The sequence below is a fragment of the Amphiura filiformis genome, chromosome 18 (genome assembly GCF_039555335.1).
Source record: "Amphiura filiformis chromosome 18, Afil_fr2py, whole genome shotgun sequence".
Classification (NCBI taxonomy): domain Eukaryota; kingdom Metazoa; phylum Echinodermata; class Ophiuroidea; order Amphilepidida; family Amphiuridae; genus Amphiura; species Amphiura filiformis.
In genome coordinates, this window is record NC_092645.1 from 41,711,913 (window position 1) to 41,784,001 (window position 72,089).

Consider the following 72,089-nt stretch of genomic DNA (forward strand, 5'->3'; position numbering starts at 1 on the left):
TTCTTCTTTCTGATTAAGGTGGGTGGGGTGTGTGTGTGTGTGTGGGTGGGGGTGGGGGGGGTTCAGTTGATATTCTTCTTCCTGATTAAATTGGCTTATTTTTAATTCCAAGATTTCTTGAGGGATTAGATACAGATTAATTGCGTAATCTCTGTTCAAATTAAAATTGCCAATTTATTTTAAGGCAATGTTAGGGGCTGTGCAATAAGTCCTTATCCAAATGGTGTGCCAAAACATGCTTGGCCCCTCTTGGCCTGCCAAAAAGTGTGTGCCCCGCCCCTCCACTTTGCACATGCCAAATTTTTGGGATCCCAATTTGCAAACCTTACGGTATATTGCGAACGCAGTGAGCAAGAAAGTTTGCATATTTAATTAGCCCCTCCGTACTGTTTTCCGAAGCTTTCGTAAAGCATTTGATTTAAAACATTCCCCATGAATGTCTGCCAAAAATTCCTTGCCCCCTCCTCTTAGCTTGCCAAACATTGCTTGCCCCTCCGCCCTTTGGCTGGCCAAAAAGTTCTTGCCCCCAATTGTACCCTCCCCCAGGGCTCATAATTATTGCACAGCTCCTTTAGACATTTTCCCGGGTCAAAATGTTGAACTAAATCAGTTGAGCAAATGTGGATCAAAAGAAGGGAACCAATTAATGTTATGTTACAGGACCCTTTTCAACAGTTGTTCAAGTATAATGAGAGCCTTCCCTTAAATTTTGTTTTCATATTTCAATTTGGCTTAAGGGGGTACTACACCCCTGTCCAATTTTGTGGCTATTTTTGCATTTTTCTCAATAATTATTGCACATTGGTGACAAGTAAGATATGTATATATGGTCATTTTCACGGTAAAGGGTGTAACTTTGGATTTTTAACATTTTGATCCGTTGTGTTCTAATAAAGCCACAGAATTCCATGATTTTTGGCCACATAGGTCATCTAGTTAGCAGCTACCTTGGGTAGCATAATCATCTTCAGGAGTTACTGCGTTCAGTTTTAGCAGGCTTAAATGTACCTAATATTGCCATTTTGAAAAACTATAAAAAACAGTAACATTTTTGTAAAACCCTGTGTTTTCTTCAGTCAGTTCATGGATAATTTTTCTTATCCTGAAAGTACGGTCATATGTTCAGTAAACACTGCCACATTAGATTTAATTGTGAACAGCCCTGTATTTTTGAGAACCGGACTTGAGATTTGTCGTTTCGAGGCTTCATTTTCCGTTAACAATTGTTAACAAACTTTGTGGGTATAGCTTTGGTTCATAATTCTTGGTTATTTCTTCACTTCTTCTTGATTCATAACAGTTGATATCTTAACTTGAAATGGGTAACAAAAATGAGTCGATTTGCAAGCTTTTAAAATTTTTATAAAATCTTGACTTCAAAGAGCCGATTTTCCGTTAACTTTTTTGAAGCCTCCGAAACAAACTGTTCAGCAAGCTTGGGCAAATATAAATAAAAGAGCTCATCCAATCTATTTATCAAAATGTAGCAAAGTAGATCCTCAAGTCACTTGTTTCTAAATTGTGGAGATATATATCACCGTTTGAAAATGGGACCCAATACAAACTTTCCGTTAACAATTGAAGCCTCCGAAACAAATGAAGCCTCCGAAACAACAATAAGGTTAATTATCATCTATGCATATCTAAATTGGTGTGTTCCATATTGATATCTGCATTGTAATTGTTACATGAATGTGCAGAATGTCATAAATTTAAAAAACAAATTGATATTATGGTTAATGTTTGAAAAATATACGTACTGATACCCAAGAAAGCCCGTTTCGGAGGCTTCACATGCAAATAACACCATACTTAACAAATGGGTAAAAAAATTACCATGTTATAAATCTACAATATCTGCCGCATAGAATCATTGATTCAATACACACAAGAAAATAACAGCTTAGATGATCCCAACAGTGTTGTTTTCAAAAAACTACTTCTGCAATGTTTAACCATTGTTAACATGAAGCCTCGAAACAAAAAAAATGACTTGCTGTGATAATTTAATTTTTGTCACAACTGAAATTCAATACTTAGAAGCAAAGCATGAAAATTGGTAATTGTGATATTTTTACCTATTTTTTCATGTCAACTTGTAGTAGTTAGCAGTGTTCGAAATAAGCACTTATCCTCTTGTCCTCTTGTCCAAAAATCACTGGGGACAACCATATTGAGATATGTACTTATCCTCTGGACAACCACAATATTTTACCTCTTAAATTTGACACATTTTGGGGACAACCCCCGGGACAACCAAAATGTTTTGAGGACAAGCAGAATTTATGCTCTGGTTGTCCTTGGGACAACCTCTATATTTTCCTTATTTCAGACACTGGTAGTTAGCCAAATATTTTACTTTTAATTTATGATCACCTGTGTTATTAACTGAAGCCTCCGAAACACAAATCGCTTGAATTGCCAATTCTAAAAAATAACTCCAATTTCTGTGAAACTTGGCTGGGAGGTTCCTTTCAACAAGTAGTATTTGAACATGAAGTTAGACATTCAATTATTTTAGGAACCCAATTAAAACTTAAAAAATATGTTTAAGGTTGGGAAATTTCCATTGCAAATGACCCTTGATGTTAAAAATTTTCAAAATTGCAATTACAAACATAGCAAAACATGGTATAAAATTTAACTTATATCTGTTGACTTACTTTGGAATGGGATTTCACATGTATTCCAGCTTTCATGTCATAATTTTCTGAGCTTATGTAACATACATTTTTTCTTAGATTTTAACCAAAATGTTATGGAAATGTCAAATTTTTTATCAGAAATCAAAAGGTTTAAGCCTTAAAACATTATTTTACTGGAATTTAAGTTGCTTCTAATAGCATGATTACAGTACACAGAAACATATTTAAGTGGTTGGAAATTTTGACCCTAAAAATCAAAAGTTACACCCTTTACTGTGAAAATGACCATATATTATAGGGGCAAGGACTACAACTACTGTACTGAAAATTCAGCAACTCAAAGCAAGTAGTTATTGATTTATTGATCAAATATTCATTTTCCCTCATTTTTGACTGTAACTGCACAACTGTTGTCTGTGCTGAAATAAAATTTCCAGTGCAGTAGTTGTAGTCCTTGCCCCTATAATATACATATCTTACTTGTTCCCAATGCGCTATAATTTTTGAGAAAAATGCAAAAATAGGCACAAAATTGGGCAGGGGTGTAGTACCCCCTAAAATGTTTTGCCAGTTTGTAATTCGTAACATGTAATTCGTACCACATAACTCTTGATTAACAAGCCTGACAAACCTTATTGTTCTGTGTATGCTCTCAGTCATCTGGGAAATTACCGGCAATGTCAGTGATAACATTAACCAAAAAGTGAGTTTTTCTGGTTGACATGATTTAATTTATCAAAACTTATTGTTTACCAATCATGTGTTATATCAACCTTTATTCAGGAATGCAAAATACAAAATATAAGCAATGCAAGAATACAAGGAGGAACAAAACCCAGGACAAAATCTGGACAAGATGCCCAAATTAATGCAGGGTGACATATTATACATTAGCAAAAATACACAAGAATATACAAACAAGCAGAACACGCCAGGAATACCAAGCAGGACTAGAAGAACCCAACAAAATGGCAGGGCGGCGGGTGCGATCACAAACTGATGTGGGGCTGACAGGAGGGCCATTTTGCTGAGTTCTTTCATGAATTTCTTAGTCCTGTTGAACAAGAGGTTTTATGTACTCACGCCAGAAGTTGGGACGATTATCAGTGACCAGCTTTTTGACAGTTTGTTTGATGGAAGTCCATTTATCTGGAGATGGAGCCTGCTTTGTCGCTAGCTCGTAATTTTCGTTCCAACGGACCGAGCCAAACTTATTTTTCTTACGTTTCCACTTAGACTCTCTGTTCAGCTTGGATTTGAGGGCATGCACAACACGGTCATCGGCTTTCACCATACAACGTGCATATGCAAGAGTATGGGATTCAGATAGAGCTCAGAAATACGAGGAAATCCTAAGCCATCTGGGCTATGGATAAAAGCAGGAGTAGGGCCCGTGGTGGTAGACCCAAGAAAGCTTTAACGGTGTTGGTGTGCATGTGGTCAAGTTTATCAAGCTGGGTGTCAGTAATTTCATGAACCGTTAACATATACCTGATCGAAGGGATGGCATATTGGGTGTAGACCCGCAATTTAAATTCATCCCTGACCATGCATGATGAGATGTTAGTGATCATGCTATCTAACTTTGATCTTATTATTTCATTAATAATGTCCTTAGACTTGCCAGAAAAAGTAATGTTGCACCCAAGGAATTTCTCTGGGGCATCTTTCAGGGATTTGAGCACATCATCTCCGATGGAAAATGTGCAAACATCTGGTTTACCAGAACGTATGGAGATCGATTTGCATTTCACTGGCTTCAGGGTCAGATTCATGGATCTGGTGAAATCATAGATTTCATTCATGATTTTTGGTGGTGACGCTTGTTAGATGTGATAAGACAAAAATCATCAGCAAATGGCAAAGTGATATAACGACAACCATCTAAGTTGTAGCCATAGCTGTCTTCCAGAGATTTTAAATGTTGCACAATTGGATTAAACACAGCCAGAAAGATGATCGGAGACAATGGATCACCCTGAAAGACCCCCTTTTGAAGTCAAAAGGTGATTTACATCCAACAGGGCCTTTAATTTGCCCTTGTAATCTTGAGTATAGATTTTCAACATAATCACAGATTGGATTTGGTATACCATTTCTCTTGAGGGTATGATTAATCAAATTGTGTTCAACTGAACCAAAAGCATCTGCAAGGTCAAAAAACGTAACATGAATGGTGTTTTTCTTATTTCTAGCATATGACAACATTTCATTCATAACGAAAGTATGTTCTGTGCAACCGTTTATGCCTTTAAGAAAGGCTTTTTGCGTATTAGAGTCTAACAGTTTATTATTGAGCATATAACACGAAATTCTGTCGGACAGTATTTGATGAAATACCTTTCCAACACAAGATGTTAATGATGTCATATTTTGTGGTAAACTTGCAGTTTTTTAATATTTCATGTGGCAAAATATTACAAAAAAAACCACTTAACAATGCAAACAAAAGTAAAGCGACCGACCAAACTGATCCTGATTTTGGAGCTTGAAGGGCAATTCTAACATTAGCCTTTAGTTCAACAAAGGTGCCTAATTGGGCTACTAAATTGCTTGTGTGGCAACCCTGGAATTGGATAGGAATGTACTTTCTTTCAATGTTGCTGAATGAAAATGACAATAAGATTACATGGTTGATCTAGTTTCATGGTTGAACCTACCCAAATGATTCCATGAGATCAATCTATGGACTTCCAGTAAAATCTCATACAATGCATGACAGGTGAATTGGCTCTATGCAGTTGATATCAATCTTATTAATTCCCTGTTAATATGAATTGAAACTTTTATTTTTTGCAAAAATATTCTTTGTTCCTGAAATATGTACCATGAAAGGCAGGAGTAGTACTGTAATAGAAATCTGTTCATAAAATTTAAGAAAACAAAATGCTTGCCAAATTCCATTCCATGAGACCATTTCTTTTTCATTTGGGAATAATTTAAGAACTAATATGTTGGATGAAACATTCCACACAATGTAATTAGGTGTATAGGTCATTCCATGACAACTCAGCAAGGGGTGTGCACCATACTTCATTGCTTTTTATTTTCTCAGTTTGGGTATGGATAGATATCAACAAGAAATGAAAAACTTGAAAATTTGAGCCTCTAACTCGTGTTTCAAGAAAATTTTGCAGAAATTGTGATTTTTTTACTCCTTTTGTGTTCCCACAGACTCATTCAAATGGACAACTCGGATGTATACCCACTTGGTACATGGGACTACATTGTATTCTCAGTATTCTTGGCAGTTAGTGCAGGAACTGGACTCTACCATGGGTTTGCTAAAGGGGGACAACAAACAACACAGAGGTAAGAAGTATCCATGTGTTTCCTGGGGGATAAGGTTAAATACCACTAAATAGGCCTGGGCGATATATTTAAATACTGACGAGGAACTATTTGTTTTCATGGTATTCAAAAGACTGCATTAAAATCGCTGAAATTGATCAAGTTATATAGCCAAAAAGTACTTTTTAGAGTTTGATGCTTCAAAATGGTACATTTTCTCTCATTATATGACATTTTTGATGTAATAGTACCAAAATTCATACGCACGGCTTCGGTTTTTAGTAAATAGTCGCCTTATCATATTGTAACTTTCAGCTTCGAGGGCGCACTGTCATTTTAAGGTGTTTACGGTTCAGTGCGTTAAAACAAGAAAAAGTCCCAGGTCAACCTATGTTGAATTTTTGATCATTTGGCATCTAAATCATATAGTTTCACCTGATATTGGTGGCATTGAACTGTGAGAGTTCTGAATATGAGAAAATTTCACCCGAAATTAGGCATTTTCCCATTGAAACACGTGTAATACATAATTAGTAGTATTTAACCATAAGGGGTAGAGGAGTAGGGAAGATGGGGGTTCTTTGCAGTTACTTTAGGAACTGGACTCTACCATGGGCCAACAACAAACAACACAAGAGGGGTGGAAGAGATGGGGATAAGTTGTTGAGGGGGGTTCTTGGCTGTATATTTGCATGGGTGGTTAAATAATATCACATTATGCTTGTTGTAAAGTCACTGGGTGGGTGCTTGTAGGGACGTGGGTTGGAATCACTGACCTCTGTACATGGATAGTGGACTCGCACGTAATAGGATAGTCGCCGATTGAAACCACTGATTAAGGATTTTCGCCCTCACCAATATGGTAGAAGGTCAGTGAGTACAATACCAATCACCTGTTTGTCGTATTGATTCTTTTGTACTCCATGCATTTGTATGTCTTCTGGAGGACGATTTGAACTAATTTTTTTTTACGCCACCTTCGGAAGCAAATTTTTTTTTTCAATTTTAATTTTAATTTTAATGTATACCTTTATACAGAGTTGGGTGAGGGATTTTTTTTACTCATCAGTGAGGTGAAATTTTTTTTTGCCCTCATTAATATGGCGGCCAATTGGTTTCACTTTATCGGTCGCCACCCGCTATCCATGTATAGAGGTCAATGGTTGGAATAATGGAACAAATTTGCTACTTCTTTAGTCCACTAGTGCATGTAATAATGACCTTTTCCAATTTTCATTGGGCTGTTTAAGTTGAAATCCATAAATGCCTTAAGGGATCTAAATTGAGCGTTTATTATGCGTTTCGACAGTATTTTTTGTGGGACATGAGAGCACATCAGACATATCGAATTGCATTCTGAATACTGAAGCATGTCTTTCTGATATCAAATAATTTTCATTTTTTGAAAATCACAATATAATACAAATTTTATGACAAATTATAAAAATTTGATATTTTTCAAATTTTTGATATATGGTCATGTTTTTTGAGGTGGGCACCCAAAAAAGGTGGAGCTGTCACATTTTCCAAATTTTTTTCTCTTCTTATTTCTATATTTTTGCTAAAATCCATCATGAAGAGATGGTTTTGGTCTTATTTTGAAGATAAATTATTAATTTAATGAAAAAATAACAAATACAGTTGAACAAATATATTAATTAATTACAACTGCTTAATTAAGTTAATTAGTCAGGGGTGGAGCCGGTAGAGGAAGTTGGTGTTCATTAATAAAATTTGTTCACTTTGTTGCCTAGTAGAAGTAAAACTGCATTTGCATAATGTTAATCTGACTTTTTAACTTTCTATAATTATAATTGCCTAGGTAATCTTAATAAATTTAATAATTAAGGATTTAATGAGCTAAAGTTCAATTAATGCAGTGGAATGTGTGTCATGCAATACAATGGGCTTTAAATTTTGCATTCATGAAAAGGAATGAAAAGAAATTTCATCTGTACGCCTTATATAGATCTTTTGGTTTTAAATTGTTTTAAATCTTCTCAAAGGAGATTATTACAGTCAAAGAATTTAATCTGATGACATATTGATCTCTAGTTATTGTTAGTTTATTGATGTAGGTTTATTGTGCATATATATGCCTACATTGTACATGTAGGCCTACATGTACCATTGTGACAAATTATTCACTGTATATTGATTTTTGGAACACCCTAGTATGGGAATTAGATATTATAGCAATTCTTTTAAACTATTTTGAATACATTTTCCAAATTTAAAGTGTATTTGCTTTCAATTAATGGCACTTAGGGCAATTTTACATTATATTAAGCAAATTAAAATACAACTTTTTTCACACCCTGTATAACACAATGGGCTTAACAAATATAGTGCAAACTATATATTTTATGAAAGGACTAATTGTGTACATTCCAAATATCAAGTTCATTTTCCAATTTAATATACTATGTAGAAATATTGGAGTGGTAAAGAAATGTAATTTTTTAGGTATTTTTCAGTGGAATCACCTTGTATATTTTTCGGCACACCCTGTATATCCACTCAAACTTTACAGATTTGCATTCCTGACAATATATGCTTTATAAAAATGTATACTTTTACATAGTTTGGGTGAAAAATTTTAGAAATATAATTAGAAATACAAAAAAGGAGTTGATTTTTGACAAATTGCAAGATGGCAACGCAATTGGGTCCCACCTCACAAAACATGACCATATAACAGTCCTTGAAGTAAAATATATTAATCTAACGACATATTCTTAAAGTGTATGTAGCAGGGAGGAAAAGCCGACGGTCAATTGAAAATTTTGACCTTTCATATTGAAGATATGGATTTTTTCCCAAAAGACCTAATTTTTTTTGGTGTTTTGGGAAAAAAATCCATATCTTCAATACGAAAGGTCAAAATTTTCAATTGATCGTCGGCTTTTCATCCCACCTACATACAAAAGTATATATCATCAGATTTATAAAGTTTACTTCAAGTACTGTTAAATATCAAAAATATCAGACTCAGTACACCGGTCGATCTTACCGTTTCCGATGTTGATTAAGATACTTCTTGCATCGATCCCGAGATGCGGAAAAACCAATAGTCATTTTGTCCCACATAAATGAATAAATAACAAAACCCCCGATCCCCGGTGGACTCACCCAAAGGTGACGTCACACCATATGATCGTCCCTTATCCTCCTTGGTCTCCGACTGACACAGACGCGTGCCTATCGATTGTTCATAGCACTGTGTATCAATTTCTCGACCAAAGGCGAGATATACGGTTGTAGTTTCACACCTTAGGTAACACCAAGCCGGTATTGTTCGGCTGAGGATAGTTTTGACGGCATTTTCTGGCGAAAAAGAGACAAAAAACGATCCAAAACTTAGCTACATATCGTGCCTCCGTTTGTATACGGGACACACGAGCAATTCAAAATGGCCGCTGTTGACGCCCATTCATTTTGTTTCCCACGTAAAAACAACCATTGCAGCCTGTAAGTTACAATAGATGTTTGTACATACACATTGTATTTCATGTACGGTAGGTTATTGTTGCTATGTTAGGGTGATTACTCTATCGTTATGTCTTCATTACCGTCCAATAAAGACGAGTTAATCAGATATTCATACGGTGGGGATTGGTAGGGACCCGTCTGACATTTTAGTAATAAAGTTAGCCAGTCCTTACTTTACCACTAACGTTAGCGACCAGCCTCCGTGCTCAGGTTTGCTTCCTGGGCTTGAGTCGCGTGTTGGGGGGTAGTGCCCCCTCCCTTTCTCCTCGCCGCCTCGGCCCTGTCGGGCTTGCCCTTCCCTGGTGACGGAGCGGGACCCACACCGCTCTGTTTCACCCACAGGAGTGCTCACGATCTTCTAGATGTCTTTCTTTTGCTTAGGACTCTCCGAGTTCCAGCTTGACGATTGGGATAGGCTCCGTCATCGCCATAAGACGAAGAAGAAATCTACCAAGGGCACTGGTAAGGTCGATCGGTGGATTCTGCTGTGACAGCCCCTATGGGTCATGGCAGGTCTGCTTAAGGGGCTCGGTCCCCGTACAAGCAGGCGGTTCCTTCGGGACTGCTAAGCGCGTCCAAAGGCTCAGCAGCCAGCGAAAGCACTGACTATACGTCCGGAGCAAAGTAGCAGGCAGCAGAGCGGTAACCACCAGCGAAAACCCTAGCGGGTTTTGCAGCAGGAGGATACCAGTCGACACGGTAGATTCTGCTGTGACAGCCCCTATGGGTCATGGCGGGTCTGGTTGAGGGGGCTCCGGTCCCCGGACAAGCAGGCGGGTGCTTCGGGGACTGCTAGCGCGTACAAAGGCTCAGCAGCCAGCGAAAGCACTGACTATACGTCGGAGCAAAGTAGCAGGCAGCAGAGCGGTAACCACCAGCGAAAACCCTAGCGGGTTTTGTAGCAGGAGGATACCAGTCCTCTAGCGAAAATCCTCACGGGTTTTTAGCAGGAGGACACCCGATTGTTGCAGGCATATCTACGGGCTCAAACAGCCACAGTAGTAGCCAGCGACGGGCAGCATGCAAGGGTACCCGGGCTTGCCTGGGTTGAACCCTAGCATGCATGGGTTCAGCAGAGACGATGCCGCGGCTAACGCTGTGGGTGTAGTCTTAGCAGAACCAACTGGGGTTGTCACACGGCAGCGCCCATGGCGGGACCGCCGAGTGATACCCTGGGCCCTAGAATAGCTGCTGGCTGTCCACAGGGACTGGCTGGCGATTATTCAGGGGTTGGGCTCGCAGTCTCTCACGGGACAGCGACCCAGGTGCATTCGGTGGCAGCTACAAAGCAGAGCTGCGGCTTGCCTTCAGTGGTAGCCGCTATGCACCCGCCCATAGCTGCCGTGAGTGGTCCGCCACACACAGCGACCTTAAGGCGAAGCTCTAGAGGGTACAGTAAGTAGCTTGAACAGCCTAGCTGATCAACAACCCACTTATGTCCTCGAGAGCCAGCGGAGCGTGGGTGATCCATTACCGTCAATGGGTCAATTACCCTCTCTTGATCGATCACTGTCAAATCAACAGGGCATAGCTCCATTGATTGGCGCTGCCTATTCAGGTGGCGAGGTGATTGATCGGGGTATGCACGCTCAGCTACCCGTGGTACTAGGCAAGCTCCCTCTAGCCAAGGGACAGCCGGTATAAGCGGGGTACCCATACACACGGCTTGATCCCTTGCGGGGAACGCAGTGAGGCATGGGTACAGTGGTACACAGCCGGAGCCCTCACGGGCACCTCACGCTGGAACCACGCATACAGCGGTACACAACCGGGAACCCTCACGGGTACCCATGCTAGTACCGCGCGGTACCACGCCAGCACACAGCTTGATCCCCAAACAGGGAACGCGGTGTGGCGAGGGTACAGCGGTCCACAGTTGGGAACCCTCACGGGTACCCACGCTGATACCGTACCAGCACCGCCTCCTCCCGCCTTAGTCGCCACAGTCTCTGTGGCAACAAGGGGGGCGGTGCTGGTACTGCAGTACCATGGGGTTACCCTGGTGGCGGATCCTTTCAGGGTCAGCTGCCGGCTGGGTATGCCCCGTGGTACCCGCCGCAGGGTGTTTCTTCCACGGCCTAGCACCGTGGCAAGTGTCGCCTAGCGATGGCCACACAGTACCAACATCAGCTGTTGACCAGGCCAGCCGGCATGGGGCTAACCCAGATCTTGATCAGGGTAGGCCCCGTGCTGCTAGCGCTAGGGCGACGGCTGCGAGCATGCGGACCCAGTGGTGCCATGGCGGATACCTCAGGGTCTTGCGGGAGTACTCCCTCTTCTGCTGGCAGGTAGTCGGCGAGCCACACAGTGGTTATGCCTTCTTACCCGCTTTCAGATGCCCGTCCTCAGTTACCGTCATCATCGGAGCATGATACGGATACTGTGGGCGAGGAAAGGAGTCGGAAGCTGAGTCCGGTAGTGACATCACTCCAATCTCCTACCCCCGCTGCCCCGCGAGGGGAGCAACAGCACTGATCTTCCTCCGGACGCCCCCTAAGGGGGAGTCCATGGAGGAGGACCAGGGATCCTTTCAGTAGGATGCTCAGCTGCTGCTTCCTCACAGGGGACGCCTGCACTCTCATTCCCGGCAAACCTCACGGGTAGATATCGTAGGGCTGTCGAGCTCAGTAGAGCTATGACGCCGCGTGCTTGCACGCTTCCTCTGCGATGTACGCGGGAGGACCACGGGACCTACCTGAGGGGATCCGAGGGGGACCCAGATGTCGTCAAGGGTATCACGCGAAGACAACATCTGAGCTCCTCCGCGAGGTGAGCCTATTAGCGGTGCTAACAGCTAGCCTCAACGAGAGCTCCATGGGCCTAGCCCATAGGGTGTCCACTCAGCGGCGGGGAGGGGCCTGCCACTCCAATCGCTCAACGCGATGGAAAGGCAGGGTCCTTTTTCTCTTTGGATGCTTCTGCGCTACGGTGGAGGACCGTGCAAAGAAGCTACCAACGGGAGCACTCTGAAGAGGTCGGAAACTGCCCTTACCATGGGTAGGAGCTCTGACTTCAGCAGGCCGTGCACCACCAACAGTACCCGAGCCCACTACCTCTGCAGCACCCATTTCTGGGAGGCGCAAGGGTAGCACAGGAACAGCTGGCAAGCCCCGAAGAAGAGCAAGCGCTCTTCCAAGGGAAGCTAGGCAGAGCATTCCTGGGGGCTCAGCGGTTTTTCCACAGGGGATCTCCCAGTGGGCGACCGCTTATGGCTTTCACCCAGAGGTGGGAAACCATCTCTTTGAGCGCCTGGGTATGGTCAGTGGTGAGTGGGGTTACAGACTGGCAACCCAGTCTCCCCACATTCGTCTGCACATTTCAGAGGTCCACAGTAGTGCCGTCAGACGGCCCCCAGCGTCGGGCACTACTGACAGGGATCACACAGCTTCTCACGAAGCGGGCGATTGTCCCGGTCTGCCCCCCGCTCTACGGGTGATCTTGGAGCCATTGGCTCCAAGGAAGACCGGCGACGGGAGCCCCATCCGGAACCGCAGGCTGTTGAACACGTTCTTCAGGCCCAAGAGGTTCAGAATGGGGACTCTCGCCTCGGTGCTAGCCTGCCCCATCAGGGGCATGGGAACAGCATCGCTAGATCTCTCGGGGCGCCTATCTGCATATGCCAATCGCCTCTCAAGATCGGAGGCATCTGCGCTTCTAGGTACAGGATCAAAATTACCAGTTTTGATACCGGCCATCCGCCTGTCCATCTCTCCCAGGGTGTTTAACACTCTTGGTCAGAGCGGTGGCAGCGTACCTGAAGCACAGGGGTGTCAACATCAGTTGCTACCTGGACGTTTGGCTCATATACGGACGCACTCCACTGAAGACTACGGGTCTCATGGGGTTGATAGTCCGTGGGTGCGGATCCTGGATTTTTTGATCAGCTCAAAAAAGTCCAGCGTGGTCCCGACGCAGACACCACTATTTGTAGGGGCCCAGATCACCCTCACGGAGGGGTTCGCGGTGCTCTCACCCGGCGGGTGATTTAACATGGTGCGGTGTGCCTGACTCTTGGCGAGTCTCGGGCAAAACCCGCTGTGGCATGGATGAAGGTGGTAGGCCTAATGGCCAGTATGGTAGACCTCGTACTGTACTGCCGTTTCTACGTTAGGCTTACCCAACTACACCTTCTAGCCTGCTTGCAGGCCCAGTCGTCACCCGATATCCCTCGCGGTTCCGTTGTCGGAGATCGCGCGAGAGGAACTCTGGTGGTGGACCCATCAGCCCAATTTGACCCAGGGTGTCAGGTTTCCTGCACCCCGGTATGTCACGTGTAGTGACGACCATAGCGCCAAAACGGGGCTGGGGGTCCACATCCACGGAGACTCCATCTCGGGCCTATGGGGGCCATAGAGACAGAGTTTCACATCAACCTCCCTCGCTTACGAGGAGGTGATCGTGGAATCACATACCGTTGTCCTGACGGATAACACAACCGTGGTAGCCTACCCCAACAGACAAGGGGACTCCGGGCCACCACGATTGAGCCTGCATGCACGACACCTGATAGGGTGGTGCAAGTTCAGGCAGATTACGATGAGAGCGATACACATCGCGGGCGTCACCAGCATCCTCGCGCACAATCTGTCACGAGGAAGGGTGTCGGGACCAGCAGAATGGTCCCTTGCTCCGCAGGTCGCTCAGACGATCTTCAAGGGGATGTACCACCCCTCGAAAGATCTGTTCGCATCTCATCGCAAACATCCACTGCCGGTGTACTGCTCAAGGGTCGCGGACCCCAAGCATTCACCGTGGACGCTCTGTCCATAGACTGGGGAGGGATGACAGCTTATGCAGTCCTCCGATCTCACTACTCATGAGGGTGGTGGCCAAGATCGGGTGGGAAGACTGCATTGTCATTCTGCTAGCGGCAAGGCGCTGGCACTCCCAGTACCAGATCTACTCCGGATGCCCGGAGCGGAGGTACCCAGTCTATCACTAGAGCACCTGCAGTTAGCTGCATGGCCCTTACCAGGAACACGCAGCGGAGGGATACTTTTCATCAGAAGCTGTTTTTCTCATCGCCGGGCTGACGGAAGTCTACCCTCCGTGCGTATAGCCAGAGTCTGGCTCCATACTACGCTTGGTGCAATGAGACAAATAGCTCTCCCGCTAGAGCCTCCGTGCTGCTAGATTCGGAGTTTCTGACAGAAAAGTTCCAAGCAAGACTTCAGCGGGCCACTGGGGCCAGCTATAAGTCAGCTGTCCTCTCCATTCACCGAGGTGTCGAGACGGGTCGACTATCATAGCCGATGGTTACCTTATTAGTCTACGCCTAGACGGTATGTTCAACGAGTGAATAACAAAAAGGAAAGTGATCCTCCTAAGGGATCCCAACACAGTCTTAGATTACTTTAAGGGTCACCCTTTTGACCTTCCGTCAAAAGCGGCGCTTAAATACGTAACTCTCAAGATGGCTTTCCGGTTTGGCGTTGGCTTCGGGACGGCGGTGCTGAGTTGCACACGGTCTCGAGGTTAGCTTCCGTGTTCACAAACACTGGAGCGACACTGTTTCGGCGCTCTGTTCTCGTGCCTACGCACGGGCGCGGTGCATACCGACATTCGTCCCTCTCCAATCCCCAGGGTTGGGCAAGGTTCGGCTGAAGCCAAAGATAGGCTGAGGTGTCCGATAAGGCGCTGCAGCACTATTTCTTCCGAACACAAGCCTTGCGAGGGACTCACGACCGCATTCATCACCCTTACAGAGCCTTTCGGTCCAGCCGCTGTCGCAATGGCTGGTCCAGGTGTTGGTGGGGTCCGGGGATCGCGAAGGTTTCGCGTCCCACGACCCACTCGACACGAGCTATCTCATCATCTTGGGTATACCGTTCGGTTGTCCCTTGAGGAGATCTAGCAGGCGGTGTCCCGGAAGCCACCTTCGCCCTTCTCTCTACGATACTTCCGTTTACGTTAGTAATCAGAGACGGGCGGGAGGTTTACCGGGACATTGTTCGGCGATCATAATACGGTGGTGTACGGGTACCAGGTTTTCAGACTATACAGAATACTCAGCATGGTAAGAACCAGTGTCGCTATTCTTAACCACCAAACTTATTAAGTAAGGAGGTTTATGTCTGTGATCGCGTGGTCTTTTTGTTTCCCGACCGTTGGGGAAAATATTTTCTGACCTCGCGAAAACCATCGTTACCGCTCCCGATCCCTGATCAGATGCTGACCAATCTTGTACCTCCATCCGTCGGTTACTTGCTAGATCGATCTTTCAGATGTTGATGCAAGAAGTATCTTAATCAACATCGGAAGCGGTAAGATCGACCGGTGTACTGAGTCTAGTCCCAAACAGAAATGTTTGGTAGACTCATAACCGGTGCGATCTTACCTTTCCGATGTTGATTATCCCGACCCCGCCACCCCCTACAAGTTTGGTCCGAGTAGGGGATCCCAAGTCGGATAAGGGATTTATCATATGGTGTGACGTCACCTTTTGGGTGAGTCCACCGGGGATCGGGGTTTTTGTTATTTATTCATTTATGTGGGACAAAATGACTATTGGTTTTTCCGCATCTCGGATCGATGCAAGAAGTATCTTAATCAACATCGGAAAGGTAAGATCGCACGGTTATGAGTCTACCAAACATTTCTGTTTGGGACTAATTTCTAATGATTTGCCATAAAATGTGTATTAAATTGCGAATTTCAAAAAATCTAAATTATTTGATATCAGAATGACATTCTTCGTATTCAGAATGCAATTTGATATGTCTGATGTGCTCTATAATGTCCCAAAATAAATACTGTCCAAACGTTCATACCCCAGCCCTTAAGCATCCACACAGGGAATGTGAATTTCAAATGGTGTTACCTGAATAGGTGACTTTTTAAAATCTACACCTCCTGTGTGGGAGATTAAGGTCATGTCTTCCATGGGGTGTATGGATTTCAATTGGAATAGCCCATCTTGTCATTTACTTGCTCGATCCTACCAGCAGAGATTTGTACTAGTCGTTAATATTTTTCACTTCCAATTTTTTTTACCATTCAGCTTCCTCCTAGCAGACAGAAGTGTATTCAGTCTTCCGGTGGCAATGACGCTCCTCGCATCCTTCATCTCGCCCATCACCTTGCTTGGTATCCCAGCCGAGATCTACACATATGGTGGCCTGTACTTGGACTTCTTATTCAGCCAGTGTTTACTCTACCCATCTATTGTATTCATATTCATTCCTGTATTCTATGGGTTGAAGATCACAAGTGCATATGAGGTGAGGCATAAAAAAGCAATATATTTGGCTGTTCGATTTAAAATTCACACTACCCCTAGTAGAAGATTTTGGAAATATCTTCTGTATGAATTTCAATTGGAATTAGCACATTAACCAAAATCAGCCATCAAATATGTACTTTGTTAATAAATCATAGACAGTAACACCATGGCTGTCGAAAGAAAAACTTATTTGAAACTCACCCTCCCTTTGTGGAAGATTCAGGTTGCATCTTTCTCAGAGGGTGTATGCAATTCAAATGGAGGTGATTAGGCATGTTCATAAAATTTTGAAATTTAATGATTGTTTTCATTGAAAAGAGAACCATTTAACTGAAAAAATGAGGGGGGTGGGATATCAAAAAAGGTATATGGGGATGTGCTGCTCCAATGGGTTGCTCTCTTGCAAAAAGATTCTTAGACATGGGTCCATATTTGTTGCTGGAAAATCCTTAGACATTTTTGAGCTTGATGAGTAAATCTTGATCTTGAAAATGGGTCTATATTTCAAAATAAAATCCTGGGAGAAAATCCTTAGAAATGGGTACCTTTCCACGGTAAAATGGCCATTGGAAATGGGTAAGGGTTTCAAGTCTGGAGCCTCACACCCCCATCCAAACAATATCAAAGTAACACCCCCACCCTCACCACCCCAGGGGGTCAATCATGTCTGTAGGCCAACAATTGCCAATGATATGAGCAAAATGTTGTGTCCCAGCATTATCAATGCTTCCTATGTATTCACATGTGTGTATGTATTTTATGGCTAAATTTTAAGGGGGGGGGTGTGAATGAGCTCATCACCAAACATAAGGCTTTATTTGTACCATAAAATAATTTTTGTGTACATATCTTTTCTTTTCAGTATTTGGACCAAAGGTTTGATGTTGTGATCCGTATAATTGGAGCCATCATCTTCATATTTCAGACATCATTCTACATTGCTATTGTGGCCTACTCACCGGCACTTGCAATTGAAGCAGGTAAATATGACCCATTCCCACAAAACCCGGAACAAGCCACCAGACATGTTTGTGAGTTACACATAGGCTTCTAGAGGTGACATTCCCATAAAAAATTCAAATTTTGAAATTCTTAATTTTATCTTAATGGTATTTGACTGTGGAATTAGTTGGACTTCCAAATCCTTGAAAGTACTGATTAAAAAAGAGGATTATTTTCAATAATTAATGGTTGAATTAGAATAATCCCTATTCAATCTTGTGTAAAAAGCAGAAACTAATCGGCCCTTATCAGAATAGCATATAATCAAGGTATCATTTATAAAATTATAGATATCTTGAAAAGTATTACTGCTGTTTGTATAATTTTGGTATCATGTGAAAGCTTTTAAAAAATTATGAAATCTCAAAAAAGACTTGCTTGTTCCTGGTTTTGTCAGAGTGGGTCACAAATAAGTTTGCCTTTTTGTTATGATTTTCATGTTGATGTTGTCATTTTCTGACATTTCATATTGTTGTCTGCATCACATACTGTCATATCTCAAAAGGCTGCCTTGATTTAAAAAAAAATTATCACCAAATTGGGATGCGATACACTGTAAAATTAACTGAATTCATTTTGAGGTATTATCACAACATTACAATCTCATGTCCATTCATAAAAAATGGAAGCATGCTGAAATATAAAATAACAATATGAAATACAACAATAACAAAACAATTTAAATCACACACAGTAGCCTTTTGAGCTGCAACAGTATGTGACGCAGACAACAATTATCCTGGTAATGCGGTCTATACACAATCAATATCATAGACCCTAGATATCTGCCATTGTGCACTGTACACAGGCACATTAATAGTGATTTTCATTTTATTGTTCAGCCACCAAGAAAATCAAACTAGATTAGATCTCTTCAATAGTATTGAAGAGAAATATTATTTTGTATTCAATCCTGCATCTAGGGACCCCAATGTTGATCAATCAAATTGTTCGTGTATGGGCTGCACAACACAAAAGCATGAAAGTGCGTGCCAGAATTTACTTATTGTGATTTTGATATATATCTGTAAATTACACACATATACCATGTATACATACTTACCTGTGGTTCATTAGATATGATGCAAAAAATAGTTTTTCTCAGAAACAAGGATGCATTGCTATGTGAAATGAAAATACTGCATAGGCTAATGTACCTTCTTTTCTGTTCCCCTTCTTCCCCCTTGAAGGAGCTCCGGTGCTCCCCCCTTGATGAGAGCACTTGATGGTGCTCTGACAACTTCAAATCAGGGAAACCAGCAAAACTTGTGTACCATTTTCATGTTACTGAGAGTTTTTTGTATTTTTGTAGACTCGTTTTGTTTTTTATATGTTGCTTTTTCCCTGATAATGTGAATGTGAAGGTCTAGAGGAACTGGTCACTTCATTAACCCTAACCGCCTAAGGGCTTTTTGGCGACGGGAAGGGAAAGAAGGAAGGAATAAATAGAGAAAAGAAGGAAAGAAGTTGTTTGCTCTGGGTGGGATTAGAACCCGAGACCCCTCGCATGCCAGGCACTGGGTCGGCGACACTTCGCCACGGGTCTTGGGCTTCGCAGGCCAGCGAAACCGTGCCTATATCACTTAGGGCGATTGCGTCATCACACCACGTGGGATGCATGCACGAACAGCGCATATATCAAGTAGTACCGTCCTGTTAGGGTTAAGGAAGCCTATACTGAGTTTCGATAGTGGTAACCTAACCCTAACCGCCTAAGGGCTTTTAGGCGACGGGAAGGGAAAGAAGGAAGGAATAAAGAGAGAAAAAGGAAAGAAGTTGTTTAAATTTGCTCTGGGTGGGATTCGAACACGAGACCCCTCGCATGCTAGGCACTGGGTCGGCGACACTTAGCCCGCATCGGTCTTGGGCTTCGCTGGCCAGCTTAAACCGTGCCTATATATCACTTAGGGCGATTACCTCATCACACCACGTGGGATGCATGCACGAGCAGCGCATATATCAAGTAGTATTTTGTAGTATACCGTCCTGTTAGGGTTAATGTACTCAAAATGATGTTCTGCGAGATTCAAGCATAAGGATGGTTCGTACGGTAATTGCCTGTGTGCTCTTGATGTTGCCTTCATTCTGCAAGGCAGATGCACATCCAAAATCCATCCATCAATTTTGCCAGGCAAATGTACATATATATGCAAAATCCATACAAAATGGCCTAAAACTCAATGATTTGAGATGACTGCCAAGCACACAGAAGAGCATCGCTGATTTGATTCCTGTGTCCATGCATTCTCTGACTTTTGCACAGGCAACTGTTAATTTTAGTTGTCTTAAGTTGTATTTAATTGTAACACATTGGGTCTGTTAACCCCATGAGAACTACCTACCAATTGGCCAAAATGAATATTGTGTCCAATTTTGAACCAATCAAGGAGGGTATTAATAATATTCACCGTAACTTTGGAAGGAAAAGGGGGAATTCGATCAGGTTTTCGATAGTAAATCAACTTGAACTCGGAAACACAATGACGCAATCGAAGATCATGTGACCGATGCAAAAGGGCACTAATACCATCCATTTCGATGCGGGTCACCTAGGGGGTTCGGTTTAAATTACATTTTAAAATAGATGATCGATATTGTCGCGTAACGATCATAAACATCAAAGGCCGTGTTTGAGGGACTGCACTGATTAAATCCATTCAAGTGATTACTCGCGTTGAATAGCGTAATCGGCTTAACCCTATTGAGAGGATTAGGATTTTTCTGTGGAATCTCCTTCCATTAGTAGCTCGATGGTTAAACTATCCATTTCTCTTAATTGTTTTGTTTACATTCAGTTTCCACAGTGTTTGTGTTTGTTCTGGTTCACGATGCATAATTTCCTGTTTACAAGTTTATTAAATTATTCTTTGTCCTCTTTTCTGCAGTGACTAATTTTGACTTGTGGAAAACTATTTTAATCACTGGCTTGGTATGCACACTCTATACTACATTGGTAAGTCAACACAGAGATCTTCTATAATTGGACTGTTGCACAGTAGGTCAGCAATAGGGCAAACAATACCATGGAATTTCCATGACTATACTGACATTTGCTGAAGTCAGTCAAGTGTGCTGAATGACAAATTTAAAGAAAACAACACACATGAGCAAGCACAGTTTTCTGTATAGTTTTCAATGTACAGTCATGCTTTAGGCCTACAACTACATGAAAACTTTTCTTTGAAAGTACAATTTCACCATTACAATTGTGAGTTTTTGCTGAAAAAATAAAGAAACAATTATGTTTGGATAATTCCTCTGGTGAAAATATTAATTGGATATAATTGAATATTTTCAGGGCCAGAATGTTATGAACCTGAGTTTCCCCTATTGCTCATTTTAATGCACAGTGCATTTGTGGTCCTCCAGCAAAATCACATATACATCGGAACAATATTTTGACCTTGCAGGCTGTGCAAGCACTCTATAAACAAGAATTTGAAATTCAGTATTTCCACAGATTTCTGCATTTTTTTTAAAATTTCCTCTGTGGATTTCTGCATTTTTCAATCTTCGATCCACATCTTTATCAAGAATTTTAGAACCAAACATGCTAGACCTTTGGTGTTTTCAGTATATGATAGCCTTTACTACAAGATAGTAATTATAGTAACTCAATTTTCAAAAATGTCTCCTTTGGCCCCCGTGGAGCAGATCGTGTCACATACGAGGGGATATCCAAAAGTTTTTGACATCACCCAGAAGTGAAAGAGCTATACCGATGAAATTTTGTCAGTGTAATCACTGGTCCTTATGTACATTATGGTCCAAAAATGGTCTCATAAGTATGTTTACTTTCTTCACAGGAGGCGCTAGATGGGAAGTAGGCGCATAACCTTTTCATGATAAGATCCTCCACTTTCTTGAGTTTTTTCACTGTGGCTGCATTATCCGTTAAGTGATGGACGTCCACTTCTTGGCTCATCTGTGAGGGACATGTGGCCAGTTTGGAAATTCCTTTTTCAAAAAGCAATAGTGCCATATGATGGGCAATCATCACTGTAGATTACTTTCATTTTATCATAGATTTTCTGAGCATTGTAGGCCTAACCCTTCAAATGCAGGAACTTAATCATGCTGCGTGCCTCAATTTTCACCATCTTGCAGGTTATGCGCCTACTGCCCATCTAGTGCCACCTGTAAAGAAAGTAAACATACTTATGAGACCATTTTTGGACCATAATGTACATAAGGACCAGTGATTACACTGACGAAATTTCATCGGTATAGCTCTTTCACTTCTGGTTGATGTCAAAAACTTTTGGATACCCCCTCGTATATGGTACTTACATGTATATACTGCATCTCTGAATGATGATGATTTTTTTCTTCTTTGATACAGGGTGGCATGAAAGCAGTAATCTGGACAGACGTCATCATGTTCTGTGTCATGTTTGCTACCACTCTGATGGTTATCATAATGGGAACAATAAAAGCAGGAGGTTTTGCCTATGTCTGGGAATTCAACCATGACGAAGATAGGCTGGATATTTTCTAGTAGGTCATTGGTTCTGTCTATCTACAATACTATAATTTGGTTCACCTCAAGTTTGGTAGTGACGTATGTGCATATTTTGCTCGCTGAAGTATTGAATCATGCACGTAAAGTTAAACGCTCTTGGGTGTACATGCACACGTACAGAGGCTTCTTGTTGGCACGCTTACAGCGCAACCGCAAAAAAGAATTGATATCAGTACCAAACTTGAGGTGAACCAAATTATACAGCTGAATTATAGTTGATTGCTTTTGCAGAAAAGCGATTCTCTCATGCATGCTCAATTTACTTCCGTTTCCAGAGTTTCGAGCCAATCATTTTCTACCAACTAGATTTATTATTTTGCAAATTAATTTATCTTTCTTGATCGTTAACTTTTGGAGATGAATTAATTCAAAGCTATAAATTATTGACAGCACTGGATGTTCTAAAAATGTATTTTGTGGCATTTTGAATATTTTAATTGTCATCTGCAATCACGATCGCGGTGATTAGGGTATTCAAGCGAGCAATGCATCACAATTTGGCGATTGCCCATCACTTTTCAAAAGTGGTGTATTTACAATGGCTCAGTGATCAAGTATAAATTCAGCTTACCAAACTCTGGTGAAACAAAGTGTAGCATTTTGACCCATCAAAAGGTTACTCATGATTACTGTAAATTTTGGTACGAGGTTTGTTTTCTTTAGATACAACAAAAATGATGTAGAAAATTATTATTATCCTCCGTGGTGGTATACCACCCATATACACCCAAGAAATACCTCTGAAAACATTGGATCACCCACCTGCGAAGAAGGGACAAGAAGTCATTAGGCAAAAATAAATTTAAGGTTTGTCTCAGGAACCGTGCTTTTTTGTCCTATATTCCAAGATAAGCGAAAAAATCTGAAAAAAAGTAGGCCAAAATTGCAAAAAAAGAAAAAAGAATTTACTCCCATGGTATATAGAGCGAATCCAACGAGCCAAGTCATGGTCAGGATTTGGTCGGACATCTTTGGGTAGCCGCTAGCACCAACCTGGTGTTTTGAGCGTCAATTGTGCAAATAAAAGCCGCCTAACACCTAGAGAAGATGCAAGGACGAGTAGGGTTAATAGAATAATATATATAATAGAGACAACTCCGCAGGTAATCCCATCGCATATATTCATACATACTGAGTCCTTTTGTTCGCAAGTACATCAATGCATAGATACCGTGTGTAGCTAATCCGATTATTATGTATTAAGGTGTAAAACGGGTGATGGAATGCAGTTTAAAATTGCCGCCAAGGCCGAATCATTTCACATTTTGAGTGCATTGTAGCCAACGGCTACCCAACTAAAGGCTGCTAGTCAGGTGTAGGAATGCGTGAATTTAGATTCGTCTATAGCCTCATTTTCGTTCAGTAAATGTGCAACCTGGTTGAACTGGTCCATAGAGCATGCACAGTAATGATGTGTGCATTATGACACTACAAGATTCCTATTGGGGACGCCTGCACAGGTACGTCACCGTTGACAAAGTACCCGACTGGTCCACACAAAGTACCTACATAGTACAAATGCTGCTACTACACATTACCCACCAGCAGTTGGACTACATTGGTACTCCCTGGTACTACACAGTACCGGCTAAGTACGTACTGCACTGGTGTACCTGTGCAGACAGCCCCAAAGGAATCTTGTAGTGTAGTTTGGTTTTATTTGCGCAGCAGCCTTGTTAAGTAGAGAGATAAACTGGGGATATACCACTTGTACTTGTTGTCTTAGATATCCTACTAGTCACCTGCAAATGAATAAAATAATCTTTTTACTGATTTCTTGTTGCAGTTTTCCAAAAGACCTAACTGCTCGTATGTCCTTCCCATCATTGGTCATTGGAGGTTGGCTGAACTCGCTGCCTCTATGGGCAGTTGGTCAAACTGCCGTCCAAAGGATCCTATCAGCTCGCAGTATGACAGACGCTAAAGTGTAAGTACAATGTACCTGTTATTGAGACTATGTAATGTACAAGTAGGCGCACCCAACACGCACCCTAAGTGTTTCAATCAGGGACATGTGATGTGCATGTGTTTTTAAGCGTTCAGGCAGGGACAAAATGACCATCCCACAAAAATGTACGCAAACTGAGAAACAAACATTATCGGGGATGTAAATCTTCTGGAATTTTTTTTCACATTTCTGGAATTGGATGATGATATTGCTAAAGAATTTTTTTTAGGAGTTTTAGGAGGGGTGATACCCTGCATCCTATTCCCTGGACAACCCCCCCAAATGTTCAATACGGCACACAAGCCCAGGTGGATTTTCAGGAAACGAATATGTTGCCCATTTAGATCCCTGCATTATCAACCTAATGAGGTTGCTGTGTGTGACCCCTCTTGGGTCAATGGTTAAAACTTTGCATATTTAGGGTATTTAGGCATTAATATGCATGTACAGGTGCATGTCCTTGGGCATGTCCTTGGTTATATTGGTTGATAAAAACTAACAATAGTCCCTGGAAGTGAGATGATCATGAGCACATGCATGCTACTATGTTTTCAGTTCAAATTGCAGAGATTGTGTTTGTAGCTAATTGATATCCTGTAGGCCTTTTCTGCCATTTTTGTGTATACATATAATCTTTGAAATATGATATGATACAAAAACTGTTTAACTGGTTTTAAAATTAAAAGTCAATTTTTCAATTCTTTCATGGTCTGTGCTGTACTGTGCATCAAGCTTACATGAGCAAAAACGCAAGTGATAAACAACCATGCTGATTGGCTAATCATCGGTCATGACAACAAGATGGTTGACCCATCGGCCTCTACAGAAGTATTAAAAAATTTGCTTTTGATGTGTTTTTCAATTTGCAGATCCATATGGCTGAATCTGCCGTTCTCAGTACTCATCACATTTTTAGCTGCCTTTGAAGGATTAGTTATTTATGCTTTCTATTACGGTAAGTTAATAATAATTAATATGTAGGGTCACATTATGATTGGCAACAAATAAACGGGAAGCACAGTGGCCTAATGGTTAGGCGCGAGCTTCATGATCGAAAGGTTGCGGGTTCGAGCCCCACCACAGCCAGTGTGTTGCATCATTGGGCAAGACGGCTTGATTCCCAATTGCTTCACTCCACCCAGGTGTAAAATGGGGAGCTGCTGGGGGTAATCATAATCTAAGTCGGCTGAGAGTACCTCCGCAACAGTTGCGGACTTGTTGAAGCGAAAATAATTCTGATATATCCTAATGGCAGCGGAAGAATTGTTGAAGTGTGCTGGTACTTAGGTGTAGCGCATGTTAAATCACCGACATTTATTTATTTAAATGAGACAAATGATTGGCACCAAATGGGACAAACAAAAGTAGGCCTGGTTTTTGTTCAATTGTGTGTATAAGGTTGATTTTAGATATAGCGTCATTTTGGATCATGGGTCTTGCTAAGATGTGACGTTAACATGATGAGGCAACTGTTTCGTCTGTGTTCTGATGTCACTGCCACATCAGGGTGGGAATTGGTTTGGGGGTGTTTTAAGCTTCTCTGTCTAGAAAAAGAATCTTTGGATGCACTAATATGTACATCAAAACAAAATGACAAGTGCAGCATTTCTTGTGACAGTTTTGGTAATTTATTGCATTTTACATGTCATCCCAATTTATTTTAAGATTTTTGTATAGGGATCTGCAGTCCCATGATCCTGTCCTTTTTTATGCCCTGATCATGCTTATCATAACCATAACAATTCTCTCTATTCATTGCAGGAGGCCCCATACCAAGTGTGCCTATAGATAATTCAACAGTGGAACCTGGTAAGAACTATATTGGGCTATATTCCAGTTGAAATCCATACGCCCCCTATGAAAGACAGGACCTTAATCTTCCACACAGGGAGTGTGAATTTCAAATGGGGTTACTTATTCCGGTAGTCCCGGAAATTAAGAAAACTGAACTCATCATATTATTAGCTCTCATCTTACCAAGCTTTTTTGTGACATGGTTTATCAAAGGGGAGGGATAGGGGGTTGGTGGCTACCACCCCTTCTTAATTTTACAAAATAAATTTATATAAATTTATATTAATTTATATTATTATTATTTTTCCTGCTCCTTTTTAGTTGAGCACTTTATCTGTAGTGATGGTTTCATCTAAGTTTATTCTTGTTATATTAATTTATATATATTTCTCTTTCCATTCCTACAAAAATTACTACCACTGTGCCTACAATCGGGTTCAAAACTGCTGTGATACTTGCACAGTTCAACAATCTTTTCTGCTCCCGTCCTCTTTAGTATTTGTTGTATATAAAATGCCACACTTTTGAAATGTGCTACATGTTTGCTTACAGTTTCTGTCAAAGAAGAATGTCACTTGTTTACATTTTGAAAGCGTGCACAGTGTAAACACGGAAGTGGGGTTCTGAGTGTGTCCAAAATTCAAATATCCAACAAACAATATTTTGGTGACACACTGAATCGGACTATTGGCTGATTCAATTGTCTGACAATCATAACAACAGACACGGTAATCTCATTGGCCGATTATGCGTCAAAACGTTGGTCAGCGCAAATCTGAGCAAGGAACTGTTCTTCTTCTCTGAAACCCAAGTGTAAGCATGTCACTAATGTTGTTCAAATTTCCTTGCAGTAACCTCATTCATTCTTGAAGAAGGCAGATCACCACCAAATCTAACATCTTCTGATCAGGTGAGCATCAGATTTGCTCTTGTAATGTTATGTTACTAAATATGGGAACACCTGGTAATGTTCATGAGTACTATCCATAGAGACTGCAATAACTTGCAGATTTGGTAGTGCTCCAATTAACTCAATCAATTCAATTTCAATTCAAAGTAGTTTATTTAGTCAGTAAGGTGCTTTATTGCATGACTGTAGAGTTCAAGACAAACAGTGTCAATTGCTGTTCTTGTGGACAAATTCTACTAATGTTACTTCTCAAGAATACTAAAAAGTTTTACTGTTTAATTGTTCACTAAAACTTAGGAATATTTGGAACTGTTTGCTATCAGTTCGGAGCAACCATATCTTATCATTGCATATAGATACCGTATTTGCTTTATTAATAGCCCTGGGGGAGGGGTAGCGGTATTTAATAGTAAAATTGTTACATAAGCTTAACTGATGGGCCAAAATATCACTTCCATGTTTCAAATGGCGACCAATGTAGATAGTGTTCATTCCCTGTGATGTATTGGTGGTACGGAACATTATCACTACAAAATAATGTTTGTTAACTAGTTCAGTGCTTTTTCAAAAATGGTTCTTTAAATGAAAATTTGACTATAATTTGGTATTATAGACTAATTAGTGGAAGTTGAGGTTACTATTCCTAATGCTGTGAATAAACGTGATGCGTGTAATCCAATCATATTTTATAACAGAGTCATTCCATGTCAAATCAACCAATTTGCTGAATTGCTAACCGTACACGGTGAAATATGACAAAACGAAAAGGGGTTTTGGGAGACCCATAACTTTTAAAGTGGAAGCACTACATTGTTTTTAAGGCCAGATTCTGCTTATTTGGGTGAAAGTCACTCTAGGTAGCAATTTTCAGCTTGATATCTTTTTCCTAAAGTCAAAATATGAGTGTTCCAAAATGCGACAAATTCAATGACGCGACTCGCAAGAGCAAAAAGGGGGGCTCTGGGTGAAATTTTGACAAGCCGTATCTCCAAAACCGCTTTGAAGTTGAGCGCTAATTTTTTCCATGTGTTCATTATTGCCATAGAGGTATGCTAGAAATGATTTTTAGCAAAATCTGAGGGGGTGACCTGCCAACCCATTGGTTGATTTGACATGGAATGACTAAACAACTGATATGCGGTTATTAACTTCTTATTAATAAGATTTGTCTTATTAATAAGAAGTGCTTATTAGATGGGGCATTTAATGGAGCATATACGGTACATAATCATAGCCAATTGGAAAATAAAATGAAGAGATAGTAATAATTTAATGTTTGCTTATTTTCCCTCTGTGATTTATATTTCAGATCCTGATATATTTTATAAGCCAACAATTTGGTAATATACCTGGTTACCAGGGACTATTTATAGCATGTATATTTGCAGGGACACTAAGGTACGTTGTAGTAATGTTAGGGATCACAGCAGCTGAAGGGAGTATCCCATCATGCATTGCAGTATATCTGCTTGCTCCATAGCAAATGTATGCAAAAAATAAGCGAGAACCGTTCAGGGCCATGTGTGATTTGCTCCACAGCAACACCCTCAATATTTTTTGAGTTTCTACTTTTTGCACCATTGTAATGGCCATTGGTGTACATAAATGCCCCGCACAGTGTCATCGCCCCGATATCTCCATGGTAGAAATCGCCATGGTAGGTTGAATCCACAGCCACGAAAGGTCATTTTATTCCGACCTTATGAGACGCATGTAATTAGCCAAGTGACCTGACTAAGGCTACTGACAATAGCCGGGGTAATTGATTTCTCGCTGTGTGAGTAAGCTTGTATACGACATTGCGGTCAATGGTCATACTGCCTACACTGGAGTAATAGCCTGCGCGCTGTAGTCCATACGGACCAACGCAATATAAAATTAGCGATTTTGGTCAGATTTTGAGTTCAAGACTCACGGCCGTTTCTCAAAGCGCAAACTAACGACTATCATATCTGTTCAACACATATTTTCAAGTGTATGAGACCAGATCTGGTTTCTTGAGACGAAATCATTTACGGGAGATATTCATCATTTTCTAACCCGGTATCCGAATATTTTTCGTCTGATATCAAAATCGTGCATAGCAATTCACATGTATCGATCCCGTGTATTCATTTTAGTGTCTCTGCTGCACCAAATAATTATTAGCCAGGCGATGTCGGTGTGCCCTGTGAAAGACCAAGTCTGAAGTGCTTTAGAAGTGTGTGTGTACAATGAATCATTCAGTGATGTACCGTATACGGTGTATGCATATCGCTATTCGTCTTATGTCTTGTTCATACATCACATCAGCTGCGTGTAGCTCTGCCAATAATCATGATAATACGATTGGCGAGATTATATAAGCGCTGTCCGTCTTGACATATTATCTGTGTGCATATTGAAATTTGTTTTACGTCTTGTTTGTTCATCCTAGCTGTGTAAAACTGTGAATTTTCATGACAATAATACGTTCAGCGAGCTGATACATGCATGTAGGCGCTGGAATGAAATAGCAATTTTCTTCGTTTTACCTCATTTGTTTGGCTCGAAATTAAACGGGACAATGTGATCAGTAGCTATCAGTGAAAACTAACATTTAAATAGGAATCTATTCTTTATACAAATCGCACATCCGTACATTATTGCTTATTGCTAGCTGTGGATAGATTCTCAATACTTTTAGGGTGATATTTTTTTCAAACAAAAGTCTTAAGTACCCCCGCTGTAAGCAAGTAATTGAAAGTTGAAATCAGGCATTTTGTGTATATTTTCTGTGGCAAGTGCATTATGGTACCACAAAGCATATCAATGGGATATACCATTCAGCTGCTGTGGTTAGAGATGGAATGGGCTCTTCCATTTGAAAAACACACCTTCTTGAGGACAATTTTGGAATTACAGATCCCAACAATTTTCATCCAAAAGCAGTGGAAATGGTGAAAAATCCAAAGTACGTAGCGGTCAAAAATGTGTAAATCAAACAAAATGGTGACGTATAGTAACAGTTGCTTTTGATGCATTAAGTTTTATCATTATTTCAGGGGTAGACATAAGGAGCAATAACCAGCTAGCCTTCGGACCAGCTGGGAGGGTTTCCAGCTGGACCAAGGGCAAATCCACTGGCTTAGATTCTACTTCATTGTGTTTCTAATATTGTAACATCATAAATTCATAATTATGTCAAAATCCCAACTGGCCCACTGGGCAATCCAGACGGAAAATCTCCTGGCCCAACGAGAAAAACTACTGGTCGGGGCTAGCGGGCCAGTGGCTAAATTGACCCCTGTATTTAATTTTGATCATAAGGTGGATTCTTGAACATCGACTTTCTCAATTTATTTTATCACACAGTACTGTATCATCTGGTATCAATGCTTTATCAGCTGTGATGCTAGTTGACATCATCAAACCATTCAGGCAATGGAGGCAACAAAAATCTACACATAACAACACATCAACAAGCAACGAGTCTAAAGACACAATGTTAACCAAGTGTTTATGTAAGTATTCATTGGATTCAATTGGGTCGGTCGATATGACGTCAGTTGCGATAAATCGCTTCATCCTATTGGGTAATTTTGCTGGGATTTGGCTGTCCCATTTGGAGCCCTCTCTAACATGATCAAAGGAGAAGCTTACTGGTGCACTCAATGGGGGAAATCACAAAACATTCCATAAAAAATACCTCTTGGTGAAACAACTCCCAAAAGTTAAAATTTTTATCAGGGAAATCAACTTCCAATGATTACAAAAGAGAAAGCAAATTGGTAATTTCTATGCTGAGAAAATTAACTGGAATTGAAAGGCCATGTACAAACCAGTAGGGATTTTGTGAGGGTGTCCTCTTTGACAGCCATGAGAAATGGGTAAGATGAAACAACCCCAACCAAGAGAATCTACCAGTAGTTAGCAGAAACCCTTGCAGGGATTAGTGAAAGAAACTGCCATCTGCAATAGCTGCCAGGTGTCAGATGTGTACAATATAGAATGCAGAAATTGGTAAATGTCTATAGGGCAGCTATTGAGGACACAGCCTTTTTGCACTTACACCTCAATGTAACAGAATAGCTGCCAGATGTCATATGTACAATATAGAATGCAGAAATTGTCAAATTTCTATAGGGCAGCTATTGAGGACAGGGCCTTCTTTCACTTACACCTCAATGTAACAGAATAGCTGCCAGGTGTCATACAATATAGAATGCAGAAATTGTCAAATGTCTATAGGGCAGCTATTGAAGACACAGCCTTTTTGCACTTACACCTCAATGTAACAGAATAGCTGCCTGGTGTCATGTATTTTTTGGAACAAATGCTATATGCATGTAGAAAAAGGGCAAATCCAAAATGTTGGTTGTTCCAGGTTTCCAGCTGGAATTCTGCTGGGGGATTCATTAAATAATCTCTCAAAATGGGGTGATACATTCATATCACATTGGCAACATCTGTACTACCGTAAAAACTCGATAGTTAGCACATGTGCTTACTATCGAGCGCTTTTAAAACATGCAAACATGACGAGCCCCATCCACAAAAGTCTAAAGGGTTTTGAGCAAATCATAGATACACATAGTTATATACGAACAAGTAAACCTGCAAATGTTTGTCTCAACCCATATATTAGCTCAGATAGTAAAGAGCCGGACTTTGGTACAATTTCATGTTTACAAAAGTGCTCGATAGTAAGCACATATGCTAACTATTGAGTTTTTATGGTATTTTATGGTAAATATCAACACTAAAAAATGACATGAATGAATTATAATAGCAGGAAAAGAAATGATACCTAGACTAATTATACAAGATACCTATAAGTAACTCATTTTGTTACACTTTTCTCTCATGATTTCAGCATTATTTTTTGGTGTAGTAGCCATTGGTTTAGCCTTCTTAGCCTCCAAGATGGGCACCCTGATATCCATGGCCAATAGTATATTTGGTGCTTTAGGTGGACCTCTGGTGGCTGCATTTCTACTTGGCATGTTCTGGCCAAGGGCTAATGCAAGGTAGGTGGTAATTATTGGTACTCTTTAACAGATGTATCAGTGTGTTTCCACTGGGGAAGAGGTTGATGGGTGATGTGGGGTGATGGGAGTGGTGATGCGAGATAAAATGTATCATCAGGTCACTGTGATCCAGAGTGATGACCTCACCATTTTCGAGGCGTGGACGTCATCTGTGCATCATATTCTTTTAAATATTGTACTCATTTTGGTACTTAATTTGAAGACACACTGTGATACGCAGATTTTTATTGTACCACTCAGAAGGCTGATATAAATAATAATCATATCGTCGGGTGCATTACATAGTGACGGATGTTGATTTTTGTCATTTTCATGAAAATTGGCCAATGTATTTTAAATAGTGAGTAGTATAATATTACCAAGATTTGAAGCTCAAGTTTGCATAATTAATTAGTTAATTAATTATGCAAATGACGGATGTTGATATATTACATTACCCGACGTTTTACATAGTGACGTATGTAAACATCCGTCACTATGTAAAACGCTGTTTACTCGGAAAAACAACTAAATTGTATGGCGTATCTGTCACATCCGTCACTATGTAAAAACATTATTTTTCAATTTGAACGTACGTAATTCAATATTGTTCATTGAAACCTACATGAGTTCTTGACGGATGTTGATAACTGGGTATAAACCAAAAACGTTTACGTCAAGCAGATATTCAATGGATCATTATTTTAGTTAAATATCACTTTTAATAAATTTTTAATGGTTCGAGTTGATTCGACAATTATTTAGAGACATTATTTCAAAGCTTTACAATATAAAGGGATGATTAAGTAATAAAAAATGAAAATATGATCCTTTTTAATGAGTAGGTTATTGAAAATATGTTCAGAGGTGTTTGGAGGCGGCTCCTAATTGACAGATAATACAGTGTAAATTGGTAAAAACTGAATACAATCATTGGCGTTTTGTAAAAAGAAGTTACAGCTTGTGTGATTAGCTATATCATGAGAGTGAGAACTAGTAAGATCAGGAGTAAATACTCAAATACAATATGCCATGTGTCGTGGGCACTCGTGACGAGTCGCTTTTATCATGAAAAAAGCGTTTAATAATAAGCGTACCGACGGATGCTTCGAAGTCCTTCCTTGATCCGACTTTTATGCGCAAGACATAGTGACGGATGTGTGACGTATGTCCATAGATCAACACAAGAGACCAGATTAGCGTGCGAGATATTGGCGCAAGACATAGTGACGGATGTGTGACGGATGTTGGGGTGCAACGTTTTTACATACTGACGTATAACTTTGTAATCATTTTACTGATTTAATAGCGAATAATTCTTCATTTGATAGATGTTTCAAGATACTTTAGATACTAGTTTTTTAAAATACAGCAGGTTTTGGAGGATTTTACTTGTTAGTGTTCTGCTATGGTTGATCACAAATCGGCGTACTCTTTGATCGTGTCTAACTCAAAAACTTTTCTGGCGAAGTTTAACATCCGTCACTATGTAATACACCCGACGATATATATGTGTTATTGTCCCCTTAATATACATGTATTAGTTGTCACCCATTCCTGTTCAAAAAATTGACTTAGAACATGAAAATAAATGTTACGAGAGGATTAATTTAATTCTTTATCTTCAACTGTTTTACAGAGGAACGCTAGTAGGAGTTATATGTGGATCAGTACTTGGTCTATGGATTAGCATTGGTGCAATAGTAAACAAGGACAATATAGAAGATTCCTTAGGATTATATAAGGTAGGTTGAGGGAAATTGACAACATTTTTTGGCCTCACAACAATGTATTGTGTGCACAGTGTGGGGCATGCATGGTGTAGATGTGTTGTTTCTATTGATAGACAGCAACTCTAACTAAGAAAGCCTTACAAAGTGCGGATTATTTTCATTTAGGTCCTGCTATGTAAATTCTTCACGGATATCAGAAGTGGGTCACTTCCTGCAGGACGGTAACCTGACAGTACTGGGACAGTCGGGTTCTGATCATGGTGTATTACAGGATGGAGTGAATATATTCTTAGAGTACAACAAGCATTCTTCTTCTTCTTCCTATATACATGCTATATCTCAGTTTAACTATGCACGATATTGGAACATGCGATTGATTGCAGATATCAGAACCGGGTATGGTCCCCCCCCCATTCTCTTTTTGAATAGCCTTGATGACACAGTGATGTACACAGGACCAACAGCTTTATGAAAGAGATGCTATCATTTCTCTCCATTCCTCCCTTCACAGTTATCCTTCATGTGGTATGCTACATTTACTATCATGGCAACCATTGTCGTGGCGATACCCTGCAGTGAAATCTATAGAATTTTTCATCCGGAAGAGCAGGAAAGGACAGTAGATCCACTACTTCTGGCTACATTCCTTAGGTAGGTTTGGGTTCAATTAATGGGCGACAACAGAGAAGGTATCTTACACTTCCCACAATGCATTTCTTCCCTGATCAAGACATTCCTCGATTGCAAGATCTGTTAATTGAGGTATTCTTTGTCACTATCGACCCATATGCATGTTGCACTAAATGTCAAATCAGTACAGGGAAGAAATGCATCGTGGGAAGTGTAAGATGTCTATCTTCTCGGGTGACTACATCCTCTGTGGTAGGGCTTGTAAAAAATGTCCATGTGACACATTTCTAAACAATCCGGAACATGTATAGACGAATCCAATTTCACGCATTCCTACACCTCAATGGCAGCCATTAGCTGGGTCCCCATTGGCTCTATCTCACCTAAAATGTGAAATGATGCAGCCTTGGAGAATATTTTATACTGCATTCTATCGCCTGTGTTACACGTAGACAAAAGAATGATGACAGTTTACAACACAAAAGAATCTAACATCAAATTTTAAGCGGGTTTAATCCACCCAATTGGGCACTCACAAAAATGGCCGACCAAATCCTGACCATGACTTGGCTCGTTGGATTCATCTATAGCAGACCCGATTTTTAGAATTGGTTAATTTTTTTTAATTGAATTTTTAGAATCATTGGTTGTGACACTTTAAGTACTATATCAAAGAACAAAAAGAATTTCAGAAAACGAGGATTATATTTCAATAATTTGCCTGTTGACTTGTTGATTAAGCAGTCAAGTTGGCTCAGTGTGTTAGGCATTTAGTCTTCAGTGCAATTAGTAAAGCTGAATTTATACTCAATCGCTTTTGCAGAAAGGTGATTCTCACACATGCTTTGTGTTTACTTTGTAATTTTCTGAGCTTCAAGCCGATTGATCAACACCCATCACTTTTGCGAAAACGACATCTGTTTTGGAAGTTGAAAATATCTGAACTCCCGAGCGATGTCACTTGTCACGTGAATGCATGAACCAATCATTTCATACCAACTGGGTATATTATTTTGCTCATTAATTTACCTCTCTCAAGCATTAAATTTATCATTCGAGCATTAACTTTAAGCATTCGGAGATGAATCCATTCAAAGCAATAATTATAATCAGCAATGGATGTTCACTGCAATCGCGATCGTTATGATTATAGTATAAATGCAAAAGCAACGAGCGATGCATCGCAAAATTCGGCGATTGCACATTGCTTTCCAAAAGAGAAGAGTATAAATTCAGCTTAAGGAGTTCGACTCCATGTAAGTTGGTGTATTATTTTGGAATACATAAATTTAGTAGCAATTCCACATGAATAAAAATATTTTAATACACTGATCTTGTTTTTGCAGACCTAAAATAGTTAGAAAAGACCATAACGGTATGAACATGACACGTTTTGAGCAACTGGACGACGAGTCCGCTGTGGATAAAGGAGGCGAGTCACATCACCTTGCAACAGATTCCTCCATCAGTAATGAAGCCATTGAATTGGAAGGTGATGAAGGAATGAACTTGAACCAAAGGAAGAAAGGGATCTAGAGAGATGGGACACAGTGTCATCGCCCCGATATCTTAATGGCAGAAATCGCCATGGTAGGTTGAATCCACAGCCACGCATGGCCATTTTGTTCCGACCTTTGAGACGCATAATGAGTCAAGGAACATCAGACTAAAGCTACTGACAATAGCCTGGTAATTGACCTCTGTGTGTGTGAATGAGCATGAGTATGCCAAAATCAGAATATTTTTGTCAGTTTTTGAGTTCAAGATGCACGCTTCTTTCTCAAGACGCTAGCTAACGACTATCATATTCGTTGAACACATATATTCAAGTGCAAGGAACAAAATCTGGCTTCTTTAGACTAAATCAATTACGGGAGATATTCATCATTTTCTACCCCGGTATCCAAAGATTTATAGTCTGAATATCAAATCATATACATAGCACATTCACGTGTATCGGTCCCAGGTATTCATTTCAGTGTCTCTGCTGTATAATGTAATTATTAACGGGGGCGATGTCGGTGTGTGGGACAGGACAGATGAGGAGATGAAGGGATGGACCCGACACCAAATGAAGAACAAGGGGAGGTAGAGAAGCTGTGGCGTTGAAGGGATGCACCTCAAGGGGATTAGACAGGCAAGATGGTTAGCAGGGCTCAAAGAATTTACTTACTTTTTTATGGGGCTATTTGATTAGCTTTCGCATAAAAAGTTGCCCCTTCCCATTGAGTGTCGCTCATTTTATTGCACTATTAAGAAATATGTGTGTGAATCGCCCCATATTCTTTGAGCCCTGATGTGTAGGTAGTAATCTGTTTGAAAGTTGAATGGATAAGTGTTGGTTGTACATGAAGATATATTATGCAAAATCGTTACAAATTGCCTGCTTTAAATATTATACGGTAAATGTGACTGTACACGACGAATGAGCCGTAAATTCCTCCTCAGGTTAATTTTGTTAACAAAATGGTACCTTTTTTTCGTTTCTACATGTATCTCTTTTTCCACATTGCTGGTAAATAAATATCAAACAGTCATAATTGGCGGTCATTGAACCCACCACTTGAACAGGATTTAGCCAAAGCAAACAAAGACCAGAGCTATTAAGAATTTTATAGACATCCAATTGCAAGGTAGAAGCTTATTATCCTCTTCAACATAGGATTATTGATTGGTTTAGAAGGTGTTTGACTATCTAAATGAGATACTTGAAGTAATGATCAAAAGTAGCACATATTTTCCTAATATTCTTTACATTTTTGACCAGTTATAAATGACTGCAATTTTTTCAAATTGAGGAAAATGGTTATATCGACATAAAGATGACAATGATGCAGACCTATGTGATATTGACACTCCAGGCTCATATCTTACTTGTCCATTCAACTAATTATTAACTTGTCACTACAGATGATGTAATGTAATTTGTTTATGTGAGTGGCGCCCTCTGTTGTTATGTGGCAGTCTGATGGTATGATGTATACAAAACGCAAAATCTTGAATTTAGTTCACTTTGAAAATTAATAGTTCATTTCTGTTGTGATATAATACAGATATTAGTCCACGAAAAAGTTGAAAGTAAAAATGTAAAGCTGATTATCTAAAGAGGCAAAAACAGAATAGGAAAATTTTGTCTGCAAACAGTAGAGGGCGCTCCAAGTATAAATAGATGTCACATCATCCCATAGACTAATAAACTACAGATGATTCACTAACTGGCAAAGTTCCAGCATCATCTGTTAATGAGGGCAGAGTGTTCCATGAAGTGCAACAGGCAAAATTGGTACGCCCACAACCGCATATTTTTTGCTCTTTTCAGCATAAAGGTGAAGGCATGCAACTTTCTGTAGCGTAAATGTGAAGGCACATTCTAGACATGGTTAATAGAATGATCAACCCTCATGAATATGCAAGAATTCTCATTGAATACAAAGCACAGGGACTTTGCCGGTTGGTGAGCTATCTGTACCTCATCTATGCATCATCCATATTATTTTGAAGTATACACCAGGCACAAAAAGAAACTCGTCAGTTATATTCAAGCTTGCTGTTCAATAACTTGATAATTTGGGAATATTCTGAAATATACATTTTGTTAATTGGACTTTGCTTTATCATTTGACACCCTGTTCGTGAAAAACAAACAAGAATTGACCAAGATACGCGCCTCCAATCCCTCAAACCCCAATATCAAAAGTTGCATTTTCAATGATTTTCAATGGGAACGCATCGTTGTATTGCACACAAGCACCACGGGCCAATCAATAAAGCACACAGCGTAACAGGCACAATTGAATCGTTAAAATTGCAACTTTTCATTTTGGGGTTTGAGAGTTTGAGGCGCATATCTTGGTCAATTCTTGCTCAATGTTCACGAACAGGGTGTCAAATGAGAAAGAAAAGTCCAATTAACAAAATGTATATTTCAGAATAATCCAAAATTATCAAGTTATTGAACAGCAAGGATGAATATAACTGACGAAGTTTCTTTTGTGCCTGGTGTATGAAGTACGATAATGCTGCATAACATGAATATATTTGGCATGATGTGGAGGACACCTAACTGCTGTGCAGAATCAGCTTAAAAGTGGGGTCCATATGCAAACTAGTGTGTAGCACGAATTTATGGTCCATTGCATATGGGACCTCATGTGTTGCAGTATAATGGGGGTCTATTGCAAACTCATGTGTAGCAGTAATTGGGTTCCATTTGCGGTATATCCTTTAATTTGTGTAAGAAAGCCGAAACAAACCCTAATCCTAACCCTAACCCTGACTGTAATCCTAACCCTAACCCTAAATCCTAGCCCTAATCCTAATCCTACTATTATTTTGTGCTCTCTTACACAAAGGATAAACCTTAGGATTTGTGACCTTATATGTGGCACAGTAAGTGGGATCCATTTGTGACCTAATGTGGCAAAGTAAGTGGGGTCTATTTGCAAACTTGTGCATAACAGTACTCTCAATCAGTCACAGGTCCTAAAGTTTGTTTGGCCTATCATTGGCGAATATTATTCGGGTTTTGTTACTGCACACGTAAATTAAGTCCCAACTTATGCTCACGTAAATTCATATACCCGTATTTCGTCAAATAAACGCCCCCGGGCGTTACATTTTCCCAAGGGGGGGGGGGCGTTTATTCAAGGTCAATTTTAGAACGATAATTCCTGTTAAAATCATTAGGTAAACTAAAAACACACGCTAAAATGACGAACTATGAACTAGAAACACTGACTTCTGGCTCACTTCCGGGTTTCTGATCCAGATTTTCGCCAATTATTGACGCTATTATGGACCATGTGCGCAACTTGGTAAGGTTACTACACAAGATAGCGTGGAAATATCGGCATTTTTGAAACATTTTGGTTGAAAAAAGTGTGGGTGCGTTTATTGGAGGGGGGGCGACTATTTGACGAAATACGGTAAGCGTGCGCCAGTCATGCATTATGCAACGCACAACTAGCGTAAGTGTTGCGCCAAACTGTGTGCATGCCATTATGTATCAATGCACATTGTTACAAGTCTCAATTTTCTCTCCAATTATTAAAGGTGAACAAACTTAAGACTCTGTTACTTTTTGGTGATCAGTCAACTCAATTAGAATATTAAGCAGTTTATTCGTACCACCACATTTTGCAAACAGACCTAGAAAGTCAACCTGCAACATTTTAGTTTTTGTATTCACATGACAATGCAATAATTTCTTTGATATATTTGTAATAACCTTGAAATCATGAATTTTGAAGGCACAAGGGCACAATTCAACTCAATTCCACTATAGCCACCCGATGCATTCACATCAGGAAAATCTAATAATGAAGCAATTTACCTGGTGTGAACAAGGTCTTTGCATATAATGCAATGTGGAGTATACTTTTGTATGACCATCCATATGACTGTAATCTCCCACACTGAGTGCGAATTTCAAATCGGTTTACCTGATTTGAAATCTGGGCACGTCCAAGCAACATCATTCCGCAACGCGAAGTTTGCACATGAATTCTTTTTAATGCAGCAGCCAATTTGGTAGGTGAATAGTATAATGGAAACTATTTTTGGTAAGTGAAAGATTAAGGTGGGAAAAACTTTTCCAAATGACCCTAATTTGCATATGCAAACTTGGCGTTGCGGAATGATGCTTGGAATTGCCCATCTACACCCCTTGTGTATGAGATTTAAGAGGTATATGGATTTCAACTGGAACAGCCCACTGGGCAATCAAAAGACTGTAGATAGTTTCACTAGAGGCAAACAATTTCAGACCAGTTAAGAAATTTATTTTAATCTTATAAAAATGTCATTTTAAAGATTCCTACCTCAAAAATAACTAAACTGTGCTGTTAAAATTAGAAGTGTGCTGTTACAAAATTGCAATGTATGGTGCCCATGCAAAGAGCTAGATTACATCCAAATATTTGAAGTGTGCTGACATTACAAAATGTAATTTGTTCCCCAAAGAGGACCGACACTGCTATGTTTGTGTGTTGCTTATTGTGGGCAAAATATAAGTGTACCCCTGGATTATTTCTTTGAACTTTGATTTCAAGCAGAGAATCTCTAAATTTAAAGTGTGCTTGTTTAAATTGCGTTCTGTATGCAAAGCGCTGTGCAAATCTTTGCAACTCGTGCTTCACAGAGATGAAAAAAATATTGCTCCATTTTGGGCTTTTGCCAAGATAAATGGCGGAGGTACGCTGTTTTAGTCTTCATATGTGAGAAATCAAGGGCAATGCGGAATAGGTTCTCTTTGGTACTTGGTGAACCCTGGCTGCAGTCCATTGAAGTGCCAACGAAGGCTGACCCACAAGGTTCATTCAGTTTGTGCTCTTGTGCCCGATGCTAATTTTATGCTACAACAGATTTCAGATTTGGGCTATTCCAGTTGAAATCCATGCACCCCCTACCCCTATGGAAAACATGACCTTTATCTTCCACACAGGGAGTGTGAATTTCAAACGGGGTTACCTGAATGGGTGACTCCATTTGAAATCGACGTCCCATATGGGAGATTAAGGTCATCATGTCTTCCATGTGGGTTTATGGATTTCATCTGGTATAGCGCGATGACAAGCTGTGCGTGTGTGTGCGTGCATATTTATGTTATGATCAGTAGATAGCAGATTTACTGTACTCTTGTGGTGTCATAAGTATGGAGTGGCTGTACAATGCACAAATAATGCGAATTTTTAACTCTGGTTCTTTCAATTTTGATGAGTCCCAGGCTACTGTCCACTGTCCAAAGATGCAGATATAGGGTAGGTAATGCAAGTCTGTATCTCGATATACAGTTTGCAGTTTCCGTGCATGTTTCAAATTCTCTGCACTGCAGTCATCAAGATCATAATTGGTGCACTGTAAATGACACCTTGCTGGCTAGTGATGATCATTTTGCTATAATGTATTTTGACCGAAATAATTCCTTTTGGTGGCCATTTTTTACACATATTTATACACAAATTAGAAGGTCAAGACTTTCAGATTATTTTTGGGAATCAAGAATTTTGGATTCAACATACCAAAATTGTCTTAATAAGGCTATGTTTAGAATAAAATTAAGCCTTTTGTGCACTGTAAGCCTAATTTAATGAGTTTTTATGCAAATTTTGACCCTAAAGTCCAAAAATTGAAACTGCCAACACACCAGATGCAAATGTGTACTTAATGGTGATGTGATTCCACATGGTTGTTTGCTTGCAACAAAAAATGCCATCAAAAGTTTGAAATTGGTCTTGCGGCTGTGCTACTATAGACAGCGCAGTATTTTTTTAAAAGAATTAGGAATGCTATATCTTACTTCCATTAAGATAATTTAGTGAGGTGTGTATCAGCCCTTGTCTGTTTCCTTGGTCAGTGTTAAGTCTTGAAAAGTTCGATCAAAATTGCAAGAAACCATGTTACAAACATCCAGTGAATGTTAATATGCTCCTCAAAGAATCAGTCCTTAGTAAATATATATGGTATATCAATCACAGCAGTGCAGTTCGTTAATTCAAATTAATGCTCTGCATGCCAGCCATAGGCTTCAGCATACAAATTTTTGAGACATTTTTTTTCCAAAATATCAAGATAAGAATTATCTTTTGTGAACCAATACTAAAGCTTGTTTGTACTCATTGTAACGAATTTTTATGCTAATTCCAAATATGTTCCTGAATGAAATTTACAATTACATATAATTATAATTGAGTAAATTTATAATTGTTAATCATGTTTTGAAGTTGAAATTGATATTGAAATTGTTTTATTTGACCTACATGTACACTGTGTGATAAAACCTCAGGGATAACCTTTGTATTTATAATATTCCAGTTTGCTAGAATAATCTCTGTTACTTATTACTATTGTTTTTCATTTCCTCAACCTCATAGAATACTGTAGACTTGCTGAGTCCCTAGTGATACTTCTCCCTGTAAAAGCATATTATTTAACTATACTAACTATGGGACCTATTTTAGTATTATAATATATTTAGTTCAGCTGAATCCCAAATGATACCACTACCTCTAAATTAACAGAGGCTATTCCACTATATAGTGGGACCAGGGTTCGCGTTTTAATGCGTCATTGCATCCTGGACGCAAAATTTTGAAAATGGGTAAATATGGACGCACTGAATTTCTAAATCCAAGGAGGTTATAGGGGGTCCAAAAAATCTCAACTGGACGCATCCAAATCGCAGCCTGATTTACTGTGTAGAAATAAAACTCCTCCCCATTTAACAATGTTAACTGTTTATTTACATAATTTTGTCATTAATTTTCAAAATCGGCCACAAAAAGTCGTTGTTTTTGGGAAAATCCAAGGCTGGGCGCCATCAATTTTCAGTTCATATCGTTGCCGGTCATTATTTTAGCCTTCCAAAACTTTCAGAAAGTCCGGCATTCTAGGCCCCAAATTGCATAATACATGTATGCACATCGTTTTTCAAACAACTGAACCCCTAAAATGGTGAAGTATGGACTAATTTACTTCAATAATTAATATATCACACAGTTATACCGATTTGTGAAGTAGAATTTACAGTAACTTCAGCCCTTTTGGCCGTATCGCGAACTTTATGAGATCGAGTCCACCATCTTGGATTTTTTTGTAAATATACTGCCCTCTATAGGCAGTATAGGCAGCAGGCGGTAGACATGGAATATACAGATAATATAAAATGAAATAAAATAATCAAATTAAATTAGATTAAATCAAATCAAATCAAATCAAATCAAATCAAATCAAATTAAATAATTAAATTTAATTATTTTTTAATTATTTTTAATTATTTTTATTTTTTATTTTATTTTGGAGTTTTGGACCTTTGTTTTTAGGTTTGGACGCCCTGTTTTCAGACTAAATGGGGGGTTAAGGGTCCAAATAGCTTCCACTGGACCCCCTGTTTTAACCAGGCACCGCTAACCCTGAGTGGGACTTGTATTTATAGTATTCATAGTATTAGAACTGGTTCTATACAGCCTGTCTCAAAAAAAATTGTGCAAGTGAAAAGCGCCTCTGTGACAATTAGAAAATACCGTTGTGACATAATGCTTACATCAACGTCAAGGGCATAGACTTAGCGCTCAAATGCCGTTTAGTCTGTTCAATTTGCTTGTTTTAATCTTGAGATATGCTTACTTAACAACGAAAGGGTAAAATCACAATTGTGCCACTTTTACTAGCGAAGAGGGCTGTACATGTAAATCAATGATAGCATCCTTCATGATGATAGCATCAAGAGTTCCTTCGAGAAATCAAAAGAATGCATCAATATATAATTGTTTTTAATGTTTTATCATGATAAAGGTATAATGGTTCCCCTTTTCCACTTACGACAAATTAAATGATAAATAAATATTTCACATTCTGCTGTAAAATTAAATACATCTGCATGTCAATGATTTTACCATGGTATACTGTTCTCATTTGTCATTCAAGACATGTTAAAAGACAAACATATATTGTACACTAATAGGTTAATGAACTTTGACAAGTTCATGAAATTAGACAAATTAATGAAATTAGACAAATTAATGAAATTAGACAAAATAATGCACACGCTGGTGTTGATGCGTCTAATGCGAAGGGGAGTGCATTAGACGCATCAACATCAGTTATCATTGATTTACATGTACCAGCCCTATGCCCTAGTAAAAGTGGCACAATTGCGATTTTACCCTTTCGTTGTTAACTAAACACATATCTCGAGATTAAAAAAGCAAATTGAACAGAACAAACGGTATTTGATAGCTAAGACTGTGCCCTTGACGTTGATGTAAGCATTATGTCACAGCGGTATTTTCTAATTGCCAAAGAGGGCGCTTTTCACTTGCACAATTTTTTTTGAGACAGGCTGTATATAGTTCAACCAAACTAGTGTGAAATTTGAACCAAATTGTCTACGAAAGTGGTAATTGTATGCACTATTATTTTTTTTGGTTGCATTTCATTACCAAATTGTACTTTTTTAATTTGGATAATTTCAAGTTTTGTACATAGACTTGAGTATGAGAGGTGGAAACATTAATGAATTAATTTACAGCACAAAAACTTTCATGACTTTCTTTGTACAAATTACTAATTTTGGTGGTACAAAAGTTTTGTTGAATTGATACACTACCTTGAAGAAAAAGAAGTATTTGTCAGATGACAATTTCGCAAACCTGGACATGTGCTTTCCTGCTGATAATTTTGTACCGGTACCGAATATTAAATTTAGGTGGCATGGATTTTTTGTCAAATTGATACATTTCTTTGAAGAAAATAACTTAAATTGTCAGATTACAATGGGCTATTCCATTTAAAATCCACACTACCCCTGTGGAAGATTTTGGAAATATCTTCCATAGGGGGAGTATGTTTTTCAAATGCAATTAGTCACGGTTAATCATATACTACCTCTGTATTATAGCTTTATCTATATCTAACACAACTGAATCAAGTATTTCAAATGGAAGCATACCCAATTGTCTATTGTATTCGAAATTCATACTCCCTCCGTGGAAGACTTTAGACAAATCTACAGGGGTAGTGTGGATTTTAAATGGAATAGCCCAATGTTGCAATCGGTGCTATACTTTTAGATTCTACAAAATGTTAATGCAAATCAATTTTTTGTTAATAGTATGCTCTTGTAATTTAACAACTCGTACTTGTCCATGAAAATGTACGCATTGAAATGACAGTTCTCTCATAATCATTCTAGAGTTTAACAAAATATGTACCAAGTTCTGTATCTCATAAAAACTGAAGCAATTTCACATAATATTGCAATTTGCGACATGTAGAGTTTTTCCGTACGGTTAAATGTAATGCATGTTTGTCGTCCATTGAGACCGCCAGCTCTCTCCCTGTGTTGCACTGCAAATTCTTGCATGTTATGACACGCCTGGACATTGTAGAGGGAGAAAAAGAAAATATACACAATTGCAAATATATGTAGTATCAGGAATTGTTCTTTAACACAATGTCCTTCTGCTACTTCTGCAACAGAAAGAGCAGCATCAATGAATTTGTATTTATAAGTGGTCTCGTAATTTCGATCCAAGCCTTATCTTTATCCCATGCAATCTGTTCCCTAAGTATCTGATTGCACATGAGCTTTTGTGAAATGTGCCAGGTAATAATTCACAGCCACTTTCTCTTGTGTCATCACTAAGATCAAGCTTCAGTGCTCTCATGTAAATATCCATGTCAAAAGTAACTATTACAGGACCAGGGTTGGCGGGACATGATTCAGCTGGTATAGGTTTTCTAGCACTGTAATTATAGTGTAGGCCATTCATGTACTGGACCAAGCTTGGTGGGACATGATTCAGCTGGTATAGGTTTTCTAGCACTGTAATTATAGTGTAGGCCATTCATGTACTGGACCAAGCTTGGTGGGACATGATTCAGCTGGTATAGGTTTTCTAGCACTATAATTATAGTGTAGGCCATTCATGTTCTGGACTATTGACTATATGGATAAGATGTGAATACTGTCAATTGGACACTCTGGACTCATCTTATGAGTTACATGCATGACACACTGGAATTTGCTGTTTGAAGGATCGCATATTGGTTCCTTCCCTGTCTTTCTTTGAAACAGAGATGTAATTTCTCCGTATTTTTACGAATTCGTTTTTTTTTTCATCCCCAAAAATCTCTGTATTTTCCCGTAATTTTCCGATTACGAAAATGTATTTTTTCTCCATTTTTTCCGTGTCTTTGTATCTTTTTTCTCCATGAAAATACCCGTCTGGAACAGGGGAACAAAAAATAGCGCCTCAAGTGATTATATTTAGCTAGTTTCGCCAGGCGTCTCTGTGGCAGCACGTGGCCGCTTGCCGTACGGCTCTCGCTATAGCGGTGAAACGATAGCTTGTGCGTGTTGTGTATTACTTGTGTAAGAGATTGACGGAGGTGAATTCTGCTGACATCCAGGGGCGCTGACATCGTAACAATTGCACACGTGAAAGTTTGTTTTGATTTGGCTCAATGGATTGTGACCGATTTTCTTGGAAATAATTATTGGACCTGAAGTATCGACAATGGAGGTTGATAGGACAGCTATACTGCTTAAAATGGTAACTTTTCCCTTTTTTCAATGAATGGAAAATGGAAGAAATTAACAGTTTTTGTGCATGAAATTGACTATAATTGAGGCTAAAATAACAACATTTTCCAAAGGGGGCGCTGCCCCAGTACCCCCGCCGGGGGCTCTGCCCCCTGCACTCCCGAGAAAGCCTCGCGCAAGCGCTCGGTATGCTCGCTTCGCTCGCATAGTTTCTGTATATTAGTTTCCGTATTTTTTTTAATACCCCATTTGCATCCCTGTTTGAAAGTGGACCCTCGGTTTTGATCTACGTTGACCTACATTCTGGTCTACATCTGATATTATTATATAAACAGGTTGTTCATCTGACTGTTGACAACCAGTTGGTCTTGAGCACGGTAGTGGCGTATAAATAACCGCATTAGGTTGTGCTTGTCATATATCCGCTTATCACGACGACCTGGAACTTTGCACTTCAAACATATCTTCCAGACTTGGATGTACGCCTGCACTTGCCTTCTAAAATTTGAATCCTGTGTTGCTTTTGCACGATCTGTTGAAGCGCATGCAGGCTAATAGAATCATATAGTGGACCTAAAATATCACTTGGTGATGAGATTGTTCAATTTTTCTAAGCCTTGTAGACAAAAGTTGACATTTCCATAAATTCTGATAGCCTTTGGCATGTGACAAGCCAAGATGTGCATGTACGGTGTTACATCTTTACTGAGATAGAGCTCACTCCCATAAACCTGAATCCATTCTCTATATATTTCACTCATGTCCTTATTTAGTCAATTTATCCATGAGTGATGCAAGATTTGCTCATGATTGATGATTTGATATAGTATTTAGATCAGGCCAGCGCTCGAAATAAGGCGCGTCCTTGCGTCAAGTACCCGTTAAAGTAGGTGCGGACCATAAATGTCTTCTGATGCGGGTCCGTGTGACCCGTAAAAAATTGAACCAAGCAAAGAGCAGAAAATCCTAGTATTGTTGTCCCACTAGAAAATCTGATGCACATAATACGTACAGCTCCATGAGTACACATACTTTCATTTTAGTTTCCCATCAAGTTTTCAACCCCGATCGCTGTATCTAATTCTCTCTCTTAAAATTTCAAAGGCAACTTAGGCAAGGGTCGGACCCTTGAAAATTGGTAAGGACCCTTGAAATTTCTAAGGCAAGGGTCCGGAGGACTCTTGGATTTTTGTTCTTATTTCGAGGCCTGGATCAGGCCTTCTCAAGTAGGTTTTTTTTTTTTAAGTGCCACTTCTGTAAATTTAGTGATCATTAAGTGCCACTCTTGCGAGGGAGCGTAGCAACCTCGCTCCTACGAATGGGGTTCAGGGCCCGCCTTAGGGCCCCTGGTGGGATCCAGGGGCGAAGCTGGAGCAGGGGTCCACCCACGTAAGCTCCTGGATTTTACTGGTATTCTTTTAGGCTCTGAGCATGTACCGTATTCATTCCAATAAGCGCCCAGGGCGCTTAACAAAGTCATTTAGGGTGGGCGCTTATTTTTTACCTGGTTTACCTAATTTTTTTCGCAAGAGGCATTTTAGAGATGAATTAACGTATGTTATAAAAGGGTCCTGAGACGTTCAAGTTTACACAGGACTTGTAGTCCTGCAGCTATTTCACTGTATCAACATCTATCTGTCACTTCAACATCCTTTAGCGAATTGAAAATACCGTAGGTGGGTGCTTATTGGGGCATGGGCGCTTATTGGAACGAATACGGTAATTTGTTACCCTTTTTATACGTTTTTTTTGGGGGGGTTAAATTAGTACAAAATTATGTAAGAAAATGGTAGCTTGAATGAAAATATTAATAAAATGGGAATAACTTGCCTACCTGAACTTAAGCGGTTGATGTCATATGATTACATGTTACTGTTTGCTTGAAATCTGATTGAAGTTCCATTTGTGCTGTAAGACCTTCTTCAAACTTCCTGACCTTTCTCATACACACCATGCAAACACTGTTTGAATTTGGTGAAATCTTTAATGTTGATGTCACCAAGGGCACGATCATGTCTTTGGATAATTTCACAGGATTTCTTCAATCTATGCCGAAATGAAAACATAGACAAATTTCTGTCTAAAACTTTGTTGCATATCATGCATTATTTCCATGGTGGTCAGATTCTCGATTGTGGTAGTACTAAAGCTTCTTGATCAATGATCCGACTGGAATTTCGACTTCTTTCATTGGAGTCAGCGGCTGCACCTTCCAAATTGTAAAAAGAAAAATCTGAACCAGTGCATGAAGAGATATGTTATCCATATAACACTAATTTTCATTTTACATTATTTTTAGTAATTTTCGATACAAAAACCCCCGATACAGAATATAATGAAATCATCACAGTGACGAAGTCTAGAGTTAAAACTCGTACCATGGTATTATGGTCTTAGAGCCAGTAAACATCATAAATATTCATTTTTACTTTCCTTATATGTGACCCCTCGGCATAACTGAGCCCTGAAGTCGCCAATCATCATTTTTGAGATATTCAACCAAAATATTCTTCTTGATATTAAAATGATGTATATCATGTCTATAGTACTTGACATTTAAGTAGTGAAAAATCAATAAAACAGTCAATAAATCCTTCGTTTCCTATTGTTTATTGTTAAGTTCGATGGAGCATATCTCAATAGTGGCACTGGCGACATCCGGGCTCAGTTGTGCCGAGGGGTCACATATAGATTGATTGACGTGACACACAGGCGGGCGAACAAGTAACCGGTATCCAATCAGAAATTAATGACTGAATTATGTCAATTTATACAAGGCTCTCGTCTCGCCCTATACGGGCTCGTAGGTTCAATCCGAGTTCCGTCGTTCAACTTACGCGTGATTATAGGTAGCTGCAGTCTGGCCCTCATGGGCTTGGCGAGCCCAAAAGTAGCGATAGGATTCAAGTGCTGCATGAGGGAGGAAATTAGAGGGCCTTGAACAAGGCTACCTTCCATATTGATCGAGGAAGGCTGCATGAGTGGCAGAGAACGTATGTGTTGAGGCTGATTGAAGAGAGCGGCCCAGATGGCCTGCTCCTCATCCTTGATTCTGAGGAGCATCTTATATGTACTGTTCCACCGAGTGTCAACACTCTGGATAAGATTCCGCTCCTTCATACCAAGCAGTTTATGCTTCTGATGCAGCAGGTCTAGTTGTTTTGGCGTTTTAAAGTGTCTGACGAGAATCTTACACCTGCCAATGACGTGTGCGAGCTTGCCAACTTTCAGCAGCTTTCCTACTGACAACTGAAGCGTATGTCCAATGCAGGGACCCATGGCAGTTTGAGTGTGTCCACCACCACTTTCTTTATGTTGCTGCCATTGTCAGTGGTCACTCACACCACACAGTCAAAGATCCGCCAGTCCATTAAGGACTGTTTCAGATCTGCTGCAATGTTTACATGGATATGTTCCCCCTTGAGTTCTGATGTCTGCAGCACATAATTCTTCAAGTTTAAGTCCTGTGCAATGAAATGGACAGTTAGTGATGCATAAGACTTAGCATGACATCTAGGCCAGTGATCAGATGTAATGGCTTCCTTCAGTAGTTGCGTTTGAATGCTTTGCCGAACCTCGCGGTATTTCTGTGGAATCATCTTGGTTGACAGAGTCTTTCTGCTTGGGATTTTGAAATGTATGATGGCAAAAGTCTGGAAAAGACTTGTCCTCAACCGTGTGTAAGGGTTGATGTCCAACACAAATAAACCGGGTCAGGGCGTCATTGCAAGTCAGGTACCATGGGTTAAATTTAGCCCATGGCTTAACTCATTGGAAAGCCTCCGCTAGTCCCAGCTGACCTGGCGGACGTGTCACTGCTGTTTTCTTATTCTGCAGCATCCAGTTGTTTGCTTGCCTCATGGTGATCTTTAGCGATATGTCCTCTCAGGTTGGTTGTATTCCCGCTGTATGGCAATATTTTGCGACATAACTTGCACCAGGACTCGAACCTGGCACCTTCTTTGTCAACTTCTTTGTTACCTCTACGCGGTCCTCATCGAGGTCTTCCCACTTGCGCTTAGAAAATATCTGACTGCTTTTCCCCCCCTTCGTCGATATCCTCAACGATAATGCCAAACCCTGCGTCACATAGTTTCTGGAAGAAGGGCACAGCATTACAGGCTGTATTTTTTTGTGCTTTGCCGTTCTTCTTTGGTGGTGTGAACAGCCTTCCTTGAACAGCTTCACTGGCTGAAATTTGACCACAATTTCCCTTCTTCGACCCTTCATATTCCAGCATTTTCTTTGTCTTAACCCCCTCGCTTTGTATGAACTCATCAACATCATTCAGATCTGCGTTTGCGACTTCGCGTACCCTTATCTCAGGGGGCATCAAGCAGAATTTCTGCGTCACTAGGTAATCCATAATTGCCGCGTTTTTGACTGCTGTTATACCTATTTCGAACTCCCAGTTCTCAATCTCTACCTCCTCATTTTCTTCCGTGACTTAAAATGCTTGTTCATGAGCAAACAAAATGCCTGACAAGCCTAATTGCCCAATGGCCTTTGCAATTATCACCCCTCTTCTCTGCTCATCATTTTCAAATTCTTTCCTCATATCCATGTACTTATCATGCTCTGTTCCAAAAACTTTCACCACATCATCGCGTAAACTATAAACGGCTGGTGGTAGATTCTTCAACTCCTCGTCGTCCCGGCCATGGGCCGCTATGAGTATATCATAAATACTTTGGAACGAAGGCATGTCTTCTCTCATTGGTACTACCAAATCTTCGAACTTGTAGTTCGCCTGTAACAATGATACGGTATGTTCCATTTTTCTATTTCAACATTAACTCTGACATTAACTACTATACCCACCGTTTGGAAAAAAATTCTTTTAGGCATTGTACCAGGGCTTGTGCTATTCGTCGCCACCAGTGGCGTAGCCAATGGGGCGGGGTAGGGGCCACAGTGTCCTCCGGGTGAAATCACCAAAAAATTATTGTAATTAGTGCTGCACATGATGAAACTTGGTTGATTGTGCCCCCTTCCTGTGTCAGGTAGCATGACTTGTTCTTTAAGGCTTCTGAGACTGACGATTGCCGCAGTTTGTATGGGCATTTCACCTCAAGAAGGCGAAAACCACAACAGTCGCAATCCACATATCTGTCTGGTGTGGCAGCCAGCCATGGCTTGCTGCGGCAGACAACCAGCCCACAATCACTAATCCGCAGATTAGTGTGGTGGCCGTTGCTCATTGCAGTTGCATATTCCTTCACAGCAGTGGTTTCCTTTTCACGTCCCCATTTCAAGGCTGGAATTTCGGATGGAACTGACATGTAGCCCATATTTTAACCGACCAGTCTACTAGGATCTGTTGTTTCCTGGAGCGTGAACAATTGTTTTGCCCTGCTGTTACGCGTCCAGCACGATGCTCAAGCCAGGCAGGGTTATCTGCTTGGCCTACAGTCACTTGATGCAGCACCCTTTGCTCATCCTCACTGTACTCTCTAGCTACATTTGTAGCAATTTCTTTAGCTTTCTTTGCCAGTTGCTTCTCATCTAGGTCCTGGTAGGTGACATCAAACAAACTGGTGAGTGGATCTGGCACAGGAACACCTGCTTCATCCTCCTCCGATGCCGAGTCTGTTTGATCTGTGTCGGAGCTGCTCTCTCTCTCACGCAGAGTAAACACGGCAGCCTCGTCTGCAAATTCTTTCAATTACCTGCAAACAAGATAAATAAGAGAGAAATTAAATGCAAGTACACTGTCAGTTAACAAATGACAAGGCGGCTATGGAACCACTAGTGCATGCCACCTGCATTCATTGTTGAATGCAGACACTAGCTTTCCTTATTGTAACACCTTTGTGGTTTTGTGGTAAACGTGGTTGACAACATCTGGAATGCCCACTTTGGTCCAATATGTCAACTCTGCTTCATAAATGTAGCCATATGGCCGTAGCTAATCTAAAAACAGAAGAATATAATTTCAAAAGTATTCAAGATATCCAAAAATGGCTCTGTTGCTGAGTCATTGTGTCCTGCATTGGCAGGAACAATTGACATGAAAACAATCAAGATAGGTGCACATATTTACAGTGCTGATTTTAAAACCTTGTATTAAGATCTTGAACTATTGCTCTTGTTAACGTACTGTACAAACATGTATAATTATAAATCTGTCAGCTGCAATTACATTGAAAGGAGAATTATATACCACTATAGAAAAGGGCTAAATATCCTTATCATCCAAACTGTTTTAAAACTCAACCATTAATTATCAGATCAGTAATTTTGTGTCCACTTTTAATGTTGTGCCCAAGCCCATCATGTCATCTGTCAACAAAGTTGTATTTTGAAAGTGTTGTCACACTAATTGATCTTCTATGATCCCCTTCTTTGCAATAGCTTGAAGTAGCAATGTATTTTGTTTTACTTGTGCCTTTATAGACACTAGTAATGTCATGACGTCATGTAGGCCTACTGAAAATAAGAAGATATATATGTGGAAGTGTTCCTTTTCTGGATGTCATTTCCTTTCGATTCTCCTTTTCTACTTTTTGCTGGCCATGGTGCGACACAGTTCATTACATGTCTACATCATGGTAATTTTAGGGTCAGCTCTCTTTACTGGAAGTCTGCACTTCACTGGCTGCAAGAGTAGACAAGTTATTAGAGGATATCCCCTTAATTCCTTGCCATTCCTCCACACTTCTCATGTTTATTAGGGCTCTGGCGTTGGATGCCTTGAAGGCGAGATGATCAGCACTAGAAGGGTTGCATATCCTGTTTGTATATATAGCAGCCAAGCATTTACAAGTACCGCATTCATGAAATTGTAAAAATATGCATTACAGTTCAGGGTATACGCCTAATGGATGTGGCAGGTTGGCTTAGGAATCCCTTCAGTTAACAGCAGCAGCTTTTTGCAGCCTCAAAGTTGTAGATGCACATTATTACTATAATGAATAATGAATAAATGCCAAACTTGATTGTATCTCATTCTCTTGGAGAATTTGATACCAATCTTAATCTTGTTCTCATCAAGTGATAAATGTAATCAATATATTTCTTGTAGTACATCACTAACTGCTGCGTCAGATTCAATTACCGTAACCACTCCGGTATAAGCCCACTCCCCTAGATGGCAGATTTTACTTCAAAAATGGGGGTGGGCTTATAACCGAGGAGGGGCTAGTACTTGAATTTAGAAATAAGAAAAAATCATCCCCATTTGTATAATGCCCAATGTGCCAGTAATTTCTATCATCTATGTCAATTTCTTTAAATTTTAAGTGTGGAATGTTGATTATCAACTGATTTTTTTTATGTGAAAGAAAAGCATTGATTTGATTTGATTTAAGAACTTGGCCAAAATTTAGTACTGGGCTTATAGCCGAGTGCACCCATGTTCCCATAATGTCTTGAAAAATAGGGGGTGGGCTTATACCTGAAGGTGGGCTTATACCCGGGTGGTTACGGTAATTGTCACTGCCCAAATCTTTTGCAAACATGTTGGTGTTATTCTCCATGGTGTGTCACCTTCTCTATTCTGAACAACACTAATATTCTTATCCAGAACAAACTCTCTTTCTAGTCCAAAAGGCTGAAAACTTTTGTACTTGAGTGTAGAAGTTGGTCTATTTGTAGCATTACAACTATACGTCATTTCTCCTGCATGTCCTCTGTGTATAACTGCGTTACCATGTGAGCGCGTAACACATATATGTAATGCCTAGAACCTGTTTCTAGAAGACTAGTGTTCTTTCTTTAGTTACGATGCTACCGATTCACTCTTTACTCTCAAATAGGGTATTATTCTGACCAATTCAATGTAATTTCAATGTAACCCAAACAATGTTCATACCTTCATGTTTTTGTCCTTGTTCCACCTTGTTCCTCATCTATGCCTTTCTGCACAAGATGCATTTTAGATAGAGATGTAGTTGGACTGCTGACATTGTTTTTTTTTTTGGCGACTTGGTAAATTGAATGGCTGCTGGTAATTTTACCACCAGTTTTTCTGTAAGTTCTGTGTTGTCTATGCTGTCATTCTCTGGCAGGAGTGTGGCATCTGTGTTTAAAAAGTGTTATCACAGGTACGTATTTCTCATCTTGATTTAACAGGACTTCACACCTAGGCATCTTCAGGATGCAGTGACACTTTGATTGCATCTAGTGCAGTACTTCTGATCCTTGACAGATGTTTTGCATTGTGGGCAGGCATATTAATTATAATGAATGACTTCCACTACTGCTTCAATAATGCCCTCCTCTGCATATTGGCCAATCGCAAACTCTCCTGTTGCTGCTGCTGTATGGTGGGGAAAATGTTAGCAGTGTGTGCTGTAATGTCAGCAGTGTGTGCTGTTAAGGAAAGAAAATAACATCTGACAGGTGTCATTGTACAAGGTCAAGGACATTCATTTCCAGTGTAGCTTTTTCAGTTTGGTATCTACACTGGAATTAGCCTTCAAAAAAGAAGAATCAGGAGCACAGTTTCTGGTATGGAACGATTGCGAGATAGTGTGCATTGCTGGGGTTAATTCTAGGATACATCACTTGGTTGTATTGAGGGCTGTATAGTATACAGCTCATGGTATTTAAACTTTTTTTTTTATTTGAGAAATAGTTAGCAGAAAAGGCATATGTACTCTTACTTTTTAGGTGACATTCCAATATTATACTCATATCATTTAGAAAATGGAACCAAATCACCTCCTTTGTTATGGCTGTATCCCAAAATCAATGTTTCTTATACCAGTCATTTTCTTGAACAAAATTGCATTTATTGCATGCAAATTATTATGCAAATATATAATGTTCTTACCATTTCTGCAAATAGCAGGTGCATGGCCACATTGTGTGCAATGCGGTGCACTCCCTCTTCTTTCGGTAGCTGCTGTAGAATAAAAGCCTGCTAAGTCTTGACATCTGTTTGTGCTGTGTCAGATGTGATGCTCTTTGAAGCAGCTATAAGACCTGGTATAGCACCATATGCCTTTTTCTTCAGGGAGTCCAGAACTTTGCTGACTTCACATGCCTGCTGGTTGAAGGGTGTGGCAACCACCCTTGATGCCTCCTTTGTCCTATAATTATAATTTTGATCGAGATTAAAAGACAATTAACCCTATGGTCATGTTTTTTAATGTTGGATCCAAATGTAAATTATTATGCAAATATATAATGTTCTTATCATTTCTGCAAATAGCAGGTGCTTGGCCACATTGTGCGCAATGTTGTGCATTCCCTTTTCTTTCGGTAGCTGCTGTAGAATAAAAGCCTGCTAAGTCTTGACATCTGTTTGTGCTGTGTCCGATGTGATGCTCTTTGAAGCAGCTATAAGAGCTGGTATAGCACCATATGCCTTTTTCTTCAGGGAGTCCAGTACTTTGCTGACTTCACATGCCTGCTGGTTGAAGGGTATGGCAACTACCCTTGATGCCTTCTTTGTCCTGTAATTATAATTTTGATCAGAGATTAAAAGACAATTCACCCTATGGTTGTGTTTTTTAATGTGGGATCCAAATGCAAATTATTACCCAACTGTTAAATGTTCTTACCATTTCTGCAAGTAGCAGGTGCATGGCCACATTGTGTGCAATGCGGTGCATTCCCTCTTCTTTTGGTAGCTGCTGTAGAATAAAAGCCTGCCAACGTCTTGACATCCGTTTGTGCCGATGCAGATATGATGCTCTTTGAAGCATCTATAAGAGCTGGTATAGCACCGTATGCTTTTCTCTTCAGGCTGTCAAGTGCTTTACTGACTTCACATGCCTGCTGGTTGAATGGTATAGCAACTACCCTTGATGCCTCCTTTGTCCTGTAATTATAATTTTGTTCAGAGATTAAAAGACAATTCACCCTAACCCTATGATCATGTACGATTTTAAACTTAGGATCCAATAGAGGCCGTCAGCGTGACGTCATATGCCGCCATCTTGTGGGTACACGCGGTGATGGTCGTTCGATCTCCATGCGTGAACAGCAAAATCACTGTGTTGATGCGCAATAACAGCTGCGTGGTAAGCTGCGCCCTGCGCGTAGTGTCCAACGCATGAACACACAGATCATTTGTACCCACAAGATGGCAAAAGCCTGACGGCCTCTATTGTGTTACTTGTGTATTTTAGGAAATTTGGCTCCTTTTACAATTTAAGTCTATGCCTTCCGTTTCCAACAGCTTGTCTTGCAGTTTGTATCTCTTCCTCTTTTCAGTTTGTCTGGACTGACGTCGCTGGTGAAGTAAGTACACGGTGGGCAATCACACTATGAGGGAATTCCTCACAACCGTTCCACCACATCAGCGGATCAGTTGTTTTTTTAGGAGAAGTCATACTCTTAAACCTGTCCAACTCGCTGCGCTGATCGATGTTATTATTCTCTTCAGGAAAGAGAAATTCCATACAGGATTGGTTACTCATCCTGGATCGCTTTGGCTGGTTGTCATTCACCTCTTGCTCGTGTGATGATGACAGTTGAATGGATAAAGCTTTCTCTGCCTCATTTGAGTTATCATGAAGCGAAGATCGCCTTTCTATATGTAGCATGCTTTGCATTGATTGCAGCTGGGTATTTCACACCACATCACACATTTGTTTGTCTTATAGGTTTTTCATATGTCTTCCCATTCACAATCAGCTGGCCTTCACAAACATTGCCAGAGGTAAACACTTCACCTCCACATTTCCTGTGCACACTTTTAAGCTGGCAACTTTGTGCAACACGTCAGTTGTGAATTTCTGTGGTAAGCTGACACATTCTCCAAACAATCTCACTTCCCACTGTCCATCTTTACACACTGTTACGCTCCTCTCCACAATATCAGAATGCAATCCTAACTTATCAAATCAAAAGTCATCATTTTCTCATATCGAAGGATCTAAAGCAACTTACCATCATGTGTCTAGTTTGGTTGTGGACCTCTGAATTCTCCCAACAGTTCCGGATAGTTTTCATCAAGTGTGGTGAATCGCAAACAAAATAAATCTTGCATTTTGGGCAGACTGGGTTGGTACAATAATAGTGGCTCCCCTGGATTGATATCTGGGGTTTTGCTAATTGTGTAAATCATTCTATTGCTGGTTAAAGGTGAACCTCATTGAAAATAAAGTTATATATCAATGGAAAGCTTATGATGTCAGGAAGCAGAAAAGAATATTTTTATTTGCATAGCGTATCCAGGCTAGACATAATCTCCATGCAAAGATTGGATATTGGCACCCCCTAAATTACAAAAACGAAATCGTTCAAATTAGGCGCTTTAGTTGATGACGCCAGCCCAGGGACACACTGTTACTTCCGGGTTTGATTGTAAACACAATGTCCGTGTATTACTGTGGCATGCATCGGGCCAATTCAGTCATTGTCAACTTTACATGAAAAATATCTTCAATAAAATAAGAATTACATGAAGGAAATATCATGATCAAATCAAGAATGAAGTTCCTGAATAAAGTGTGGGGATTTATAAATGGGAAAAGTGCTGGCCGGGGTGATTTGGGATAGGCCAAGCCATCCACGATATGCATAGGGAATATTACAGTGAAGCACGAAGAGCGAAGATTCGCGAATGAAAACAGATTGCAAAAATAACTGCTAGTGCTACCAGTTCAGATCGTCACACCAAGTTGAGATGAACTTATCACAATGAGAAAATGAAGGAATAGAATAAGGTACATGTACAGGATTTTTAATTATTTCTTAGCTTTACAACCGGTCATGGCCGGTCATGTATGATAGGCGAACTTGTATATAGATACATACGGGATGAGCTCAGTGACTGACTGAGTCTCACTACGCCGAGTGTTCAGTATCCGCGACTGCACTGTACTTGCAGACAAAATGACCGATTTGATATTCACATTCTGATATTTCCAACTTATTGCTACTTCATCAGCAAAATTTATTCCTGTAAATGTTCCAAATATAAGGGAACGATTGATCAAATCTGCTGAAACACCCCATGAAACCACAGATATATGGAACACACAACGCAAGTGCTGCCGGCGGACGAAGCCCCGAAGTGAGTCGCTGTGTTTGTGCATAGCCGTCCCTACAATTTCTTCAGCAATTTACGCATCGTGTTCGGTAATCCATAAAACATGAATGTTTCACTTTTTCAGTAGGCCTACCATACACTGATTGTACTATCATTAAAGAATCCTGACACAAGTGACAAAATTTTAATTTTATTCAGATTTCAGAATTCCATTTAATAACGGTCTACTAAGCCTAAATTGTATAAATTTTATCATAAAGTATCTGCCCGAGTATCTGTCTCTTTCAATCGTGATTGTGTGGAAAGAATGTAGGCCTATTACCGCAATGCGCTAAATATGAAAACTTTTATATGGGCTGGATTTGACGAAATCGGCGGTTCTTTATTAATTTTTTGATTACTGCTAGACGATATTTTTTAAAATCTGATATTTTAAAATGAATCAAGAATAGGGAATGTCACAAACAAGTATTTAATTTGTTATTCGATCATGTTTATTCAGTCCATGACATGAACGGTACTCGGTAGCAGCAAGCATTTGCGCATGGGATTGATCCCAGCGCAAAATTCAAACTCAATTACCCAGTTATACCCAGCCAGTTATGACTGATTTTGTCAAAAATTTACGGAAAATTTATGCGTTGACAATAATTCTATTATTTCTAATATATATAGAAGGAACCAGCAACTTGAAGATTCCTCTAATTTCAAGCTTTATCATGTTTATTGTGAAAATCAGACTTGCCGGGCAGCTTGCAAAGTACAGGAAGCAAGTCTTGTTTACGTGTTTCCGAGTAGGATCACGTGACTGCGAACCCTGAGCTTACGTCACACGCATTCCCAAGGTCATAGACGATTGATTTGGGTGCTTTTTGGCGCCTTAAAAAAGACCAAAATTCATTCTTTTTTTAATTTTCAGCTTTATTGGCCATCAAAAAATCGGAAAAATAATTTTTAGTATCCTGACATCATAAGCTTTTCATTGATATATAACTTTATTTTCAATGAGGTTCACCTTTAAGTGATTCTAAGTGGAATTTAGTCTCAGGAGAAAGGACATTTTCCTTGAATTACATTTGTTATTTTCAGGCCCGTACGCAGGGGGGGTGCGACCGCACCTCCCCAAATTTGCAAAAGTATACAAAAAATCCCAAAATTTAAGAATTTGCGAAAGCGTAGCAGCAAAAAAAAATCAGGTTTTTACGGATTTTGATCAAAAAGGTCCAAATTTGGGGGGAAAAGTCCACTTTTCACAAAATCGCCCCCCTCCTTTGGCAAAAAGTCCACTTTTTCAAAATCAGCACCCCCCCCAAAAAGAATCCTGCGTACGGCCCTGGTTATTTTTTATTATTTTTGAACATGACGGGCCTGGGCAGATGGTTGTACCTGTACAGGATGTTGTGGCGGCAAATGCGAGCGTGCATAACTAGATAGGGGATGTGCATGTGAAAGCGTATGGCGAGGCTGAGGAGATGGCACATGACGAGACCCTGGAGTTGGCAGTATGTCTAATCTTACTACTGGAAGCTGTGATGACTCCATAGCGGATCTCACATGTACTGTGGGTGTGGGAGCTGTAAATGAAAAATAAAAGCAATATAATGTCAGAAGTTGGTGATATTTTCGGCACAGAATATTAGAGGTATCTTTCATGTTACGCAATAACTTGTAAACATATTGTATGAAAGCGTACAAATGTGCACGATTTTCAGCTTGCTAAGCTTACAACAGCACATCATCTAAGGTAAGGCCAAAAAAAAAGGTTTGTCTCAAAGCTTGCGCAGCTGCGTTTGTAAAATCGCACAATTTGAAAAAAAAGAAATGCAGAAATTTTTTTTATTTCAAAAATTTTTTATTATAGTTTTTTCCAGAAAAAATCGGCGAAAATCAGACTTTTTTCTCAAAATGCCATGAAAAAAGTCGAGAATAATAAAAAAAAAAAATTTGGCATGTTGCATTTAAATCTTTAGAATTTGCTAGCTACTATTGGAAGGAAATAATAGTAAAGCACCATTCCTGATGGAACTAAATTCCACTTAGACCAGGTCTAACTTTAGACCCGGTCTAACACTTTTGTGCATACGGACCTAAGGCTCTAATGAATTTCCTCTAGGAGCTTAACACCTTCCCACACACACCAGCTCAATCGTCTACTTTTTATAATATTATATATTTACAGATAATGCTTCCATCATTGACGGTGCATTCATAATGGGCATTTGACATCAAAACATCATAATTAATCATTTTTTTATGTAAAAAAAAATACCAGTGTTTTTTTATTAGACGCTGCCTCAGAAACAACTGCTTGCTGCAACAGTCTCCACTGATTAATAAGTCCTTCGTCTTGTAATGCCAATTCCTGCATGGGCTGAGGGACGTCACATCCTCTCATTTTTGCTGTAACATTAGGTAGATTACAGTGAACATGCTCTTCTTATTTCTTAAATGCATGAATGTGTTGTCATTAGCCAATTTAAGTCCACCGCGATTCTGTTTTATCACCCATTGTTCACGTGGTGGTCATGGCCATCTGTAATTTTTTAACAAGTTTGCTTGTGGTTTCTTCATGAACGTATTTTCTTATTATTCTGTTTAGTTTGACGTTGCTATACCCGCCACGTATCGCAAGGCATTGTCCTCAGAAATGCTTAGTTGAGGGTGCTCTAACTAATGAATATCTTCCATAATTTGCTCATGTTTTTCAGTATTATATTGCTTCAAGTAAAGTTCTTCAAAACATTTGAGTATCAAGTGAAGATAATTGGTATATTTCATGCTCCTACCTAAGTGTCAGCATTCATGCTCCCTAGGTTGACAAACCTCATCAGATGACCGGTTCTCTGGTTATAAACATAAGTCCCAACTTAACCTTCCTAAATAATGTATGTAGCTAGACGATAGCTGTAATACTGCAGTAAGGTGCATTCTGCCATTTGCTCATGCGGCGTTCTGCTTATGTAGTGTTCCATGGATCCATCCTAGATCTCCACATGGGAATAATAGAGGATATACTATGGGATCACAGTTTGATGACGTATACGATATGCGATGATAATTGTTTTGGGGATGTACAACAATATCTCTTTCAAATGGTGGTGCTCCTTCATCACCAACAAGTACTGCAGCCACGTCTGAAGAACATTGTGACAGTTCGGGGTTCCGTACCTTCAGCATTTGCATTCTGGATTCGCTACTGTTCAATTGCGTGCATATTTTGATAGGAGGGGTCGAACCTGTCCTAGATCATGTAATTATGTAACCTCAACTTGGTGAGATCAATTGAAGTCTCACCAAGACGAACCAGGTCATCTGGGCTCTCCAGGATGATATGCTTACCATCGGTGAGGTTACAGTGGATCTTCCCATTAGAGGTGTTTACTCGCTGGACACCAGGAACACTCTTTACGTAAGCGAAAAGCTTTGCCCGCAGAGCTGTCAGGTCGTCATTCAGGTAGACTGTTCCTTTATACTGGGTTACTTCCTTTAACGTTTTTCTGTTCTTCATAAGTGTATCTCTGGCATGACGCGAGACAAACCTGCACAACACTGGTTGAGGACGTGTTCCCCCCGGCTTGCCAACACGATGCGCAACTGAAATATCTCCTCTTTTTATCTCAACGTCCACTGATTGGGCAACCTTGATGACTTCTTTGATGATGTTCTCCTCATCTACAATATTTGGGTCTATATATACGAATGTTCTCTCTCCTAGTGTATTGTTCCATACGGTCATTATCATATATTTAGCCAATAATGCCATTTGTTGCATTTTGGCCAGCCTCTTATTTTCATTCACCATTGATGCATTGATGACTGCTTTTGTTGATTCCTTGACTGTAGTAGTCACCACAGCAGAGATTACTGGTAGCAATTGCTTCAGAACATTTGCCACAATGTCTTCTGTTGTACTGGCTGCACTACCACCACTTTTACCACCTTTTCTTTTCTGGGAAGTATTTTGAGATCCTGATGCAGATGGTTTAGGCAAGAATTTTTCAATTGCCTCATTCACGATATCCTCCCAAGTTAGGTAACTTGACTTCCTCATTATTGCTATCTGCGCTAGCTGGGCCTTCATATCCCTTGTAACTCCAAAATTGAGCTGTCTAAATCAGGTCTAAATCTTTTAAGACCTGACTGTCTTACAGGGGTAGATGCTAGGTTAGCACGCTTCTGGTTACCATCCATACTAATACACTTGAACTTTTACTTGGACTTGAGAGCTGAACTTGACACGTCTGCTCTCTATGCTACCAACGACACTCATAACATACAAACAAAGTGGCCAGAATTAACTTTTACTTGGGGATAATATAAGTTTCCAAATATGTATTCTACAGAAGTATGTTGCACTAATTTAAAGGGGCATTTAAGTGATCCACAGCCTCATCCCCCACTTTTCTCAAAAAAGTTGAGATTTTTATATCACTGGAAACCTCTGGCTACATAATGTTTATGTACAAAATATTTCTTGCAGATTAATTAGTTTTGCAAAGGTATCGTGAAATTTGAATTTCGTTCTGGTGTACCAGAACGAAATTACAATGCATTGTCTATGGAGCAGTGTAATACACATAATCATGCATAACTCGCAAATGCAAAATCGGAATCAACTGAAATTTTGGGAATAGGCTTTTTTCGTGGATATGTACTGAAAAATGTCATAAAAAGAGGATGCTAGGATCACGAAACACTCCTTTAGCTTTGAGTAAATTTCACAATAGTTGAATACTCCAAAGCTCTATTTTCCTCACTGATACATGTAGTTCTTTTGCTAAAATTAACTATGGTTCCTCGATATCACCAAACCAAGCTATTACATTTTGTGATATCTTTAATCACACCTGTAACACTGACAGACTACCAGGACATGCATATCCAAATAAATCAGGATGGAATCAAGGCATTGTGTTTGTAACTTTTTAAGACTATTTTCTGATTGAGCACCATTATACTTTAGTTATTAGCTATTGTACTGTTACTTATCATTTTGCATGTAATGCTGACACCAAGTCTTAAATTTAGTGAGGGTTGATGCGTCAAAGTTGAAAGACATTTAGAGAAGTTAAAATGTTATTCTTAATTATCTTATCATATGTGACATTGTACTCATGAACCAATAGTGCTTCCTCAAGTGTCCCACCCCTTTGTCAGTACAGCTCCCCCAGCCATGTAATTGATTCACTAGAGAGAGAGAATGGAATAGTATTCCCCTCACTCTTAAACTCTGTCTTTATATCTATGCTTCGTCTTCTTAGCTGAGATTTTAGGCATGCCGGCTACTTTACAACCTTGTTCCCATCATGTTTCGTCCTGCCATGTACTCTTGCATGAAATGCACTCAAGTTTATTATCGTAACTGTCAAGAAACTAACTGCAAAATAGCACAAAAAGCATATCACATTTGTAGTGCCAAAAATATCAATGTCTCAATCCGTCGTCCGTATTCTATAGTGGGGCGCCGCGAATAAACAACTTTTCGAGAAAATCGGGTTTGAAGAAATGCCAATTTAAAATCGAGTTGTGTATATCAGACATTCATTATATTTTCTAAATGATGTGAAATTTCTGTAGTAAACTAAATAGATTTTATTGTTATATATTTTTCAAAAGAAATAAATACATACTATTGCTGGCAAACTGAAAATAAAACTATACGTCACTATGGAAAACAAACAAAACGCAATACCCTAACCTAACGTTAACCATACGCCACCTCGGTCGCCGTGTAATCCCTATGGTGTTACTTTTAAATACGTTAAGTATTCCATAGTGGCGTATAGGTCCGATTCAGCGTCGCCATATGACATCGATGTTTTTCATTTTTGCCGATATTTCATAATTATAAAATGTGTATAATATAAAAAGTGGCGTATGGTCGATACGCCACTATGGAATACAAAAAATGTCACTTTGTAACTATTCGCCACATTTAATTAATTAATTACTAATTAATTAGCTAATTATGACTGATGAGACTTAAAAAAAATGAAAGAGAACATCATTAAAAACATATGTGCCAATTTTCAAAAAAATTACCAAAAATCACTATACGCCACTATGGAATACAGCCGACGAATCTTTCTAACATATTACAATCCAATGCGAAATACAGCTCAGTACACAACTCCCGGACAATTTTTTTTTTTTTACCGATAAACGTTTGTATAGGAAACACATAGTCGGAGGCAAGGTTCATTATTGATCGGAAATTATAATACCTATTTATTAGTAATAGTATATCGTGTGTATGCGCTTTATTCCATAATCAATAAGTATGATGAACAAACACCTTTCTGGCAGAACAACTCGTAGTATAGCCTCTTTCTAATAAATTTATTTTTCTTTTGATATAAAGTAAGAGGAAATAATAATGGCAATAAATCTGTTTTATAAAACTGAACACAGCACAATCTAGCCTCGTTACTTATTTACATCAGGTAAATGTATATATGATGCAAATGTTGACAAGGAAAAAAAAATATTGCTCCCGGGACACACCTTTGCACAGTATTTTTGGGACCTCAAAACACATCAAATTGCATTCTGAATGCGAGAATGCTACTTCCTTAACTCATTATGATTTTTTTAAATTTGCAATATAGTACAAATTGTATGGCAATTTATTGAAAATCTATATTTTTGACATTTCAAGGTCCTCAAAGTAAACTTATTCCAGAAAGTACATGCAAACCTGCTATATCTAGGAGTTTCGCTTTCCGGACTTCCGGACTTTTTGTTTGAAATCCAGACTTTTAAATTACCGGTAAGTGTGCAAAGGCAAAAAACAATTACTTGTGCGATTTGTACATGTGAATTACTCATCTTAGTAGAACTAAATCATTCAGGTGGTTAATTTTCCTGTTTTCTGCAAGTGACATATCTTGTAAACATTGTAATGTTGATGCGGAAATAGTTATAAAAACAACAGTCTGCTTTATTATAATGTACTTACAAAAACACCACATTTTGGTTATCTATAATAACTTGTATGAACTATTTTCTCTGCAATTTTCTGTTGCTCATTTCTTGTCAATTTTTGTGGTGGTTTATTTTCCCTCATTCGAGCTGCGCAACCTTCATTGTATTTTTTTTTTAATGCTGCAACGAGTCCTCCCACTTTTTTCTTTCTTCAGCACTTAAATTTCTCTTCTGAAGCATGGACTCTGGCAATGACATATCAAGTCTTTTCAGTTTCTTGTAAGTCGTTTTTTTGCTTCAGTAATTGCATATATTGTTCTGGATCAGTTGCTTTGACTTTATCCTGCCAGTTGTTGGTTTCTGATTTCTTATTCCATGTTTTGGATGATGACTTAGAAGATGATGATTTGGTAGGTTTTATCTGAACCTTTTTAGTTGATTTTGTCATTTTTCCATTTGTCTGAATCTTTGATCTTCTAGTCAATTTTGATCTTTTTCCTTTCTCACTTCGAGATGTGGAACTGCTCTCGTCTCTCCATACATCTAATGCGCAATCTGAAAGGCAAAGTGTCCTTTGCCATGCTGAACAATCACCTGGGTTGGGAAACACAGAGGGAAAATCATTAAAAAAAGGCTTTTTTGTGTTAATTTTTAGGCAACAAAAAAAACCACCCTGTTTTATGGGTACGACTGACCCGAATTTTGCATTTTGGGAGATTTTTTTTTAAAATTTGCCAAAATCATGTTGTATTTTTTAATTTTGGCTAAACTTTTAAAGAAAATTTGTTTGTAAATTTTTTAATGTTTCCCCAAATTTGTCAGATTTTGGTACTATTTTAGCCCAATTTTAGACTCGACAGGAAAAAAAATTCCCCAGACCGACCGACCCTACTTGAAAGGTCCGCCTGCCCGTAAAACAGGTTTTTTTCATCACCTTATATTATTATATTTGTTTAATTATTTAAATAGTTATCTATGTAGCAGATTAGTAAGATTTTTTTTTATCTTTCGACAGCCACATTGTTACTGCCTATGATTTATTAACAAAACTCACAATATAAAAGATGGCTGATTTTATGATAAATAAGATTTAGTAAGATTTTGATTAATCAAGATCACTTTGTGAGGGCATTGTCTTCCATTTTCACATGTGTCCACTCTAAATGATAGAAACGATGTGGGGCTGTCCTTTTGACAGCAAGATCACTGTACAGAGCTTGGGAAGTAGATCAACCAGCAAATCCTGGTTTGATTTTCTCGACACAATTGACAAAGGGCATTGTCACCTTGTAGGTGAAATTTGCAAGTGCTTTAACTCCTGCAATGATGAAATCATTCTCAAGGTAAAATCTTGCATGCCCAATTCTTTAGTGGCATCTTGTCAAGTAGCTTTTTCATGCAGGGAATACAATTGTAGACTGTGCCTGCCTGATATCCAAGTCATGTAAAATGTCTCTTTTTGTGATGACTGAATGAATCAAGTCAAACTTGTTTTCCCATCTATATGCCACAAGCCACAGACTCACTTCAAAAGGAGTTCGCGAAGACCAACCTTATTCTCAAGAACAGCCAGGGTTGTGAGGTTGTCAAGCCGTTAATACATGTATGAGACTTGCATATAGCAAATGGTATGGCACATGATTTGATCCAAGTTATAGTCTACAAAATTGTGACTGCCGGAATACATGCTGGAATATACACTCGCTGAATCTTCTTTTAATCCATTTTAATCATATGTTTTAACCAAGTACTGGTAATGTGTTGCTGTGCATATGGTAAGGGGTTGGGTTGTTAATAACAATTTTACCTCATTTTAAAACTTGTTTCAGTGGTTGCTGGTGTTTTTCCATGACTTACTAAATAATTGTGCGATCAATAGGGGTGGCTCAAAATTGAGGTAAAAAGAGTAAAATTTTGTTAAAGGTATGTGTAAACTAAACATTTTGAACGTCTGTTCTGTATTCTTGCCAGTGATTTCATTTTTTTATGGCAATTTGAACACAGAGTGTGCCCACATGTGCTTATGACATGTTCCACATCATGATGATAGCATACTTTGCATTTAACATCTACCTGAACCAAGGGAAAAGACAAAAACAAAACAAAAAACAACAGATTAGTAAAATTTTTGTAATCTTTCGACAGCCATAGTGTTACTGCCTATGATTTATTAACAAAACTCACAATACAAAAGATGGCTGATTTTATGATAAAAAAGATTTGTAATATATTGACTAATCAAGATCACTTAGTGTCTCTCAGACCTACATGCCTAAATATATGATAGCCTTTCTAGTCATAGGATTAGATTAGTTCCAATATATTGCTTATTGCTCATTATAATTAAAATGAGTTAACAAAAATGGATCTTGACAACACCACGGATGTTGTATGGCTTTCTACAAAGTGGGCATTTTGAACGTCTGTTCTCTATTCTTGCCAGTGATTTCATTTTTTCTTGTCAATTTGAACACAGTGTGTGTCCACATGTGCTTATGACATGTTCCACATCATGATGATAGCACACTTTGCATTAAACATATGCATGAACCATGCAAGGGAAAAGAAAAAAAAAAAAAAAAAAAACAACAGATTAGTAAGATTTTTTTTAAATCTTTCGACAGCTATATTGTTATTGTGCGATCAATAGGGGTGGCTCAAAATTGAGGTAAAAAGAGTAAAATTTTGTTAAAGGTATGTGTAAACTAAACATTTTGAACGTCTGTTCTGTATTCTTGCCAGTGATTTCATTTTTTCATGGCAATTTGAACACAGAGTGTGCCCACATGTGCTTATGACATGTTCCACATCATGATGATAGCATACTTTGCATTTAACATCTACCTGAACCAAGGGAAAAGACAAAAACAAAACAAAAAACAACAGATTAGTAAAATTTTTGTAATCTTTCGACAGCCATAGTGTTACTGCCTATGATTTATTAACAAAACTCACAATACAAAAGATGGCTGATTTTATGATAAAAAGATTTGTAATATATTGACTAATCAAGATCACTTAGTGTCTCTCAGACCTACATGCCTAAATATATGATAGCCTTTCTAGTCATAGGATTAGATTAGTTCCAATATATTGCTTATTGCTCATTATAATTAAAATGAGTTAACAAAAATGGATCTTGACAACACCACGGATGTTGTATGGCTTTCTACAAAGTGGGCATTTTGAACGTCTGTTCTCTATTCTTGCCAGTGATTTCATTTTTCATGGCAATTTGAACACAGTGTGTGTCCACATGTGCTTATGACATGTTCCACATCATGATGATAGCACACTTTGCATTTAACATATGCCTGAACCATGCAAGGGAAAAGAAAAAGACAAAAACAAAAAACAACAGATTAGTAAGATTTTTTTTAAATCTTTCGACAGCTATATTGTTATTGTGCGATCAATAGGGGTGGCTCAAAATTGAGGTAAAAAGAGTAAAATTTTGTTAAAGGTATGTGTAAACTAAACATTTTGAACGTCTGTTCTGTATTCTTGCCAGTGATTTCATTTTTTCATGGCAATTTGAACACAGAGTGTGCCCACATGTGCTTATGACATGTTCCACATCATGATGATAGCATACTTTGCATTTAACATCTACCTGAACCAAGGGAAAAGACAAAAACAAAACAAAAAACAACAGATTAGTAAAATTTTGGTAAACCTTCGACAGCCATAGTGTTACTGCCTATGATTTATTAACAAAACTCACAATACAAAAGATGGCTGATTTTATGATAAAAAAGATTTGTAATATATTGACTAATCAAGATCACTTAGTGTCTCTCAGACCTACATGCCTAAATATATGATAGCCTTTCTAGTCATAGGATTAGATTAGTTCCAATATATTGCTTATTGCTCATTATAATTAAAATGAGTTAACAAAAATGGATCTTGACAACACCACGGATGTTGTATGGCTTTCTACAAAGTGGGCATTTTGAACGTCTGTTCTCTATTCTTGCCAGTGATTTCATTTTTTCATGGCAATTTGAACACAGTGTGTGTCCACATGTGCTTATGACATGTTCCACATCATGATGATAGCACACTTTGCATTTAACATATGCCTGAACCATGCAAGGGAAAAGAAAAAGACAAAAACAAAAAACAACAGATTAGTAAGATTTTTTTAAAATCTTTCGACAGCCATATTGTTACTGCCTATGATTTATTAACAAAACTCACAATATAAAAGATGGCTGATTTTATGATAAATAATATTTGAAAGATTTCGATTAATCAAGATCACTTTGTGTCTCTCAGACCTACATGCCTAAATATATGATAGCCCTTCTAGTCATAGAATTAGATTAGTTCCAATATATTGCCTATTGCTCATTATAATTAAAATGAGTTAACAAAAATGGATATTGACAGCACCGCTGATGCTGTATGACTTTCTACAAAGTGGGCATTTTGAATGTCTGTTCTCTATTCTTGCCAGTGACTTTATTTTTTCATGGCAATTTGAACACAGAGTGTGTCCACATGTGCTTATTACATGTTCCACATCATGATGGTAGCATACTTCACATTTAACATCTACCTGAACCTAGGGAAAAGAAAAAGACAAAAACAAAACAAAAAACAACAGATTAGTAAGATTTTTTTAAATCTTTCGACAGCCATAGTGTTACTGCCTATGATTTATTAACAAAACTCACAATATAAAAGATGGCTGATTTTATGATAAATAAGATTAGTAAGATTTTGATAATCAAGATCACTTTGTGAGGGCATTGTCTTCCATTTTCACATGAGTCCACTCTAAATGATGAAACTAAGGTGTCTGTCCTTTTGTCAGCACTGTAGAGCTTGGGACGTAGATCAACCAGCAAATCCTGGTTTGCTTTCTCGACACAATTGAATACCTGAGTGGAAGAAGGGCCCAACTCCATCAAAACTGTTTTCGAGATATTAAGAAAAAACTTAATATTTGGAAAAGTTTTATAGGTAGAATGTTTTCATCTTCAGGGGACCTTTAATACATGAACGTACAATATTACATGCATTCGAAATTATAAAAGACGTTTCCATGGCAACGGTACAGGTCTTAATACGAGCTGGAGTTGGGCCCTTCTTCCACTTATATACTGCAAGTACCAGTTCCGAAAGCAGATGGGTTATAAATAGCTACGAAAATTTGGTAATTATCCATTAATTACACAAATTGAAGCATGTAATATGTTAACAAGAAAGTTTATTGTAGTGAAAAGCAGATTTAATGGATGAGCACAATTTCTCTTTAACCCAATATTTGTGGAAGAAGGGCCCAACTCCATGGAGTTGGGCCTTTCTTCCATGAAAACCATGATTAAGTGTACGTGGAAGACTATTTAGAGAGTGGATATTGGCTCATCTTTCACACACAAGGAAGAACAATCTGCTGGCAATAAAATGCTGGGTCTAACTCATTTTTGTAAAAAATTGGAGTTGGGCCCTTCTTCCACTCATGTATTCAATTGAGAAAGGGCAAAATTCATTCAATTCCTCACAAGCATTACAGCCAACAGTTTATCATAAAATGTAGGGCTACAGCCTTATAAAATTCATTCAATTTCTTACAAGGATTGCAGCCAACAGTTTCATTCTAAATAATCCCCATACATCCAAGCCAATATCACAAAATGTATGGGTATATGTTAACATACAATGTAATCTGCTCACCAACATGTTACTGGTTGTGGGGTTATTGGGGTTGGTGAGAATAAAACTAGAAAAATTGAAGAAAAAAAAGTTTGTGTCTCTCAGACCTACATGCCTAAATATATGATAGCCCTTCTAGTCCTAGGACTAGATTAGTTCCAATATATTGCTTATTGCTCTTTAAAATGAGTTAACAACAATGGATCTTGACAACACCGCTGATGCTGTATGGCATTCTACAAAGTGGGCATTTTGAATGTCTGTTCTCTATTCTTGCCAGTGATTTTATTTTTCATGGCAATTTGAACACAGAGTGTGCCCACATGTGTTTATTACATGTTCCACATCATGATGGTAGCATACTTTACATTTATAATCTACTTGAACCTAGGGAAAAGAAAAAGACAAAAACAAAACAAAAAACAACAGATTAGTAAGATTTTTTTTATTTTTCGACAGCCACAGTGTTACTGCTTATGATTTATTAACAAAACTCACAATATAAAAGATGGCTGATTTTATGATAAATAAGATTTAGTAAGATTTTGATTAAATCAAGATCACTTTGTGAGGCCATTGTCTTCAATTTTCACACGTGTCCACTCTAAATGATAGAAACTAAGTGCGTCTGTCCTTTTTTCTGTAAGATCACTGTAGAGCTTGGGAAGTACACATGTAGATCAACCAGCAAATCCTGGTTTGCTTTCTCGACACAATTGAGAAAGGGCATTTGTCACCTTGTAGGTGAAATGTGCAAGTGCTTTAAATCTTGCAATGATGAAATCATTCTCAAGGTAAATCTTACATGCTCAATTATTTAGTGGCATCTAATTGTCAAGTAGCTTCATCATGCAGGGAATACAACTGTAGACTGTGCCTGCCTGATATCCAAGTCATGTAAAACGTCTCTTTTTGTGATGACTGAATGAATCAAGTCAAACTTGTTTTCCCATCTATATGCCACAAGCTTCAGGCTCTCTTCACAATGAGTCACGAAGACCAATCTTATTCTCAAGAACAGCCAGGGGTGTGAGGTTGTCAAGCCGTTTACATGTATGAGACTTGGCATATAGCAAATGGTATGGCATATTTGATCCAAGTTAAAGTGTACACAATTGTGACTGGGAATACATGCTGTAATATACACTCGCTGAATATTCTTTTAATCCATATTAAGTATATGTTTTAACTAAGTACTGGTAATGTATTGCTGTGCATATGGTAAGGGTTTGGGTTGTTTTATAAAAATTTTACCTTATTTTAAAACTTGTTTCAGTGGTTTCTAGTGTTTTTCCATGACTTACTAAATTATTTTGTGATCAATAGGGGTGGTT

The 72,089-nt window shown here is 39.2% G+C and overlaps 1 protein-coding gene across 1 annotated transcript; it reads left to right on the forward strand.

Annotated features, from left to right (window-relative positions):
* Nucleotides 1–4,613: 4,613 nt before the first annotated feature.
* LOC140139164 (sodium-coupled monocarboxylate transporter 1-like) lies at nucleotides 4,614–35,718 on the forward strand. Its single transcript, XM_072160943.1, has 16 exons — nucleotides 4,614–4,651; nucleotides 5,820–5,957; nucleotides 16,429–16,648; nucleotides 17,513–17,630; nucleotides 20,538–20,605; nucleotides 21,995–22,149; nucleotides 23,961–24,101; nucleotides 24,992–25,077; nucleotides 25,884–25,931; nucleotides 26,768–26,826; nucleotides 28,136–28,224; nucleotides 30,160–30,308; nucleotides 31,661–31,814; nucleotides 33,454–33,559; nucleotides 34,059–34,198; nucleotides 35,524–35,718. The coding sequence occupies exons 1-16, from the start codon at nucleotides 4,614–4,616 to the stop codon at nucleotides 35,711–35,713; spliced, it is 1,899 nt and encodes a 632-aa protein (XP_072017044.1). The 3' UTR covers nucleotides 35,714–35,718.
* Nucleotides 35,719–72,089: the final 36,371 nt, after the last annotated feature.

Coding starts and splice junctions, on each gene's coding strand:
- LOC140139164 (XM_072160943.1), top strand. CDS start 4,614: ATGGATCACCCTGAAAGACCCCCTTTTGAAGTCAAAAG. Junction 4,652..5,819: donor CCCCCTTTTGAAGTCAAAAG/GTGATTTACATC, acceptor GTGTTCCCACAG/ACTCATTCAAATGGACAACT. Junction 17,631..20,537: donor GGCACTTGCAATTGAAGCAG/GTAAATATGACC, acceptor TCTTTTCTGCAG/TGACTAATTTTGACTTGTGG.